The following is a 72,089-nucleotide window of genomic DNA, read 5'->3' on the forward strand; positions in this document are numbered from 1 at the left end:
TATAGGAGAGACCATCATCAAAGGTAAAAGAACTCCAAAAAAATTATACATACTCAAGGGAGGACAAAAACAATGCTATATAAGAAAAAATGATTAAAACTGGCTGTGGCATAGGAGACTGGGACATCTAAGAATTTCTCAAATAAGAAAAGCATGCAGACTCAAGGTTGTTCATGATCTTCTAGATATCAACATCCCAAAAAATACAATATGCAAACCATGTCAAATCGGTAAGCAAACCAAAGTTCACTTAATGGAAAAAGAAGGGTCAGCGAGTAAGCCTCTTGAACTTGTCCATGCTGATTTATGTGGACCATCAAGGAAAAAGTCACCTCATGAAGAATAATACTTTATTTTGTTCATTGATGATTTTTCCAGAATGTGTTGGATAGGTCTTCTAAAGCATAAAGATCAAGAATTTGAAAATTTCCAAACCTTCAAAGCCTTGGTTGAAAATGAATCAGATTGAAAAATCAAATGCCTCAGATCTGATCGAGGAGGGGAATTTACATCGGATGAATTCTTTTACTTTTGTGAACGACATGGAATAAAAAGGAAATTCTCCGCTACAAGGACTCCTTAGCAAAATGGTGTGGTAGAAAGAATGAACAGAACAGTTCAACAAATGGCTCTAGCTATGCTGGATGAACCTGGAACTCCTGCAACATTCTGGGGTGAAGTTGCATTCGCTGCCGTGACTATTCTTAACAAAGCAAATTTTCGAGTAAATAGCACTCAAACTCCACATGAAATTTGTTATGGTAAGACTCCTACTGTAAAATACTTTAAATTCTTTGGAAGCAAATGTTTTATCAAAAGGATTGATGAGAAACTTGGTAAGTTTGAAGCCAGAGCAGACGAAGGTATTCTTCTTGGTTATTCTTCTAGAAGTAAAGGATATAAATGTTATAATAAAACACTTGGGAAAATTGTTGAAAGCATTGATGTTCTAGTTGATGAAGCATGTAAAAATCCAAAACAGATAGAAACAGAAGATTATGACAATGAAGAAGATGGGGATTATTTTCCCACAACAAATCAAAATGATATTGAAGAAGAAATCAATGAAGCACCAGAATAAGAGATAGTGGTAGAAGAAAATACTCCATCCAGGTATGTTCAGAAAAATCATCCAGAAACTCAAATTTTAGGGGAAAAAGAGGCAGGTGTATAGACAAGAAGGACCATTACAGGGACCTCAAGCTATCTATCATTACTATCCTCCACCGAACCTAAAAATGTAAATGAAGCATGCAAAGATGAATGTTGGGTCAAGGCCATGGATGAAGAACTTGAGAAAATTGAAAAGAATGATACATGGGAATTAGTTCCTAGACCTCATGATAAAAATATTATAGGAACTAAATGGATATTCAAAAACAAGCTGAATGAAAATGGACAACTCATTAGAAGCAAGGCCAGACTTGTTTGTAAAGGGTATGCTCAACAAGAAGGTATATATTTTGAATAAAATTTTTCCCCTATTGCTAGGCTTGAAGCCATAAGGATGTTTCTTTCTCTTTCTAGCTTTCATAAATTCAAAGTATACCAAATGGATGTAAAATCAACTTTCCTAAATGGAGATTTAGAAGAAGAAGTTTATATTGAACCCAGAACCAAAGGTTCACTTGTCAACTTGAAGCAGCGGTCAACTTGTCCTTTAGGGTGTCCAGGGCCTCTTGACAACTTTTTGACCATACAAACTCAGAGTCTTTGGCCAACAACCCAAATAAAGGAGAAGCTAACTTGTTGAAGTCTTTTATAAACCTTCTGCAGTATCCAACTAAACCTATAAAATTTCTGATATCTCTTTGCTTTTGCAGAGGTGGGACCCTTTGGATGATGGCTATTTTGTTTGGGTCCACCTGAAGTCCTTGCTGGGATATTGAATGACCTAGCATAGTCCCTACAGTCATCAATAACTAACATTTTTCAGGACTAAGAGATAGGTTCATTTCAATGAATTTGTTCAACACCTTACGTAGGTTGGACAGAGCCTCTTGGAAATCACACCCATAGGGTGTAAAATAATCCATATAAACCTCTACTGCATCATGGACTAGCTCGAAAAAGATACTCAGGGCTGCTCTCTGTAAAGTGGAATGGGCATTGCATAGTCCAAAAGGAAGGAACCTATAGGCAAAAGTACTCCAAGGACAAGTGAAGGTGGTTTTATCCTAGCCTTCTAGGCTGATCTGGATTTGATTGTAGCCGCCGAACACATCTAGGAAAGAGAAAAAAAAGTTCCCTATGAGGCCATCTAGCACTTTGTTAATGAAAGGTAGAGGGAAACGATCCTTCTTTGTGGCTTTGTTTCACTCTTTGTAATTGACGCAAATCCTCCACTTCCCATTTTTCTTTGGAACCAACACCAAAGGAGAGACCCACTCACTGTCAGAGATATGATAAAAGAATCCTGCATCTACCAGCTTTTGCAATTCTTCTTTGACTATATCCTTGAGAGTTGGATTCATTCTCCTTTGGGGTTGTCGAACTGGTTTTCAACCTTCTTTGATATAAATGTGGTGAGTACACACCGAGGGCTGCACTCCCTTCATTTCTTTGTAACTCCAAGAAAAGGCATTTAAATGTTCCTTTAGCATGTTGTACAAATTTTATTCTTGGTGTACAGAAAGAGATGGGTTGATTTTCATAGTTCTCACAGGGCAGAATTCTATGATTTTGACATGGGTAGGGTTTGTATCAGTTAAGCATAGATCAATCTGATGGTTGTTCTCGTTTTCTTTTACTATTTCCTCTAAGGACAATGTACTGGGAGTTGGACTTTGAAGTATGTGTTTAATCAAATCATCTTCATCTGGTTGTCCTCCTCCCATGGCTATTTCTAAGGTATAGGGTTGGGCGTCTCTTTTTCACCTCCCTTAATGTTTGAAGCACTTCTCCTTAATCAAGTTGTTGTAAATAGGTACATCCTTTACGGCTTGGAGAAGTGGAATTTTGACACATAGATTTTTCAGTTCTCCCAGAATTTCAGTCTCTTCTGGGGTAGGCTCAAGTGGTTGGGTTAATCTCTCAAGAAAGGGTGGTTGATTTAGTTTAGGCATTCTTCCCTCTCTTTCTTCCTCACCCTCCCTAGGTGGAGGTAGAGGTTTGTTTTCCAGAAGTACTCTCCCAGATCTCATGTTGATTTCCTGAATCTCCACAGCATAAGCAGGATAGGATGTCTCACCACTGTATACCTACTATGCATGTATATTGTCAGGGTTCGAATTTGACTGGGCAGGAATCTGGGGTTGTTTAGGTGGAGTAGGGTGTAAAATTTGTGGTTGAGTAGGTAGTGAAAGCAATAAAGCTGGAGAATTGTTGTATGGGGTCCTCTACCCCCAAGGCAGTGCATTCCACTAAGGTTGTGGTGGAGCAGATGGTTAAAATGACTGGCTGGTCAACTGGGAATGGTATTGAGGTAAACAGGACCAAGGAGGAGGTGTAGACCAGGAAGAATGAGCAGGGGGCCCCCAAGAGGGAATGGATGTGGTCTAGTTGGGGTTGTAATATGCATGGGATGACCCTTGCATGCCCTGCTGGTATGGCCGAGGCCCATGAGGTCTCTTTTGATTTATGTAGCAAATCTGTTCAGTCACCCCTTCAGCTCCCTGATATACAACTTTTAGTCCAACTAGAGGAGGGCACTTTCTGTGGAGTGGTTTTCTTCACAGATTGAGCAGAATTCAATCAGGTTTAATGGACATTCATTCCTAGGGTTCCTCCTTCTGCCTCTAGGGCAGTAAATGGCTAAGGCTCTCTCTGCTTCCTCATGTTTTCTCTTAATGTGCATAGTTTCCATTTTTAGGGCAACAGTTTGCAACATCTCACTCGCGAAATCTTCCAACATGTTTTCAATTTCACCCTTAATGGATGTATTGGAAGTGTATGGACTTACCATACGTTGACTACCCCTACCCTTTTTCCTAGTTACCCTAGAATGGTTCCTAAAGACAGTCTCGATATCCTCCTAGGGTAGCTGGTAGATGTCCCCTCCTGCTAGCAAGTTTGGGGTATCCAGAAGATCTTCCCTTACACCTCTAAGAAAGACTAGCTTCAATGACTCAGGGTCAAGTGTGAACTTGGCCCTTTTGTAGCTAAGATGGAATCTTTCTTCATAATCCTCTAGAGATTCATCATGCCCTAAGGTCATCCTAAAAATTTCCTCTTTAGTGTCTTTAGACCTGTAGTAGTCTCAATACTTTTTGTTGAATGTTTGTTGCATCTGAGCCCAAGTTGTGATGATATCCCAGGTGAACCCATGAACTAGTGCAAAGTTGCATCCTTGAGAGTGGATGGGAATAGTTTCAACTTCTGCTCATCATTGGTGTAATCATAGGTTCTGCATATGACATCAAACTAGAACAAGAAATTCTCTGGATCTTTTGAGGTCATGCCATGGAAATAAGGAAGAGCATAGAGGCTTATATTCTTTATCTTGGTATCCCCATTAGTTTCTCTAATAGGAAAGGCACCCTCAACTCTATCTCTATTTCCTTTTTCATTTCTATTTTCAGCCATTGGGTCAATTAGAATTGGTTCTTATTCTTCTTCTCCCCCTGTAGGTTCCTCAAATATTTGTGGTTGTTCACCTAAAAGTTCCTCCAATTCATAGCCACCGAAGAAGAGGGAAGGTTGGCTCTTTGAAGCAGTGGGGTATTTGGAAAAAAATTCCCTAAGTTATCCCTATTCCTACGAGGCATGAAAGAAGTGTTTTTGTTTTGTTTTGTGTTTTTTCAAGATTTGAAAATAATTGCAGAAATTACAACCTAAATGGAAACTAACTGACTAAATGAGAACTAACTGCTTGAATGAAATCTTACTTCTAGAATGGAAAAGAAAGAAAACTAAATCACTTTTGCAGAAATGAAACTAATAACAGAATGTCAAAGATAAGAAATGGAAGAAAGAAAACAATAATCATATATTACTCAGACACCTCCCTGGAAATGGCACCAAAAACTGATGAGCACTAGTATTGCATCAAGAATGCTGCAAATCCTTGGGCTACCAACTTTACTTTACCAACCCAAGGTTCGTACAAAGTTGAAGGTGACAATACTGTATACAAAAGTAAATGTGATGGGTCTGCTCTTTGTCACTGCTAAATTGGTGATAGACCACTAAGGTTTTTCAAACGAGTCTTCTATGGATTTAGACGAAGCTTGATTACCAATGAGGGAAAGAGAAATCTACTCTAAAAGAGCTTGTCTACTACAGTAAGGAAAAGGACTAAAATCAAATGCTAAAATACACCATTTTCTAACTAACTACTAAGAGGATTTGCTTCAAAAGAATGCTAAGTTAACATGTATGCAATCCTACTATCCTAAGCATGCAGATTCAAACCATCAAACCTTCTACTATTGTGCATGTAAATGAACAAAGTAAATCTGTTTTCCTTTTTGTGTTTTTATGTGAAAGTTTGAAAGCTAATCTTTTTTTGTGATGTATCAAGTGGCTTAGGGATGATGGTTAATGGTCAAAGGGCTTGGGAGACAGGAAGGGACCCTTTTCTATCTTCCTATATGATTTTTCCTCAATTCGGCCTCAAAACAGGCCACTATAGGTAAACCTACAAGATGTCCTAATGCGTTCTACAGGATGTCCTGAAAACCTACAGGATCCCCTGTATTTCTACAGGATACAACCGAGAGAAAAATGATGGATGTTGAAGGTGATGGAAGGCTTAGGGAAGGTGTTTGGTGGACGAAATGAGGCAAGGGAGTGCCTAGGACCACTTCAGAACTCAAAACCAAAGTTGCGAAATGATTGGATTTTCTCAACAAGCTTCGTGACGTTTCCTTGTGAAATGATGAAGTTGGTGAGGTTTTAGTGAAAGAAAGTGAGGACCATGGGTGGATGAAGCTGGAATGAGGTTGTTGTCTATGAAATCTCTCTATACTTCTAAAACACCTGCACTATATCAAAGGTTGACGTTTACCCAAAAATCATGCAAACAAGAAGAATTTCAAATATCTAAGGAAAACAAAATCCCATGAGCTAGCTGTCTACTTCATCCATGAGGAAAACTTTGTAGAATAAGATGAAACATTGATGATATATAATCTAATACTAAATATAAAATAATGATAACTAGATCCTACTCTTGCAATCTGATCAAATGCTTGTCTAAGCACATAAAACCCTAAATTCCATGATAAAGTAGAATTTTGTCTTTTTGGGGTTGCATAGGAGTTCTTTCCTCAAACCATGATCCCTGAAGGAAGGAGTGAGGCCAAAACCACATATTGACAAATTTTTTCTGTTCCTTTGTCTCTTCTAAACTACTGTTGAAGTAAAGCACAAATGGAAGAAAACTAATGATAAAACTAATCATATCTACACTACCTACAATGAAATAATTCTAAAGACAATTCAACCATTAAACTATGAAATCAATCTAAGCATAGAAATACAAGCAGAGGATCCTTGGCTGCTAGTGTTGGGCCCTAAACTAAGAGCTTCATCCCTTTCAGTTAACTCAGTACTGGATCAAGTTATTACTCATTCTCATTATCAAAACAAAAAATTACATAACAATGTCTTCCACAAGTCTTGAAATCGAAAATAAATAGTGTTTTTATACAAAGAATTCGAATCCTAATGAGGATCTATGCCTCTTTAGTTATACAACTGAAGTCTCCAATAATTCCTTAAATATAGGGAGACTCGGCTCCAAAACTCGAGATAAACTAGCTCTTTAACTGTCACTTGCTCGGTTGCCTTTTGATCTCCATGACTTGGGTGCTTGTACTCCAAGCTAGTCTGATTGATGGAGGAATATTCGAATGATTGAGGAGTAAATGAGGAGGATTCACCTCCTACAATCTCTCCTCTTTGTCTCATTCGAGTTTCAACCTTTAATTAGACAAAATTTCCATGATTTTATCTCAAAAACCTGCAATCAATGCACATTACTCCACTAGGTATAATATCTCACTTTGACTCATCTCATTAAACAAAATACAATCGAAATATGTAATAAATTGTGAGAAGATTTGATTTGACTAAGCTAGGAGGTGGATTAAGGTCCATATAGTTACCCAATGATGAGGCTCATCATGATTTTCTGAATATGTAAATCAACCATGTTTAGTTATCATCAACCATCATCAATCATGGTGAATCATGGTCAACCATGGTCCAACGTCACAGTGTGACAAAGATTGTTTCAATATAAAAATGGACCATAGTAAACCATCGTAGACCATGTTAATTTAAGGGTTTATAATATTTATCTTGGGGTTTATATACCTTGGGTTTATAATATTAATCCCTTGGTTTTGCAATTATTCCCTTGGTTTATAATTCTTGCATTTTAAGAATTAATCACTTTGGTTTATAATCATGATCAACCATGGTACAATGTCACATTGTGACAAAGATTGTGTCAGTATGAAAATCTGTTATGAAACCAGCTCAAGAAAAGATAGAAAAGATAGATCAACGCCTTAGAATTCAGCCTCTTCGAGGGGGCAACCTCCTTTACATTACATAAATGAACAATTCTTGGATGATACAAATGAAAAAACCTCTTTCTATATATAGGAGTCTAAGGAGTCACAATATAATCCAGCCGACCTAACAATAATAATATAAAGCCACAAAAATAACAATAGAGGGATTCTATGGGGCACAGAAATAACAATATGGGGGTAATAGGGGCACAACAATATAAATAAGGGGTATAACTACAATAGTAATGGGGTAATCACTAGTATTATAGGGACCCAACATGCCCCTCTCCTTCAAAAAAGTGTTGTCCTCAATGCTTGAGTAGTTCTGGATACTTCTGCATAAAATTCTCATCCTCCCATGTGGAATCTTCAGCGGATAAGTTCTTCCACTTGATAAGATACTCTGAAATTGATCGATTTCGTAGCTGTCGAGTTCTTGTTTCTGTGACTGCTTCTGGTTCCAATATAATTTTTCCTTCCTCGTCAAGTTCTGGCAATATTGTTTGAATTGGGAGCTTGTCACCTATAACCTTCTTTAAACATGAAACATGGAAAACTGGGTGCAATCGAGAAGCTGCAGGAAGCTCCAATTTGTATGCCATAGTACCAATCTTTTGCAACACCTTGTACGGACCATAATACTTTGGTGATAATTTATTATCCTTCTTAGCTTGCTTTAGGGACATTTGCTTATATGGTTGTAGCCGTAGGAATACCCAATCACCTACATCAAAACTTCTTTCACTGCGATGTTGATCTGCCTGTTGTTTCATTCTATTTTGTGCCAACACGAGGTTATCCTTTAAGAGTTGGAGGACTTGTTGTTGATGTTCGATGTGATGTTCCACTGCCTGAACCTTAGAATTTTCTCTTAAATATGATGTGATGGATGGTGGTTGATACCCATAAAGTGCCATAAATGGGGTCATTTTTGTTGCTGTATGGAAGGAAGTGTTATACCACCATTCAGCCAGAGGCAACCATTTGACCATTGTGTCTGTTTATCAGATACAAAGCAACGAAGATATCCTTCCAAACATTTGTTTACTATCTCAGTTTGCCCATCAGATTGAGGATGATAAGATGAGCTATGAGCTAACTGAGTACCAAGACAAGAAAATAATTCTGTCCAAAAATTTCAGTGAAAATGGGATCTCTGTCACTTACAATAATCTTTGGGTTTCCATGTAGCTTTTGAACTGTTTCCATAAATGCAGTAGAAACTGTACTGGCTTTAAATGGATGTGATAATGCACAAAAGTGTGCATACTTGGTAAGTCTGTCAACTACCACCATGATGACACTCTTTCCCTCAGACTTGGGTAAACCTGTGATAAAATCCATTGAAACCTCCTCCCAACGTTGGCTTGGAATGGATAAAGGTTGTAATAGACCCGGTGTCTTAATTGTTTCAACTTTATTTTGCTGGCAAACCAAACATTCCGCCACAAACTTTTGAATATCTGATTTAAGGCCATCCCAAAAAAATTCCTTCTTAACCCTGTGGTAAGTTTTTAAAAATCCTGAGTGCCCTCCTAAGGGAGAAGTGTGCAATTCCATAAGAATCTTTTGTTTTAGCTGGGAATTCTTACAGAGGTATAAGCGATCTTTGTACCATAACGAATCATTTTGCCAGCTAAATGTATCAGAAGTACTGGAATCTTGTTGTAGCTTTCGAATAAGTGCCCACACTTCTTCGTCATTCTTCCATTCCTCCCTTGCTTCGTTTATCCAATCTGGTTGGATAATAGAAATGGCACACAACAATGCTTCCACATCCTCATCCTTTCTTGAGAGTGCATCTGCCACCACATTTTGCTTCCCTTTTTTGTAGATGATTTCAAAGTCATAACCCAACATCTTTGTGACCCACTTTTGTTGCTCTTCAGAGGATAATCTTTGTTCTAAAAAGTATTTAAGGCTATCATGATCTGTTTTTACCTTGAAGTGTCTTCCCATTAGGTAGGGTCGCCATTTCTTAAGTGCATGGAGTATTGCCAACATTTCCTTCTCATAAATAGCTTTGCTTAAAAACTTTCCCTTGATTGGAAACTTTCAAAAGCAATGGGTCTTTCATCTTGCATTAGAACAACACCAATTCCATTTCCTGAAGCATCACATTCCACAATAAAGGTTTTTGTGAAGTCCGGTGTAGCTAAGACCGGTGCTTGGCACATTGCCTCTTTAAGATGTTCAAAGGCCTTTGTTGCTTCCGGAGTCCATGAAAATGAATCTTTCTTCAATAATGTTGTTAGAGGTGCTGTTATTCTCCCATAATTCTTAACAAACTTGCGATAATACCCTGTCAACCCAAGAAATCCTCGCAGATGCTTTATGGATGTGGGGATTTTCCATTCCTTAATGGCTTTAATTTTGCTAGGGTCTACCTTAACTCCTTCATGAGATACAATATGACCCAAATATTCCACCTCCTGGACTCCAAAGAAACATTTGGATCTTTTTGCATATAATTGTTTCTCCTCCAATAGTTGTAGCACCCTGTCAACATGTTCAACATGATCCTTCCAAGACTTGCTGTAGATTAGTATATCATCAAAAAATACTAACACAAATTTTCTAAGGAATGGTTTGAAAATTGAATTCATCAAACCTTGAAATGTTGAAGGTGCATTGGTAAGGCCAAAAGGCATGACCAAAAATTCATAATGACCCTCATGAGTTCTAAATGCCGTTTTCGGAATGTCTTCAATCTTCATTCTGATTTGATGATATCCTGAACGAAGATCCAACTTGGTGAAGTAAATTGATCCATGCAATTCATCCAGTAATTCATCAATAACAGGAATGGGGAACTTATCTTTAATAGTGAGCTTGTTGAGCTCCCTATAATCCGGACACATGCGCCATGATCCATCCTTCTTGTGCACCAATACTACTGGAGCTGAGAAAGAACTTTGACTCGGTTGAATTATACCAGCCTCTAGCATTTCTGCAACCATACGTTCAATTTCACTTTTTTGGACATAGGATATCTGTACGGCCTGATGTTTGGAGGAACACTTCCTGGAATCAGATGAATAGCATGATCATGATCACGCATAGGTGGGAGACCTTTGGAGTCTCAAATACCTTGGAATGATTGTCCAGGACTTTTTGGAGATCTGGAGAAATAGATGATTCCAATGTGGAAACATCTAGCGAACATAATTGTGCAATTACACCTCTTTGCTCCCTTTTTAGAAGCTTTGTCATGCCATTAGAGCTGATTATCTTTCCTGGTTTCCCTGCAATACCCCTTAATTCAACTTCCTTTCCTTCCGTAGAAAATTTGATGAAAAGTTCTTGAAAATTAAAAGCTATTGTACCCAAGGATTGTAGCCATTGGACTCCTAGTACAACATCAGCACCTCCCATTGGAATGGAAAGCATTGGGCTAGTCAATACATATTCTCCCATGGATAGCTTGATATTATGGCACTTTCCAGAGCAATTTATTGTTCCTCCATTTGCAATCATCACTTGACACTCTGGTGCTGGATATAGGAAGCAATTCAATTCTTTTGCTACCCTACAATGAATAAAATTGTGGGTGCTTCCTGAATCAATCAACACTATTACCTTTTTCTTCTTGATTTGTCCTTCTATCTTGATGGTTTGAGGAGTGGTAATTCCGCCAATGCATTACAAGATATGGTCGGATTTATTTGTTCTTCATCTAGGCTTTGTTCCTGGAGTATATCTTCTTCTTTTGACCTTTCTTGCTCCTTTTCTTCTTCCTCTTCACAATCTATGTAGAATAATTTCTTCTCAGCACACTTATGACCTTTAGTGTATTTGCTATCACAACTGTAACAAAGCCCTTTTGCTCTTTTTTCTTCCAATTGTTGTGGTGTCAACCTTATAGGTTGTGGAAGACTAGGGGAAACAACACTTCCGTCTTTATAGTTGTGAGTGGTATGCTTCCTGGTTGCCATAATTTTGCTTTCCATTTTTCTTGCTAACCTGAATGCCTTCTCTAATGAATCAGGTTCCCAAAGGCGAACATCATGTTGGATATTATCCTTTAAAGACCCTATGAACACATCAATCCTATGCTCCTCTGGAATATCTTTTACCCTTATGTTCAATTTTTGGAACTCCTCAATGTGCTCCATTACTGAACCCTTTTGTTTGAGACTTATCAATTGGCTAAAAAAAGTGTTGCTTTTTGTATCTTCATAATGTGCTATCAATTCTTCCATAAAAATTGCCCAAGTGATAAATTTTTACGAGAGCAAAGCCATTGATACCATACAAACTGATTTGGTTCCAAATATACAGTTTCCATACGTACCTTTTGTGCGTTTTGCACATTATTGAGATCGAAGAATTGCTCCATCTGTAATATCCATGTGGCGGGATCCTTGCCATCAAACTTCCTCATATCGATTTTTGGAATATGGTGATTCTTCGATCCAACATTAGCGTCTATGGAATCATGATTAACATTTCTTTTGTTCTCATCATGAGTTTCCTTTACTACCTTTTCACCATTAGTGACCCTTTCTTGTAGCAACTTCTTCAATTCTTCCATGTCTGTCTTCAAATCTATCTTCAAATCATCCATCTTAGCTTCCATGCCCTTTATCTTAGATTCCACGCCATTTACCTTAGATTCCACGCCACTTATCTTAGCTTCTGTTAGCTTTTGTGAGCGTGACATTTGTTGCACTTGTTCTTGTAATTTTGATATATCATGTAGCATTTCTTCCTCTTCTTCATGAGTCATGCTAGAGCTTTCAGATTCCTTACTAGGTGTTTGCATTTTCTTTCCTCGGGGCATCAGTTACCGATAATAATGCTTTACTATGCCCTTTGAATTCTGTTAAACCAAGCTTACACAAAAATTAAAAAAAAAAAACTACACACCTTTTTCCACTTTATAGAAGCCTGATATTGAATCTGATGTATCTCTGTAATTTCGGATCATCCAATTCTAAAATTGCTACCTGTAGTACCCTTCTGTGTCCTCTTTCCAATGCCACAAGTCTGAGCCAAATTGGATTCTCCAAGGAAGAGTTATGTGAAATCTCCCACAGTGACTTGCTTTTAGACTGGTTCAGCAGAGCGAACTTGTACGACGTGCCACGAGTCACTGTTTCAACCTTTGAATCTGAAACACAAACACAAGAAACTACAGTCCGTCCTCTTTCTGTACCTTCTTATGAAATTTCAATCCGATCCCCAGAGAGAATGTTATGACGATTTTACCCAGGTCACCTGTTTTGAATGTAATTCAGGAGTCTGCAAAAAGACCAACTTCCTCAGATCATATCTCCGCAAATATCGCGCGCGAAGCTCTGAAATTCGGACCCAAGGTTCAGCGCGATTTCTTCTCAAATGGGTTTTTTTTGCGACTTCTGAAACGTCACAGAAAAAAGTTATAGCGAAAATTCCACGATGACGTGTTTGGAGCAGCGAAACCCTAGAATCCAAAGCTCTGATACCAAATGTTATGAAACCAGCTCAAGAAAAGATAGAAAAGATAGATCAACGCCTTAGAATTCAGCCTCTTCGAGGGGGAAACCTCCTTTACATTACATAAATGAACAATTCTTGGATGATACAAATGACAAAACCTCCTTTCTATATATAGGAGTCTAAGGAGTCACAATATAATCCAGCCGACCTAACAATAATAATATAAAGCCACAAAAATAACAATAGAGGGATTCTATGGGGCACAGAAATAAAAATATGGGGGTAATAGGGGCACAACAATATAAATAAGGGGTATAACTACAATAGTAATGGGGTAATCACTAGTATTATAGGGACCCAACAAAATCAACCATGGTCAACCATGGCGTAATGTCAAATTGTGGCAAAGATTGTCTCAATATGAAAATAAATCCTCGTAAATCATGGTCAACCTTATTTATTTTAGGGTTTATAATATTTATCACAAGGTTTATATACCTTAGGTTTATAATATTAATCCATTAGTTTTATAAATGCTTGGGTTTATTATTCTCTTGGTTTTATAATATCAATCCTTTAGGTTTATTAATCTAAGGGTTCATATTCCTAGGGTATAATATTATTTATAGGGTTTATAGTATTAATCATTTTGTTTAATATAAATCCTTTAGGTTTATAATCATCATTAGCCATGGTCCAACATCACATTGTGAGAAATATCGTCTCAAAATAAAAATAAACCATGTTCAACTATCATCAACCATCGTCAACCATGGTGAATCATGGTCAACCATGATCCAATGTCAAATTGTGACAAAGATTGTATCAACATGAAAATAAACCATGGTAAACCAGGTGGACGATGTTTATTTTAGGGTTTATAATATTTCTCTTGGGGTTTATATAACTTAGGTTTATAATATTATTCCCTTAGGTTTGATATTAGTTCCTTAGTTTATAATATCTTGCGTTTTAGAACCAATCCCTTGGGTTCATAATCATGGTCAACCATGGTACAATTTCGCATTGAGACAAATATTTTCTGAATATGAAAATCAACCATGGTCAACCATGATGTAACGTCAAATTCTAACAAAGATTGTCTCTATATGAAAATCAAGCATGCTAAACTATGCTCAACCATGTTTATTTTAGGGCTTATAATATTTATCATAAGGTTTATAATACCTTCGTTTTATTATTCGGCTCGGTTTATAATATCAACCCTTTGGGTTTACTAATCTAAGGGTTCATATTCCTATGGTATAATATTATTCATAGGGTTTATAATATTAATCCTTTGGTGTAATATAAATCCTTTGGGTTTATATTAATATTAATTATTAGTAATATTATTTATTAATATCTATATTAATAAATTAAAATTTATATTGATATGTATATTAATTAATATTAATATTATTTATAATATTAATTTATTATGAAGTAGTCTAATTTATAGATGAAATAGACTTTTTGAAAGGAATTTGGTAAAAAAATTCAAGAAAAAATGTGATTTTTTGTTACTTAAAATGTATTTTTGAAAGAATAAATGGATTCAGCACCCTAAAAAACCCCTTGGTGCACTCAATTTCTACAAATTAAACAACTTAAACTCAAGTTTTTAAAAATCTCTACCAGCTTTAGGTTTAAATTAACCAGAAAAACCATCTTGAAAAAAGGTCATTTTGCCTATAAGTTAGACCAAGTCATTTATTATTATTACTATTAATATTATTAATAATCATATTATATTTAATTAACAATAAAAAAAATAATATTTATTACAAATATGAGTAATATTAATTAATAATGATAGTCACAGTAACAGTAATTAATCAATAATAACAATAATTAATTTAAAATGATTATAACAATAACTAATTAACAATAATTAACCTAAATTAATAATTATTATTAATTATAATAATAAAAATAATATTTTTATTATAATAGTTATTTATTTTTATTTTTATTATTATTGTTAATATTATTATTATTATTATTATTATGTAGTCTAACGTATAGACGAAATAACCTCTTTCACGACATTTTTCTCGTTAATTTTAATAAAAAAGCTCACATATATTTTTAAAAACTTCAGTTTAAATTGTTTAATCTGCATAACTCGAGTGCCCATGGGTTTTTTACGGGTTTGAATCCATTTATGCATTCAAAAATGTATTTTAAATGACAAAAACTCTTGAAATTGTATTGCAAGATATTGGTGAATTCCGATGAAAATTGTTATTTCATCTACAACTTAGACTACACATTATTCACATTATTATTATTATGATTAACACTTATCCATGTTTTTAAACTATATTTGCTAATGTGATTATGCATGTGATTGGTATACACTTATATGTCTATGGACATATACCAACCATATTTATTAATGTGTTTGTTTTAGTAAATAAATGAAAAATGAAAAATAATTCATGATCATTTACGAAATTTTCCTATCATCTAATTTTTTATTAAATAAATACTAAATTATATAGAAATACATACAAAATGATTTTTTTTTTTTCACTTCTTTTTTAGTATTACCTAAGTGTAAGATGAAGAAGTTTTCTAGTACAATTACTAAATTTTCAAATAATATGATTTGCTATTATATAAAACTATAAAATGTATATGAAATAATTCAGTTGCAAGTGTAAACAAAAAATTTGAGGACGAAAATATTAATTATTAATTTTCTTTGGTATTTTATCTTTCATGAATTAAGTATAGAAAAATAAAAAAGAAATTTAAATCTATTTTTTTAAATTATCACTATATAATTATATAAATTAAATAACTAATAAATATTGATAGACATAAAAACACTTCATAATATATTTTATATTGACAAAATTTATAAAATTTATTTATATTATAATTTTATTTTAAAAAACAATATTATTATTCTATGTTTAACATTTTATATTGTCAAAATTACAAAATTTATAAAATTATCAGCATTATAATTTTATTTTAAATAATAATATTATTATTATATGGACTAAACATATGGCAACATTTTCAATTATCGAGATTTATTTCCATATTACCACGAAGATTATTTAAGTGTATATAGACTTTGTTAAAATATCATGGATAAATACAATGGCTTCCTACCACATGCCAAATAAATCATAACCCATGTTCATTTGACTTTTTTTTTTAATTAATTAATTAAATTAAAAGTACAAAAATGAAATAACTACTTTTGACATAAATATCAACCCTTCAATAATTGAGAATATCATAAAATAATATATGAAAATTAAATCCATATAATATTCATTCAATGGTTCCTCATAAACTCTATGACACTCACGTTTTGTTGGATGAACTCGAAACCATCATTAAGGCAGTGAGATACTGAACTCAAATTGTAAAGACTTTGTGCAAATTTCCAATTGATTTTTTCGTAGTTCCCCACAATATCCCAATCATATATATCATGGGCCTCTTATGTATCTTGAACATTTTCGTTTTTATTACTATTTGTACCATTTTTCAGATGGGATTTTTCATTCATAGATGAACTTCCAAACCACTTAAAAATTGCATTCCTGTTTTTCTTCAATACAGTGAATGAATTGGCTGTTCAAGTCATTAATGAGCAATGGTGGGATATGATAGCCATATTAAAAAGTTTAGGAAAATACGCGATTTTTTAGAGGGATTTGTTTAATCAGATGTTATTAGTATTTTCATTTTACTTCTAGTGATGTACTAAGAATCCAATTGATGGTGGAAAAACCCTTTTGAGATTCTTTTAATTGAAAGAGAGAAGAAGATTAACACATTAACAATTAACCATTAATGTACTTTCACCAGTTGGATGATCAGTGGCAGCGATATGTCGAGGCTTATCTGCAAGAAGTGCAATGGATAACAACTGGTTATGTGCCCACGTTTCATGAATACATAAAGAATGCCCTCCCTAGCTCAGCGGTGTTTATTGTAAATTTGCTTATGCTTCTCTTGTTGGGAATTAACGATGAGACTCATACACGACATAAAATATTTTGAGTTATTTGACATATAAATTTAGACTTATTTTGAGAGCGTTTAACAAAGATTAGATGCATAAAATATCTTATAACATGTTAGTTATTTCCATCCCATGGAAGACAACCATGATTCTACCATGGAAAATGGTTTAAATCACATCAAAGGCGTCATTCACCTTTCACTTCAGCAATTGAATCGGGAGTTTCTCAAGGCGGACAGTGTGCCATTGTGTTGCAAGAAGTTCACTTTCAATATAGCACGAGGCCTTCAATTTCTTTTCAGATACCGAGAGGACATATCTGTATCTAACAATGAAGTGAAGGACCAGATATTCAAAATTCTCTTCTATCAGGTGCCTATTCAGGATTAATGACGACCGGGTTACTGTTATTAGTTGCGTGTATTAAGTATGTCCTAGATGTTTTATGCTTCTTAAGTGTGCATGGGCATGGGGCCATAGCTTAAATAAGTTGCGATATTGAGAATAAGAATTTTCGTGCAAGAGTTTGTGGGCGTAGTTTCACAAAGTTCTGCCACATTCAACGTATTGTTTGGGTACAATTTCTAGCTTATCATTCTTGTTTTGTCTTGTTTTTTTAATATATATATATATATATATATATATATATATATATATATATATATATATATATATATATATATATATATATATAAGGTTCGTAGTAGCGGGTAACATATTTCATTTATGGATATCTCATTGTATCTCTGGCAATGATGAAGTGGTGTCTTTTTAAAAGCATAGAGCTAGCACCAATCTCTAAAGATCGGCCCTTGGCATTGATGTACCCCCCAAGGAGGACCTCACGGGACCTAAAAACAAGGAATTAACAAGGCCTCCTTCAAGGGATTGTATGAAAAGATCCTCGTTGTCACCAAAGTCATCCCCAAAATCCCGCAATTTCTTTTAGATGACTATTCACATGAAATATGGTTTGGTGTGCACCACGACACCACCTGTATTCGCCCCATGGTTAACAACCTCGACTCATTCTAGTTGTGGGTTGTGCATTTCATTCTCTCAGAAGAGGCGTTCCACACAGAAGTCCTACCTTGGCCTAGAATCATTGGCGAGGTTTGGGACAACATGAAGACATGTTCCTTTTAAGGGATGCTGCCATGACCACTACCTAGCGAGAGCCCGTCCACCTCCCAGAAGCAAGTAGCAGAATAGACACTCAATCACATCTTGAAAAGATTCGAGAAAACAATGCTATTAGTTCGCAACACCCTGAAGGGTCTCAGGTTGTCAGTAAGTTACCTTCCCATGTTCTCTAAAGTTCTTAATGTTAGTTCAATCAATACTTTTGCATTCAGCTCAGTGGTTGCCTCACTTCCCATAGTGGGCTCTCATTCTGTTACTAAACCCATAGTTCGAGAAACCCATTCGATTACTACCTGACCTCCATCACTTCCTTAATAACCCGTTAAAGTTACCTTTTCTCAGGTCTTCAATCTTACTAGCAAAGGAGCACATTCTCTCGCCGACACCCAAATCATTGAGGAAATTCCGCAATCCACCTCCACTACATCCCCAATTTCTCACAACCCATCACCCCACACGACCTCCTCCTCCACAACCATTTAGACCTTCCTCCGATCGAGAACCTCCTCAGTTCTGAGACCAAGATGGATGTTTATTTTGTAATTCAATCCATCACTGGCACTAACAAAGATGAACTCATTGTTTAGCCTACAACCCTGGAGTGAGTTAGCATACGTCTACTGTCTTTCTTACTACCATCAAGCCCACGACTGACAACTGACCAACTTATTCACACTAACACATAGGGCCAAGAAGTTAAAACTTCCCCACCTCAGACCTGAAACCCCATTCACAGTTCGTCACCACATTTTGTTCTAGGAAACACTAGCGCCCACACTGTAGAGACTCTACAGCAAGGGACTTCGCCCCAATTCCAATCTAATAAATCGGTTGCCAGTTCACAACCATTGTAAGCCTGATACCCTCCACTTGCTACCATGACACCTGATGACCTTTAAATCTAGTCATCCTCTTAGATCTTTACTTTTATTCAACTAATTTATTGCCAAGTAGAGGCGTCAGACAATTCCTTGACAACTAAACATGAGTAGCAACACAAGCAACTTCTCTCTATTGCACTCGGATGAGATCAACTACTCTAGGAAAAGAAAGCACTAGAAAAACATATTGATGATATTAGCACCAAATTCCAGTCTCTTTGGCCTACCATTGTCGATGTTGTACAGAAGACACTAGAGAAATTTTGAGCCTACACTCTGTCATATTATTGTGACCACATACACACTAAATGCACCAACCTTGTTTAAGTAAACAGGAAGCTTCAAAAGACTATTGCATCAAGCCAAAGTGTGCTCCCTAATCCAGCGACCTAGTATACGAGTGACATTGAGTAGAAGATCATTGATGTGTCTTATTTGAAGGTACCCCTTCATTAGTCTATGAGAGAGGAGAAAGAAATATTCACTTAGGTTTATGACTCGTCAGGGTTCCTTGCCAATAAAAATAAACCGATCTATACTCTGTGATAATAGGCTCACCAGTTGTTCAATCAATCCTTTCGCACACCTGACCTCAACGAGCAACAATATCTTCTTGCATAGAGCGAAATTCTTGAGAATCAGATCGAGCAGATGAAGGATGAATTGCGTGGAACTAAGGATCTACTTCATGACCTTAAGCCACCAATAAAGATCCATTTCTAGAAACTACAATAGCTGAGCGCAAAAGCACATACTTAGTGGAATGCTCTATTGAATGCAAGACCCAACCAACCAATAACTGAACTTACGACAAAATTTATTGAGCAAAATATCACTCTCACAAATTCCAAGTGGTCAACCGTTATTGACTATACACAATTCAAGACTATAGCCATCCAATCTTCCCCATAGTTGTTTGCTTCATTTGAAGGAGAACCTACAACACACAAAGGAATGGTTCAAGAAGTTGCTAGAACAAGTAGGAGCCCTACAGTAGCAAGAAGAAACATCAAGATTAGCAAAGGATTGACTCGAGGATGATTCAATCCATTGTGGTCGGGGCATATTGGGTCCTTTGCTTTTGGGGACAGAGTTTTTGACACATTTTGCGTAGTGTGACCAAAGGGTAGTTGTGGAGGAAAAAAACCGAGGAAAGAAAGAAAATCTGCCAAGATCCATTAGACACTGAAGATTGGTAAGTGGAAAATATGGGGACATGAAAGTGCAGCTGAGCCGCAATAGTCATCAATGAGAGATGGAGCAGTGGCATCTGAGCCATAGAAGCAACCATGAAGGAAAGGTTGTGGCATCCGAGGAAGAGACTCGCAGTTCAAGCGAGAAAAGTTTATAAAAACTAAAGCAAAGAGAAACGAGAAGAAAAAGCTCATATGCCAAAATATTGCCACTGAGTCTATTGGACTTAGCATGGTTCTGTGTTTATCTGATTCTGAGCTACTTTATATGCTCGCTCACGTGTTCCTATCTAAAAGGTCATAGAGCGAGAATGTAATGATTCTTTAAGTTAATGGGAAGAGTTGCGGGATTTCTTTATGGTTTTAAATGTGTTATTTGGATGGGCCTCTTCAAAAAATTTCTTATGAATGAATGTATATGTCTTTTGCCTCTTGGACATTTTGCTCATTACGCTTTGCAATGATATATGTCAAATGTTATGATTTCTAGAGTAAATAGGAATGGTAATCTTTGCATAACTCTCCTTGCCATCTTGTCTTAATCCGCATCTTAGTAGAGTCATAGCACGCCTTGCGTGAGATGACTTACTCCTCTTAGATAAAGTAAAAATAATTACAACGAATCTGTTATTTGCCCCTTGCTTGAACCCACGAGCTCTATCCTCTATAATTTTATACCAACAATAACAAGACAAAAATGCTAACTATTAATTAATTATATATAAATATTTATATTTATATTAATTTATAATATTTTAATAATTAAATATTTATAATTAAGTAATATATATTTAAAATATTATGAAGATTGTAAATACAAATGTATAAAACACATGTTAATATTAATAATATAATTAACATTATTAATATGATAGTTTAATAAAAATATATGAATTGAGATGAACTAAAGTTCAATTTCACTCCCTTCGAACACACCTAACATTCACCTAACATCATGGAATTCAACGTATTATTTGGGTACAGTTTCTAGCTTATCATTCTTGTTTTGTTATATATATATATATATATATATATATATATATATCAACATATTTCATTTATGGATATCTCATTGTATCTCTGGCAATGATGAAGTGGTGTCTTCTTAAAAGCATAGAGCTAGCCCCAATCTCTAAAGATTAGCCCTTAGCACTCAGGTACCCCCCGTGGAGGACCCCACAGGACCTAAACAACAAGGAATTAACAAGGCCTCCTTCATGGGATTGTATGAAAAGATGCTAGTTCTCACCAAAGTCATCCCCAAATCCAAAAAATTATTTAGATGACTATTCACATGAAATATGGTTTGGTGTTCACCACAACACCACTTGGATTCACCCCATAGTTAACAACCTCGACTCATTCTAGTTGAGCATTGTGCGTTTCATTCTCTCGGAAGAGGCGTTCCACACTAAAGTCCTATCTTGCCCTAGAACCATTGGTGAGGTTTTGGACAACAAGATGATATGTTCTTTTTAAGGGATGTTACCATGACCACTACCTAGCAAGAGGCCCTCTGCCTCCCGGAAGCAAGTAGTAGAAGAGACGCTCATTCATGTCTTGAAGAGATTCGAGAAAGCGATGATATTAGTTCGCAACACCCTGAAGGGTCTCAGGTTGTCAGTAAGTTACCTGCCCATTTTCTTAGAATTTCTTAATGTTAGTCTGATCAATACTTTTTCATTCAGCTTAGTGGTTGCCTCACTTCCCCTAGTGGGCCCTCTTTTTGTTACTAAACCCATAGTCCAGCAAACCCGTCTGATTACTACCTGACCTCCATCAGTTCCTCGAAAACCCGTTAAAGTTACCTTTGCTCAGGTCTTTGATCTTACTAGCGAAGGAGCACATTCTCTCGCTAGCACCCAAATCATTGAGGAAATTCCACAATCCACCTCCACTGTATCCCCAATTTCTCACAACCCATCACCTTGCACAACCTCCCCCTCCACAACCATTTAATACCTTCCTCTGACCGACAACCTACTCAGTTCTGAGACCAAGATGGAGGTCGACTCTGTAATTCAATCCATCACTGACACTAACAAAGATGCACTCATTGCTCAACCTACAACCCTGGAGTAAGTTAACATACCTCTATTATCTTTGTTACTAGCATCACGCCCGCGACTAAAAACCGACAAACTTATTCACACTAATTCATAGGGACAAGAGGTTAAAACTTCCCCACCCCAGAGCCGGAACCCCATTCATAGTTCGCCACCACATTCTGTTTTAGGCCACAGTAGCGCCCAAACTGTAGAGACCCTACAGCAGTATACTTTGCCCCAAAGCCAATCTAATAAATCGGTTTCCTGTTGACAACCATTGGAAGCCTGATACCCTCCACCTGCTACCATGTTGCCTGATGACCTTTAGATCTTGTTATCCTCTTAGATGTTTACTTTCATTCAACTGGATTCCCACCAAGCAGAGGTGTTAGACAATTCCATGACAACTGAACATGAGTAGAAACACGAGAAACTTCTCTCTATTGCGGCCAAACGAGATCAACTGCTATAGGAAAAGAAAGTTCTACGACAACATATTGATGATATTAACACCAAATTCCAGGCTCTTTGGCCTATCATTGTTGATGCACTACAAAACACACGAGAGGAATTTTGAGCCTGCACTCTGTCATATTATTGTGACCACATCCACACTGCATGCATGAACCTTGCTTAAGAAATTAAGAAGCTTCAAAAGACTATTGCAGCAAGCCAAAGTGTGCTCCCTGATCCAGCTACCCAGTATGCGAGTGACATTGAGCAAAAGATCATTGATGTGGACTATTTGAAGGTATCCCTTCATTAGTCTACGAGAGAGGAGAAAGAAATATTCACTTAGGTTCATGACTCGTCAGGGTTTCTTGGCAAGAAAAATAAACCAATCTATACTCTACGACAATAGGCTCACCAGTTGTTCAGTCAAGCCTTGACCACACCTCACATCAACCAGCAGCAAGATCTTCTTGCATAGAGCTAAATTCTTGAGAATGAGATCCAACAGATGAAGGATGACTTACGCAAAACCAAGGCTCTGGTTCATGAGCTCAAGCTACCAACAAAGATCCATTTCTAGAAACTACAACAGTTGAGCGCAAAAGAAGATACTTAGTGGAATGCTCTATTGAATGCAAGACCCAACCAACCAACAACTGAACATAACGCAAAAAATTTTGAGCAAGATATCACTACCACAAATCCCTAGTGGTCAACCCTTATTAGCTATACACAATTCAAGACTGTAGCCATCCCATCTACCCCATAGTTGTGTCCTTCATTTGAAGGAGAACCTACAACATGCAAAGGAACGGTTCAAGTTGTAGAACAAGTAGGAGCCCTACAGTAACAAGAAGAAACATCAACATTAACAACCGATTGACTCGGGGATGAGTCAATCCATTGTGGTCGGGGCCTATTGGGTCTTCTACTTTTGGGGACAGAGTTTTTGACACATTTTGAGTAGTGTGATCAAACAGTAGTTGTGGAGGAAAAAGCCGAGCAAAGAAAGAAAATCTACCAAGATCTATTAGACACTGAAGATTGGTAAGTGGAAAATATGGGGACATGCAAGTGCCGCTGAGCCACAACAGTCATCTATAAGAGATGGAGCAGTGGCATCCGAGCCATAGAAGCAACCATGAAGGAAAGGTTGTGGCATCCAAGGAAGAGACTCACCGTTCAAGCAAGCAAATTTTATAAAAACTAAAGCAAAAGGAAACGAGAAGAAAAATATCATATGCCAAAATATTGCCACTGAGTCTATTGGACTTAGCATGGCCCTGTGTTTATCTGATTCTGAGCTACTTTATATGCTCGTTCTCGTGTTCCTATCTAAAAGGTCATAGAGCTAGAATGTAATGATGCTTTAATTTAATGGGAAGAGTTGCGGGATTTGTTTATGGTTCTAAATGTGTTAGTTGGATGGGCCTCTTCAAAAAATTTCTTATGAATGAATGTATATGTCTTTTCTCTCTTGGATGTTTTGCTCATTACACTTTGCGATGATATATGTCAGATGTTATGGTTTCTAGAGTAAATAGGAATAGTAGTCTTTGCATAACTCTCCTTGTTGCCTCGTCCTAATCCCCGTCTTAGTAAAGTCAAGCACGCCTTGCGTGAGATGACTTACTCGTCTTAAGTAAAGTAAAAATAATTACAACGAATCTTTTATTGGCCCCTTGCTTGAACCCACGAGCTCTACTCTCTATAATTTTATGCTAACATTAACAAGACAAAAATGCTAACTATTAATTAATTATATATAAATCTTTTTATTTATATTAATTTATAATATTTTAAAAATTAAATATTTATAATTAAGTAATATATATTTAAAATATTATGAAGATTGTAAATACAAATATATAAAACACATGTTAATATTAATAATATAATTAACATTATTAATATAATATTTTAATAAAGATATAAGCAAAAATGATAACTATTGATTAATTATATATAAATCTTTTCATCCATATTAATTTATAATATTTTAAAAATTAAATATTTATAATTAAGTAATATATATTTGAAATATTAGGAATATTGTAAATATAAATATATAAAACACGTTAATATTAATAATATAATTAACATTATTAATATAATAGTTTAATAAATATATATAAATTGAGATGCACTAAAAGTTCAATTTCACTCGCTTCAAACACACCTAACTTTCACCTAACATCATATAATTAGCTTTGACCTAACGTTCGCGAAATTTTTTTGTCTCATTCTCCGAACTCTGTCAAATATTATGTCCGATTTGTCATTTCGCATCGATGTCTAGCAGGAAATTGTAGTGTTAGGCGTGTATATATATAAGCGAGCCGCTATTGTCCAGTCATTAAATAAATCGCATATCAAAATGTAGTGTTATGGCTAAGATTTCTGAATTTTCCATTCCTCGACGCACGGCCAATCGCCACGGAAACATGTGGGACGATGAGTTCATACTATCTCTCAACTCGCCCAATGGGGCATAATTTCAATCTGTAGCTTTGTCATCTGCTGGTTGTCATCTGTAGCTATCAGTGTATCATGGCACCTATCTCTATCTTTGTCATCTATATATTTTAATTATAGTTCACTGAACTGGAAGCAGGGGCTGCATATTATGAACGCGTTGGAATGCTTATTGAGGAGATCAAGTATTTACTTTTGAGCGAAATGGAAGATAGAAATTACGATTTAATCAAACGTCTGCAGATTGTTGACACATTCCAATGCCTTGGAATTGATCGACATTTTGATCATGAAATAAAAACAGCTGCTCTAGATTATGTTTTCAGGTAAGTCATTCTGGACAGATGAATACATTTACGCACTCCAATTTTTGGGCTATTTTCAGTTCCCATGCTGACTGATAAGCTGAGTAGATGTTGGAACGAAAAGGGTATCTGAGTGGGATCAAGCGATTCCTGCAAAGATCTTAACGCTACAGCTTTAGGATTTCGTGCTCTCCGACTGCATCGATATAACATGTATTCAGGTGGTATCAACTGCAATTAATTTGATGTAAAGCTTCAAGATATTTTCTAATATTGTTAGGCAGTATAAGTGAAGGAGCTCACTATATTGGGCTAGGCTAAGTTCAATGGTGAAAGTGAAAACGTTCCAAACTCAAATAACCTACTTAATGTACTTGTAGATGATTATTAAAGAATATCCTCAAACGATTATTGATACATATTTGCATTAAGGAAAAAAACAGAGTTGATGTTGTTGATTCGAATCTCATAGCTGACGCGTATAAAAGGTGTTATCCGTTGACGCATTCATCGAAAGCTTTTTATCTTTAATTCAATTTTTATACTACTCAACATTGAACGAATGTGTTAGAAATAGAAATTTTTAATGTAATAGATCCATTTGTACAAAGTTACACCCATGAGTTGGCAAACTCTTCTTCAATTAAAAGGGCAAAGTGTACAAAGTTACACCCAAGAGTTTAGAAAAAGAGCTTTGATATTTCTTTAGACTCACCTGAAACTTTGCTGAAGTATATAGGTGGTCTACACAGTTATTTGAGACATACCATTCTCATGTTTAACCCTACTAGCATAGATGGGGTATCTGTTCAGGCTACCCATCTAGAGGCTAGAGACAAGAATGTAAACCCAGAGATTGGGGGATCATCAAAACCCACTGCAAGCAAGAACAAGGAATAGAGGAAGCAGCAATGGAAAGAGAGGAAGGCCAATGTTGTATAAAAGGCCAAACCTTCATGCACTCACTGCAAGAAGGATGGACATGATGATGAACATTGCTGGTCTTTACATCCGAAGCTGAAACCCAAGAAGTTCGATGGCGAGAAGAAGAAGGTTGTTGCTGCCATACAAAAAGATTTGGGGTCAGACTCGGGTGATGAAACAAAAATTGCAGCCACAGGTATAAAAAATAAAAATTCTGAAGTATCTACTGGTAATTCTGTGCAACCTATTTATAGTGAAGAAAATGAGAGAAGAAGACGTGAGCTTTTTCATATTAGAGTTATTTCCAATCATCAAAAGATTGATACTTTATTTGATAGTGGCTCACAAGTGAACTTAATTTTTGAAGCAATTGTAAAAAAATTGGGACTGCTAACCACACCTTACAAGAAGCCATATCCATTAGGTTGGGTATGTGATAAAGCAAAACTACAAGTGACTAGACAATGTAAACTTAGGTTTTCTTTTGGGTCAGCATTTGTGAATGAGGTTGAGTTAGATATTGTTCCCTTGGATATATGTGGAATTGTTTTAGGAAGTCCTTACTTGTATGATAGAAAAGCCATATTCTATAGAGTTGAAAATAAGTATCAACTCGTTAAAGATGGAATTGGATATATTGTAAGAGCTCATAAACTCAAGAATAATTATACTCTCATAAAATCAGGGCAGATGAAAAGAATTGTAAATTCATGCAAGCAATTTTTACTGATGGTTGTAAAGGAAAAGAAACCTGATAAAACCAATGTATTTGAAGGCTGTGATGCTAAACAACATGCTGATTTAGAAAAAGTTGTTTCAGAGTATGATGTCTTATTTCAAGAATTTAAAGGTCTGCCACCAAAAAGGGAAATTGTACATGATATTAATTTGCAACAAGATGCTCCATTGCCTAACATCGAAATGTACAGGTTATCCGCTTTAGAGAATGCAGAAATCAAGAAGCAGGTATAGGAACTGCTCGAGAAAGGGTTCATAAGACCAAGCACATCGCCATGTGGATCCCCAATAGTGTTGGTGAGAAATAAGGATGGTTCGTGGACGATGTGCACTGGTTACCAAGCACTGAATAAAATAACGATCAAGAATCGTTATCCCCTTCCTCACATTGATGATCTATTGGATCAGCTGAAAGAGGCTGTTTACTTTTCCAAGTTGGACCTACGTAGTGGTTACCATCAGGTTAGAGTAGCAGAGCAAGATGCATGGAAGACTGCTTTCAAAACAAAGCAAGGGCTGTATGAATGGCTAGTTATGCCTTTTGGCTTAACTAATGCTCCTGCCACTTTCATGAGAGTAATGAATGATGTACTCAGGCCTTTTATTGATGATTTTGTAATTGTATATTTGGATGACATTCTTGTATTCAGTAAAACATGGGAAGAACATTTAAAGCATGTAAAGCAGACTCTAGATGTTTTAAAGCAAGAAAATCTCTATGTTAAATTGTCAAAATGTGAATTTGGTAAAACATCTTTGAATTATTTGGGTCATATTGTAGGGGGTGGTGAACTGAAGATAGATCCCTCTAAGGTTGCAACCATTGTAAACTGGCCTAAGCCCAAGTCTTCTATAGAAGTTAGAAGCTTCTTAGGTGCAGCACAATATTGGAGAAAGTTTATTGCTAAATTTTCCTTAATTGCAGCTCCCTTACATGCTTTGACAGGATTGAACAAGGTGTTTTAGTGGGGAGGCAAATAACAAAAAGCCTTCGACACCTTGAAAGAAAAAATTAGTACAACACCAGTACTAGCAGTGCTAAATCTTTAACAACCATTTGAGATCGAAACAGATGCTAGTGATTATGCCATGGGAGCAATGTTGATGCAAGATGGTAAACCCATATGCTACCATTCTGAGACTTTTAATTCTGCAGTAGTTAATTATTCTACATATGATAAAGAATTGTATGCATTAGTCCATAGTGTGAAAAAGTGGAAACATTACTTAATGGGAAAAGAAACAGTTATACATACTGATCATCATCCACTTCAATACTTGCACTCACAAACTAAATTGCAGCAATCAAGACACTGTAGGTGGATGGGTTTCCTACAGCAGTTTCATTTAGTCATCAGATATAAAAAGGGCATACGCAATAAAGTTGCAGATATGTTGTCCAGACCAATTATAAATGCATCTACTATACTTAAGAATAACTCAGTAATGCAAGAAGGCTACATTGAACAATATGCTCAAGATATAAACTTTAAAGATGTATATGCAGCTTTAAGTAATGGAAAAAAGGTAGAAGAATTGGATTGCTATGTTAAGGACCGACTCTTGTATCATTTGGGAAAGCTATGCATTCCACGAACAGAGAGAATTAATATAATTAGGCAAGCACATACTTCTCTGATATCAGGTCATTTTGGTGTAAGTAAAACAATTACACAGCTACAAAGATACTGTTATTGGCCAAGAATGCATGAAACAGTTTCTAGATATGTAAGAGAGTGTACCATGCGTGCTAAAAGTAAGCCCAGCAATAGAAAACTAGGCTTGTACACTCCACTACCAGTCCCTTCCCATCCTTGGGAAAGTGTTTCCATGGACTTTGTTAGAGGACTGCCAAAATCTAGAAAAGGTCATGACTATTTGTGTGTTATTGTGGACAGGTTTAGCAAAATGTGTATTTTAATAACTTGTAATAATCAGATTACAGCTGAACAAACAACGAAATTGTTCTTTCACATGTCTGGGTGCATTTTGGGTTACCCACTTCCATAGTATCTAATCGAGACTCCTGATTTGTTGGGAAGTTTTGGTCAAGTCGGTCAGAATTAATGGACACCAGGCTGAAGAAAAGCTCAGCCTTCCATCCACAAACAGATGGCCAAACAGAGGTAGTCAATCAGACAGTGATTCAGTTGCTCAGGGGTTATTGCAGCAAGCATCCCAAGCTTTGGGATGAACACTTATGTTATGTGCAACATGCTTACAACCGTGCTAAACATTCTTCTACATGGAGACCTCCTTTTGAGACCTGTTTTGGTTTCATACCAAGGTCTCCCTTGGATTTTGTCTTCGAAAAAGACATAATAGTTGTTGGACACAATGATGTGGACAAAGCAACCAAATTCATTGAATAGATCCAAGAAATTCACCAGGCAGTGCAGGAACAGCTGGAAAAGAGCCAAGCCAAATATAACACAAGGCATGATAAACATCGGGTGGAGCACAACTTCCACGTTGGTGATCAAGTCTAGCTGTATATCAGCAAGGATAGAATGCAAGGTGAAGGAAAGAAGTTGAAACCAATAAGGTATGGGCCTTTTAAGGTACCTGAGAAAATTGGTGAGAATGTTTTCCGCCTTGATCTGCCAGCATATATGCACATCTACTGTTTCAAACTTCATTAATTGAAGATCCTGAAGAGCAAAGTCAATTTCCTTTCATTGATGATCTGTTGCCTGAATACGTCAATGAGCTGCAAGAAGATACAATTCTGGACAGGAAGGTGAGGACAACGCACAAAGGAGATGTTGAGTACCTAAGGATTGGACTCAAAGGTTCAAAACCCAACAGTGCAAAATGGATAGAGATTGGACAAGTGAGGCAGCTGTATCCTCACTTGGTTGATGCTTGAAAACCAACTTTTGGTGGTCCAAAAGCCTTTTTCAATGGGAAGGCGTGATCCAAGGGGATCCAAGAGAACTCTCTAAGTCTTCATGAAACTTTAAAGAACCATTCCCAAGGCCCAAAATCCTTTAAAGGATAAAAAATATCACAAAAGGGGTGCCCTTAGCATGGCAGAGAAAACCCTCAGAATGAAGAAAAACACTATCAGGAGGCCCAAAACCTATGAAATCAATGAAAAAACAGAGTAATTGAAGGCGGAACAAGTTATGCACAGTAGCCGTCCGATTTGGCCGATCAACGGTCCAGATTGGATTGGTAATTGCAATCGGCGATAACCTTCAGCAGAGATCGGCACTTAACACATATATATGGCGACGACGAATGGCAGAGTTAATATGGACCGTCGATCAAGTGCGTAGATCAATAGCCCATATTACATCGCCGGATCATTATCGGAGGATGCAGCAGAGCACTTATGAGGCACAAGGGTTATTGCGATGAGTGATTGCGATGTATCACATTGCCGCATCACATCGGAACTGTGTAGAGGAGTGGTTACAATCGGTGGGGGTCATGTGCGATATGCGATATCGCGTTGGAACATGGAGTGGAGCCGATATCAATACACCGTGCGACAACTGGATGCGATAGCATTATAAAGTAAATTTGATACAATTTCAAGTCCATAACAGAGCCCTTTGTAATGTATTTTCGCGATTTTGATGTATTCCCAAAATACAAAGGAATGGTTCCTCCCGATATGCGATAGTGACATGTGGGCGGACCCAATAGGGGAATAAATCATATTTAAAGGACTTTGAAGTCCGGTATATTGATTTTTGGCGGAATTTCTCTGTTAAAATGTATTTTCACTGTAAAAACAGAGCGCGGTCATTTCAGGAATTTTAGAGACTCGAGGCACTCTAGCGCTACGGAATGGGTGGCCACATCCTCTCCATGCATTAAGCAATGATTGTATAATGCTGGCAGAGGGATTCAAAGCTTTAAGAGGCCGGGGAGACTAAGAGCCGAGGATATGAAATGAACGGGCAGCGCGGTTGGCTTTAAAAGCCACTAACAGAGAGCAAACAGGTAGGCAGTGTTGCAAGCAAATGCAAAAGAGAGTTAGGACAGAGACTGAGAGCTGTGAGGGAGTCTGTGTACCCAGAGGAAGCTTGAGGGATTCAAGTGAGGCTCTTGTAAATGCATTTGTTGTGTGTGAGGCTCAAACTGAGCTCACTATTGTAAAAACTATGTTTGAAGACTTAAGAGAGAGGCCACCATTGAAGGCTGGACCAAGAGATGTAGCCCAGGAGTATAGGGTGAACTCCTCATTAAATCTGTTGTGTTTGTATATGTTTTTCTATTATAGTTTTTAACTACCTCAAAGTCTATGTATTTCGCAATGTGATCGATCCATTGCACAAAATAACATAGGCACATCCATGCACATGAGTCTGTAATACCTTATTACTTGTCATAGATCTCATTTACAGATCAATATGAAAATGAACCATAGTCAACCATTTTTATTTTAGGGTTTAAAATATTTATCTTAAGGTTGTTATACATTGAGTTTATAATATTAATCCATTTAAGTTTAATATTGTTCCCTTGAGTTTATAATATATAAGGGTTTTAGAATTTATTCCTTAAGTTTATAATTATTATTAAAAATAATAATATTAATTAATAAACCAATAATAATAATAATAATAAATGGCATAAATTATTTTAAAATTATTAATTAACAAAAAATAATTTACTATTTTAATTATTTAATTATCTATAATAATTAATTAATTGTGTACAAAATGAATAAATTAATTATTAATCATTAATATTAATTTATTATTATTATTATTAATATTTATTAATAATAATAGGAATATTTTTTTATTAATATTAATATTGATTATTAGTAATATTAATTATTAATATTTATATTAATTAATTAATATTTATATTGATATGTATATTAATTAATATTATAGTTTATTAATATTATTTTGTAGTATTAATTTATTATGGCATAGTCTAATTTAAAGATAAAATCGACTTTTTTAACTAAATTTGGTAAAAAATTCAAGAAAACTTGTGATTTTTTTATTGTTTAAAATGAATTGTTGAAAATATAAATGGATTCAACACCTTAAAAAACCCTTTTGTGCACTAAAATTATACAAATTAAACAACTTAAATTCAAATTTTTAAAAATCCCTACGAGATATCTGTTAAAATTAACCAAAAAAACGATCTTGAAAAAGCTCATTTTGTCTATAAGTTAGATTACATTATTTATTATTATTATTATTAGTTTATTAATATTATTAATAATGATATTATATTTAATTAACAATAAAAATAATAATATTTATTAAAAATATGAACAATATTAATTAATAACAATAATCATAATAATAGTAATTACTGAATAATAACAATAATTAATTTAAAATAATTATAATAATAACTAATTAACAATAATTAATATAGATTAATAATTATTATTAGTTATAATAATAAGAATAATAGTTTTATTATAATAGTTATTTATTATTATTATTATGGCGTAGTCTAATTTATTGACTAAATGACCTTTTTCACAACATTTTTTTCTGGTTAAACTTGAGTTTAAATTTTTTAATCCGCATAATTCGAATGCCCCAAGGGTTTTCCAGGGTTCTAAATCTATTTATGCATTTAAAAATGTATTTTCAAGAGCAAAAAATCTTGAAATTGTATTGCCAAATTTTGGTGAATTCTGGTGAAAAATAATTATTTAACCTATAAGTTAGACTATGCATTTTATTATTATTATTACTACTACCATTAATGCTTATCAACATTTTTTAACTATATTTGATAATGTGATTGTGCATGTGATTGGTATACATCTATACCTCATACCTCTATTGACATATATCAACCATATTGATTAATGTAGTTATCTTAATAAATAATTATTAAATAAAAAATCATTCATATTCATTTACCAAATTTTCTTATCATATAATATTTAAATACTAAATTGTATACCAATATATGTTAAATGAAATTGTTTTTATCATATATTTTTTTATTAAATAAAATACTAAATTGTATACCAATAAATGCTAAATGAAATTATTTTTATCCACTTCGTTTTTAGTATTATATAAGTGTTAAATGAATAATTTTTCCTGTGCAATTACTAAATTTTCCTATAATACGGTTTGTTATCATATAAAATTCTAGAATGTATATGAAATAGTTGAATTCAAGGTGTAAACAGAAAATTTGAGGAAGTTAAAACATTAATTATTAATTTTCTTCGGTAGTATTTTTCATCAATTAAATATGCAAATTTTTCCTTTTTAATTATCAATATATAATTATATAAATTAAATAGTTGATAAATATTGATAGAGATAAAAGCCATTGATAACATATTTTATATTGTCAAAATTAAAAAAATTAAAAAAATTATTTGCAGTGTAATTTTATTTTAAATAACAATATTATTAGTATATGGGTTAAATATATGACAATATTTTGAATGATGGAGATTTATTTTGATATTACTATGAAGATCACTGAAATGTATATAGGCTTTGTTAAAATATCATGGGTCAATACCATAGTTTCCTACTACATGCCAAACAAACCATAACCCATATTTTTTTGACATCTTTTAAAAATTAATCAATTTAATTAAAAATACAAAAATGACATAACAATTTTTGACATTAATATCAACCATTTTCACATAAATATCAACCCTTTGATATGTGACTTGTAAAAAAAATATCTTAAAATAATATGTGAAAGTTAAATCCATACCGTTCAATGATTCTAGATAAACTCTATAACACTCTTGTTTCATTGGAAATACTCATAACCATCATAGAGAGACTGAGAAGGTGAACTCCAATTATAGATACTTTGTGCAAATTTCCAATCGATTGCCTTCAGGTGGACACCACTTCATCATTACCTTCAGGTGGACACTAGGGCAAACAAGAAGCTTCAGAAGACTATTGCAGGAAGCCAAAGCGTGCTCCATGATCCAGCCACCCAGTATGCCAGTGACATTGAGCAGAAGATCACTCATGTGGCTTATTTGAAGGCATCCCTTCATCAGGCTACGAGAGAGGAGAAAGAAATCTTCACTCAGGTTCATGATTGGTCAGGGTTCTTTGCCAAGAAAAATCAATCGGTATATACTCTGTGACAACATGCTCACTAGTTGTTCAATGAAGCCTTGACCACACCCGACCTCAACCAGTGACAAGATATTCTTGCATAGAGTGGATTTCTTGAGAAGCAGATCCAGCAGATTAAGGATGACTTGCACGCAACCAATGCTCTGCTTCGTGACCTCAAGCGATCAACAAGGATCCATTTCTAGAAACTACAACAACTTTGCACAAAAGAATATACTTAGTGGAATGCTCTACTGAATGCAAGACCGAGCCAATCAACAACTAAAGTTACCGCAAAACTTATTGAGCAAGATAGCACCCTCAGGGATCCCTAGTGGTCAACCCTTGTTGTCTATACACAATTAAAGATTGTAGCCAAGCAGTCTGTCCCATAGTTGGGTCCTTCATTTGAAGGAGAACCTACAACACATGAAGAAACGATTCAAGAATATGTAGGACAAGCCGGAGCCCTGTAGTAGCAAGAAGAAACATTAACATAAACAAAGGATTGAATCGGGGATGAGTCAATTGATTGTGGTCGGGGCCTGTTGGGTCCTTTGTTTTGCGGGACAAAGTTTTTGACACATTTTGACAAGTGTGACCAAAGGGTAGTTGTGGAGGAAACAACTGAGGAAAGAAAGAAAATTTGCCAAGATCCATTAGACACTGAAGATTGGTAAGTGGAAAATATGGGGACATGCAAGTGCAGCTGAGCCGCAACAGTCATCAATGAGAGATGGAGCAGTCACATCTGAGCCACAGAAGAAACCATGAAGGAAAGGGTGTGGCATCTGAGGAAGTGACTGGAAGTTCAGGCTAGTGAAGTTTATAAAACTTAAAGGAAAAGGAAACGAGAAGAAAAATCTCATATGTTGAGATGCTACCACTAAGTCTATGAAACTTAGCATGGTTCTGTGTTTATCTGATTCTCAGATACTTTATATGCTCGGTCTCCTTTTCCTATTTGAATGGTGATAGAGCGAGAATGTAATGATTCTTTAAGTTAATGGGAAGAGTTGCAGGATTTCATTATGGTTCTAAATGTGTTAGTTGGATGCGCCTCTTCAATTTTTTTCATATGAATGAATGTATGTCTTCTATCTCTTGGATGTTTTGCTCGTTATGCTTTGCGATGATATATGTCAAATGTTATGGTTTTTAGAGTAGATGGGAATGATAGTTTTTGCATAACTCTCCTTGACGCATGGTCCTAATCTCCATCTTAGTAAGGGCATAGCACACCTCATGTAAGATGACTTACTCCTGTTTGGTAAAGTGAAAATATCGACGTTCCACTAAACTACAACAGATCTTTTGTTGACTCCTGTGCTTAAACCAAAGATCTCTGTCCTATATAATTTTATATGAAAATGCTAACTATTAATTACTCATATAAATCTTTTTATTTATATTAATTTATAATATTTTAAAAATTAAAAATTAACGGATATATATTTAAAATATTAGAAATATTGTAAATTTAAAAACATCAAACACATGTCAATATTAATAATATAATTAACATTATTAATATAATAGTTTAATAGAATATAGGAATTGAGATGCACTAAAGTTCAATTTCACTCCCTTCAAACACACCCAACATTCACCTAACATCATGCAATTAATTTTGACCTAACATTCGCAAAAATATATTGTATATAGTTCAATATTAACTTTACGACTTAACGTCCTCATATATATATATAAAATATAGTTTCATATTAACTTTATCACTTAACGTTCGCAAATATATATAAAATATAGTTTAATATTAACTTTACTCTCGCCGACCTTTCGCAAATATATATAAAATATAGTTTAATTTTAACTTTACTCTGACTGAATGTTGCAAAAATAGATGACATAGTTTAATTAGCTACGTTCAAGCTTTTCTCGTGCGCATAATCCATATTTCCATGAAAGCACCAATATTCCGACGATTTCACACTATAATATTATCAGTGGGAGGGCATAGAAATTATCCCAATTTTTTTTTCTGATACTCCGAACTCTCTCAAATATTCTGTGCGATTTGTCTTTTAGCGACGATGTCATCTGAGGCTTCGTATTTTTTTATGTCAAGCAGGAAATTGTAGTGTTAGGCGTGTATATATATAAGCGAGCCGCTATGGTCCACTCATTAAGTAAATCGCATAGCAAAGCGTGCTGTTATGGCTGAGATTTCTGAATCTGCTTCCACCAAAATGAGCAATGAATTTTCCATCCCTCGACGCACGGCCAATCGCCACGGAAACGTGTGGGACGATGAGTTCATACAATCCCTCAACTCGCCCTATGGGGTATACTTTCAATCTCTCTCTCTCACATGGCACCTATCTCTAGCTCTGTCATCTGCTTTTTAGTGTGTTTTTTGGTTGTTACCTGTGAGCCTATCATGGCATCTATCTCATTCTCTATGTTTTTTTTTAATTGCACTGAACTGTAATTAGGCACCGGCATATTATGAACGCGTTGGAATGCTTGTTGAGGAGATCAAGCAATTACTTTTGAGCGAAATGGAAGATAGCAATTATGATCTAATGAAACGTCTTCACATAGTTGACACATTGGAATGCCTTGGAATTGATCGACATTTTCAACATGAAATAAAAACAGGTGCCCTAGATTAAGTTTACAGGTAAGTGAATCTGGACAGATAAATAAATTTAATTTAGCGTTTACATATATGTGCACTCCGATTTTGGGGCTATTTTCGATTCCCATGCTGACTGATAAGCTGAGTAGATGTTGGAACGAAAAGGGCATCGGAGTGGGATCGAGCGATTCCTGCAAAGATCTTAACGCGACAGCTTTAGGATTTCGTGCTCTCCGACTGCATCGATATAACGTGTCTTCAGGTGGTATCAACTGCAATTAATTTGATGTAAAGCTTCAAGATATTTTCTAATATTGTTAGGCAGTATAAGCGAAAGAGCTCACTATATTGGGCTACCCTAAGTTCAATGGTGAAAGTGAAAACGTTTATTAATAAGTATTGAACTTTAGACAAGTTCCAAACTCAAATAACCTACTTAATGTGCTTGTAGATAATTCTTAAAGAATCTCCTCGATAACAAACAGCAGGTATACATATTTGCATTAAGGAAAAAAAAAGAGGATGGCCTAGTTGTAGTTGATCTTGTAGGGATTTTGTTAATTCCGTCCGGGATTCGAATCTCATAGCAGACGCGTATTAAATGGGCTCATAAAAGGTGTTATCCGCTGACGCATTCATCAAAAGTTTTTTTAATCTTTAATTTATTTTTTATATTACTAAACATTGAACGAATGTCTTGGAAATTTTTAATGTAATAGATGTAGTTGTTTTAAAAAAAATAAGAGAATAGATGTAGGTGTTTAACTACAATTTTTTTTTTTGACTTTAACGGTTAGATTTTTATTTAAAAGGCGGCAAAACAGCTGCCGCTTGCTTTTACATTGGATTGAGTTTCTCAATTTCATTTCTCTCTGAGTTCATGAAGTCCACGATTCCATGATCAATTTTTGATTCAGGATCGCCTTTTGGAGAAGCAACGCTGTGTCTCTGCGGGAGGGTTCTTTACCTTTATGTTACCAGCTGTCTCTGACAACCTGAATATGCCTTTCTGGAGCCTTCCTCTAACTCTGTTGCCAGAGGAGCGAATCGGATATGAGCAATTTCCACTTGGGAGTATGAATATCGTTTTCCATCTCTAGTCTTCATTCTAACCTTCCAGCGCCTTGCTTTTTGCCAAAACAATTTCCCCTGGAGCAGAGAGAGCCGTGCGAAATGGGCAGCTGTCCGATTGAATGTGCACAGCCTGGCGTCAAAATTTTGCGTTGCTGAAACACCACGAGCGGCGTTGCTGAAACACCAGTTTCAGCAACTGATAAAATAACTGTGTTGCTGAAACACCATTTCCAGCAAGCGAATTTCTGGGTTTTCTGTGTTAAATCAGAATTACTGGTTAATCGGATTATGGGATGATGCAGAGAGAATCTTCCAAGTTGACTGATAGGGTTCTTTGGCTTCTGGCAGCTCCAAGGTTGGCTTCAGAATCAGCTTGAGTATTAAGCTGCCTCATAATGTGGAAGAAGGAGATTTTCCGAAACTTAGCCAGCATGGGTCTTATTTTCTTTAGAATTCGGCCTAAATGGATCTGCAACTGATTCGAAGGAGAATTCATTGCTTGAATGATGAGCCGAGAGTCTCCGAAGACCGTCAATGTTTGAATGTTCCGTTTTAGAGCCAGAGTCAGCCCCTGCCACAAAGCTAGAGCCTCAGCTCTATTATTTGATTCGATTCCCAGACCCCAATGGTACTGGAGTAAAGTAGACCCATCGGGTTTCAGCAGCACTCCACCTCCACCCGCAGCTCCTGGATTGCCTTTAGAGGCCCCGTCGAAGAAAAGACAATGGTCATCTTGTGCCGATCTCCACTTTAGAAATTCCTGTTCTTCCAGACGGATTTCCCACTTAGCATGGCAGGTGGTTGGAATAGTAGGGATGGGTTGATTATTTGGAACGATTTCTTTTAGCCACAGCTCCTCCTCATTGTCCAGCTTTACTTCATTCCTTAGGGTTGGCTTAGCTTCCAAAGTCTCTCCCAATAAAGCTTTAATTTTGGATATAACATTGTTTACAGTGCAGATTTCTCCTCTGAAGATTTTGTTGTTCCTTTCCAGCCATAATTTCCAACATATGTATTTAGGGGTCCACATCCAAGCAGTCCTAAGGAGGTTTTTATTGTTGGTGCAGATTGGAGGTAGCTTGGCCTACTCGTAGAACAGGGATGGCACACTTCTTGGTAGCTCAATATTGTTCGCCCTTGAACTCAGGACCCCTTTCCAGACTGCCTTGGCAAAGGGGCACAGCAGCAACAGGTGATCAGCTGTTTCTTCCTCTGATATACATAATGGACATCTGGAAGGCCCTTCCATTCCCCGTTTTCTCAGGTTGTCTCCTGTGAGAATACTATTATGAGCAAGAGTCCAGCAGAAAAAGTCTATTTTAGGGAGAGAAGGAAAGTTCCATATGAATTTCCATTGCGTTGGGTCTGGAGGGACATTCGGGACAGCAATTAAACTTTTGTATCCTTCAGCTACCGAGTAGGAGCAAGTATGGGAGCCCCATCCTCTTTTATCCTTGGCTGTTGCTGATAATGGTGATTTCCCTTGCAGATTGTCTAACAGTAAAGAAGCTTCAGATTGCAAATGGTGTGGTACCTCCCCGAGATTCCAGCTGTCCCATCTTCTTTCAGCATCCTTCGTCCAGTTGGTTATGTCCCACAGAGTTTCCTTGTTGTTGGAATGCAGCCATAGCTTAATATTTGCCAGGCCTTTTATATGATGAAGAGGCTGGTCTCCAAGAATCTGATCATTCCAAATTCTTATTTTTTTCCCATTACCTGGGATCCAATAGAGGTTGGGGCTGAAGTTGTCCAGAGCAGCGATACAAAGTTTGGATATTGGGGAGCCTCTGGAATTTTTTGGAGGAAGATCAAGACATCTCAATCGTTGACCTTGAAAGTATTTCTTCCACAGCACTTTCTTGCTCCAGCTTATTTTCCCTGCCACAATATTCCACAGTATTTTTGAGCCAAGAGCGAGATTTTGGGCAGCCAAGTCTCTAATTTGCAGACCTCCTTCTATGAAAGGTTTCTTAATGGTATCCCAATTTACTAAATGAAGCCTTCTTTCATTGTTTTTTCCCCCTTCCCACAGAAATCTTCTCAGCATACCATCCATTTTACTGAGAAAGGTTTTGGGGGCGAGGAGAATAGAATGCTGAAACAGAGGCATGCTTGTTAAGACAAATTTTATAAGGATAATTTTCCCAGCAGTGTTCAGCCAGGAGGCTCCCCAGGCATTAATTCTGAGTTTGAGCTTTGTCCAAAAGGGGCATCCAATGGGAGACTTTGGGGATGGATCTGAAAATTGGGATCCCAAGATATTTGAAAGAATCCCAGTCTTGACAGATTTTCATTTCAAGAAGCCTAGCTATATCAGCAAGGTTTTTAGCTGAGCAATTCCAGCCATAGATTGTACTTTTTGAGTAGTTAATCTTGCTGCCGGATGCTTCCTTATAGATGTCCAGTTCCTTTTTGAAAGAATTGGCCGAAATAATACTCGCTCCACCTAGTAGCAGAGTATCGTCGGCAAATTGAGCATGGTTTATTTCTTTGACATTTTGCACCATTCTGAGACCTGGAAGAATTTGGATTTGCTGACAGTAGTCGAGCTGGAAACTCAGCACTGAGGCTTGTATGGCATAGAGAAGCGGGGACAGCGGACAGCCTTGCCTTAATCCCCTTTAAGCTGTAAAAAATTCAGTTGATCTTCCATTTACCAACGGAGCAATCCAAGGAGAGGCTATGCAGGCTTTCACCCAATTTGTGAATTTTGTTGAAAAGCCCATTTTTGTCATAACTGCAAACAGGAAGTCATGCCTCACCCTGTCAAAGGCATTAGCCAGATCTAGTTTTATTACCATTCCTTTCTCTTTTCTCTGGACACTTGAATGTACTGCCTCTTGAACCAGTACAATATTATCCAGTATCTTTCTCCCTTTGATGAAGCCTCCTTGGTTCTCCGGTATGATGTCCGGCAATATATTCTTGAGGCGCATGGATATTATTTTGGTAATAAGTTTATAGCTAGTGTTACACAACGAAATGGGGCGAAATCTACTGAACTCAGAAGCTCCTTTTTCTTTCGGAAGCAAAGCCAGGAAGGCTGAATTGGTGCTGCCTCCTATCTTAGTACAAAATTGGGATTTCCTTACCATTCTCAGAAGGTCTTTGTTGATAATTGACCAGCAAGACTGAAAGAACCTGGCAGTGAACCCATCAGGCCCTGGCGCTTTATCCGGATCCATGCAATCCAAAGCTTTCTTGAGCTCATCCATGCTGATCGGGGCAGTCAGCATATTATTGACGGGGTCTTGCACACAGAAGGGGATCAGATTGTACGGATATGCTTGGGGATCTATAGGCTGGTAATCAGGAGCTGAATAGAGGTCTTTAAAAAAGGAGAATGCTGCTCTCTTTATGCCCTCAAAATCATTAACCACTGTATCTTGGAATCGGATTTCTGAAACATTTTTGTATTGCTTTCGGGCTTCGGCATGCTTGTGGAAGAAACTAGTATTTTTGTCGCCGGCTTGTAACCATAAGTTTCTAGATTTCTGTCTCCAATACTCCTCTTCATCCCTACTGGCTTTATGAAAGGCTTTTTGTAACTCAACTTCTTTTTGGAGCAGACTTTGGGTAATATCTGAATTCTCCATTGAGGATTGGAGGGCAGCAAGATTTTCTATAGACTCTTTTCGATTGGCAGCAGGAGTTTTCAAAGCTTTTGCCCATTCCTTGAGCTTTCTCTTAAGAGCCCGCAACTTTTCTTCCCACACAAAGAAAGGGGAACCCTGAATTTTCCGGTTCCAGACTTCAGCAACCACCTCATTGAACCCCTCTTGCTGAGTCCATAATGGGCTAAATCTAAATGGAATGGGTCCGAGAAATCTATCCACGGAAAGCTCCAGACTTATGGGTTTGTGGTCAGAGGTGCAGTTGGGCAAAATTTTGGATGAGGTCATTAGACCACTAGTGAGGAAGGAGGTTTGGACAAGGAATCTGTCCAAGCGAGCTGCTATATGGCTGGGACCTAGTCTTTTATTAGACCAAGTATATTTCCCAACTGAAGGTTTGATGTCCTCCAAATCCCAATCGTTCATGATGTCTTCTACCCATTCTCTGGCAGGGTCCCTTACAGGTGAACCACCTTTTTTCTCTTCAGCAGCTAGAGTAACGTTCAGATCCCCTGCAATAATGATATTTCCTGGATTTTGCAAAACAAGAAAGGACTGGAGCGAGTCCCAGCAAATTTTTTTCTCCGATGGCAAGACTGGAGCATAAAGGTTAAATAAACTTACTTGTTGACCAGAATCTTTGTGAAGGAGTTGAGTGAAAATCCAGTGCTGGCCACTTTCTTCTTGAATCAAGTCGTATTTGGAGCTGTCCCAGAAGGAGGCGATCCCACCAGAGGCACCTCTAGCACTGACAGCTCTTCCAGGGCCTTTGCGCCAGAATGTTTTGCTGGAATGGAGGAGAAGAGAGTCCTCCATCTTTGTCTCCTGGATGAGAAGGATTTCAGGCATATGCAACCTTACAATGTCTTTCAGGGCCTCTTCTTTCAGCCTGCTACCTAATCCTCTGCAATTCCAGGAGACGTATTTCATTATTTACTGGAGAGGGGGGGAGTGGCTCCTTTTGGAGCCTTGTTATTCTTGCGCCCGGATCTGGTATTCATCATTCCCTTGAGGGTTTTCTGGGAACCTTGGAGAACATCCATGTAGGTTTTCTCCTCTCTTTGTTTCTTCTTGGATTTTCGGCCCCTGGATGTTTTGATAGGAGAGATTTGAGAACTGTCTGATTCAGATTCTCTTTCTTCTGATTCTTCTCCTGATTTAGAGGCAAGACTAATGTGCTCGTCATCGCCTGCTTTTCCCCCTTGATCTGCCTTGGTTAATTGGGGATTTGATTCTTCTTCGGATTCTTTCCTTTCCTTCGGCTGACCTTCAGTTTCTTCATGTTTCTCTGAGGCCTCCCCCTTCTCAGCTGTGGATGGGCCTTCATTTGAGACTGGTTTGGTTTTGTCGTTGGGCTGGGGATTTCCCTTTGATTCTGTCTGCTTCTTCTCGTTTGGCTTTGAGACTACCTTTCCTTTTTTTATTTCCTTCCATCCTTCTTCTTCCTCTTTGTCCCCTGATGGTGCTTTAGGGCAGTTTCGTTGAAAATGGCCATGTTCATGGCAGATCCTGCATTTAAATGGGAGTTGCTCGTAGTCCAGCTTCTGGTAGTGATGCCAATCTCGCACTGTCAGCTTGATAGCTTCCGGTAGCCCAGCTTCGAGATCCACTTCCACGCATATTCTGGCGCAGGTGTATTGGCCCTTGTTATCAGCTTTGTCGATGAATCTTCCCAGTCCATTTCCTATCTTTTGCAGTGCTTGATAGCTCCAACAGTGTATTGGAAGATTGGAGAGCCGAACCCAAACAGGGACCTCCTTTGGGACATCGACTGAGGGGTCAAAGTCGGGTGTCCATTTATTCAGAAAGAGACCTTGGTTTCCCATGAAATATGGGCCATTTCTGAACACCAAATCTCGGTCTTCCTTGGTAGTGAATTCAAAGATGAAGTAGCCCCTTCAGATCGGGTAGCTGATCACATTGTTTGGGAGCAGGGGTCTCCAGTTTCTTTGCACCCATTCATCTGTCGATTTGGTTGTTGGCCATCGTCCCATAAACTGCCCTACTAAACCTCTGTCAGCCAGGGCAAGGGCGATTTTGATTGTCTGGTCTTCTGGCAGAGCAATTTCTGGAATTTCTTCTAATTTTTTGATAAACTTCGGAGCTTCAGGCTGCATTCGTTTTTTCCCTCTCTGCGTAAGGATCTTCTTGAAGGCTTCTGCAGGCGAAATCGGAGGGGTGGGAGAGGGCTCCGCACCCCTGGAGCAGCCATGGCGGCGGCAGCTGGTCGCAAACCTAGCAGAACGCATTCCCTACGCGCGCGTTTTGCAATGAGGTGTTTAACTACAATTTTACTATCGAAACACATGCTTATTTTTATTTTTCTTTTAATTCAATTATGTACTTATGTACTTATATTCCAAGGTTTCCAAACAGGTGTGTTGGAGAATTTCAAGGGCGAAAACGCGAAGTTCTTCTGCAATTTTACCGGAGATAAACGAGTGAGAAGCATGTTGTCGTTACTTCGAGCTTCAGACATTTCATTTCCCGGAGAAAAAGTGATGCAAGAGGCAAACGCTTTCAAACGCGGGGATGTGACCGACGTAGATCAAAGTCTTTTGGAAGAGGTAGACAGCAAACACATTTTGAAGATCTTAATTAAAATTAAATGAAGGATGGTGTCCATGGTTTATAAAGGATTTAACTTCATCATTGTTGTTTAGGTAAAGTACGCGTTGGAGTTTCCCTGGTATTGCAGTGCGCCCAGATGGGAGGCAAGTAGCTTTATTGAAATATATGGACAAAACAGCTCGTGGCTCAAGTACTGGCCCTCTTAATTATATATATTAGACTTATCTTCAAATTACGAAAATTGTAATGCCATACTAAATCCTCTTTCCAAATTTTTATTTAGGTCGAATTTCAACCAAAAAGTTATGGAGTTAGCCAAATTGGACTTCAATATCCTGCAATGCATACATCAGAAAGAGTTACAGTTTATTACAAGGTAGTGATTGCTACTTGCCATTTTCATAGTTTATAGCGTCGAGAGCGTTTTTTAAGAGTTTAATACAGGTTGAATTTTAAGAAATAAAAGTATTTATAAGCTTATTCACCCATAATAGGATATTTATTATCACAATTTACCTTGTATTAAATTAAATTATATATTTTAGACTTCTTGATAAGTTTAATTCCCAAAATAACTTCCATTCTCAACATGTCCCATAAAATTTGAACCTGTGACCGGTCAAAAACTAAACCAGAGGTATTTTCTTTTCATATTATTAATAATATTAAAATGTAAATCTCATTCATAATAACTATCTGCAAATTAATTCATCATAGTGTAAACATTTTCCTAATATTACAGAAAAAATTAGTCTCCATACCTAAATGTGGTTGTAATTAAATAAAACTCGTTAATATTACGCAGAATAAATATATACTCATTGTGAATTTTGGCAGATCATGAAAAGAGATGACCCTCTGCAATACCTTTTTGTACTACGTAGGTGGTGGCGAGAGTCAGAAATTGCACAGCTGAATTTCTATAGGATACGTCACGTGGAATTTGTTTTCTGGGCGGCTACATGCATTTCCGAGCCCGAATTCTCTCAAAGCAGAATTGCCATGGCACAAGTTTGTGTGTTGGCAACTGTTCTAGATGACTTCTATGACACTCACGGTCTCTTGGACGAACTGAAAACCACCACAGAGGCAGTCAGACGGTGAGTTCAAATTATACAGACTTTGTGCAAATTGCCAATTGAGTTATTTGTAGTTTCCCAGAATATTCGAATCATATATTTTCTGCGCCTGGTATATATCTTGAATATTTTCAATTTCGTTACTGTTTGTGCCATTTTCAGATGGGATCTTTCACTGATAGATGACCTTCCAGACCCCATAAAAATTATATTCCGGTTTTTCTTCAAAACAACGAATGAAGTGGCTGATCAAATCGTCAAAGTGCAAAAGCGGGATATGGCAGCCACATTAAAGTGCAATAGCGTATGTGTTTAGGAAGATATGCGATTCTGTAGTGGGATTAGTTTAATGGTATGTTATTAGTATTTTCATTTTACTTCCACCGACCTACTAAGAAGCCAATTGACGGTGGAAAAGACCTTTTGAGATTTTTTAATTGAAAGGGGGAAGAAGATTAACACATTAACGATTAACCATTAATGTACTTTCCCTGGTTGTATTTTCAGTGGCAGCGATATCTTGAGTCTTATTTGCAGGAAGCGGAATGGATAGCGACTGCTCATATGCCCACGTTTAATGAGTACATAAAGAATGCTCGCGCTAGCTCAGGGATGTGTATTCTAAATTTGTTTCCCCTTCTGTTGATGGGTCAACTTCTCCCAAACAACGTTCTGCAGCAAATATATTCTCCGTCTAAGATGCAGGAGCTCTCAGAATTTACGGCCAGACTCATCGACGACTCGAAAGATTTCGAGGTATTTGGCATCTAAATCGAGATTTATTTGCATGCATACAATTCTATGCAAAATACTGATTCGTCTTCACTATTTGCAATGAAGGACGAGAAGGAACACGGGGAGATGGCTTCGAGTATAGCTTGTTATATTAAAGACAATCCTGATTCTACCGTGGAAAATGCGATGAATCACATCAAGGGCATCCTTCATCTCTCCCTTGAGGAATTGAATCGGGAGTATCTTAAGGAGGACAGTGTACCATTATGTTGCAAGAAGTTCAATTTCAATATAACACGAGGACTTCAATTTCTGTACAGATACGGAGACGGCTTCTCCGTATCTAACAAGGAAGTGAAGGACCAAATATTCAAAATTCTCGTCGATCAAGTGCCTATCAAGGAATAATGGCGACCGGGTTGCTGTTACTAGGTCTGTGTATTAAATATGTTACTGTTACTACGTGTGTATTAAGTATGTTTTGAATAAGTGGGGCGAGTAAGAATAAGAGTTTTAGTGCAAATGTTTATGGACGTAGTTTAGCCAAGTTCTGCCAAAGTGCCCGTGGAAATTGTTCCCCGACAAATTCCAAGTATCGTGTACCGTAATTACAATCATCACGCAATCACCGCTGCACCATTTTCCATTTTTCTACTGTATTCTTATATGTTTTATCATACTGAAAAATGTATTATATTTTCCTTATAGTTGGTTGAATTTGTAAAATGTTCAGCTGGTTGGATTTGTACCATGTTACTTATTACGTGTCTACAATTTCTAGGTTATTTTTCTTTTTCTTTGTTCCTTTTTATTTTTTAACAATGGTATCAATTTTATAATTTATATTTGTTTTTAGTATAGTTTAATTAAAAAAAAAAACAATTTCACATATGTTCAGAAATATCACTAAAGATTCTAGTGGAAGTTCACTTTCAATACAGCAAGAGGACTTCAATTTCTCTTTAGATACAATTTCTAGGTTTACTCTCTTTTTTTCTGTTTTCCTTTTTAAATAATGGTATCAATTTTTTTTAAGTGTAGTTTAATTATTAACTAAAATGTTTTTTTGTTTTTTATTTTTTTTGGATTCTCAGAAATATGGCTTAGATTATGGAAAAATGCCGTTTTATAAAATTTGTATGGCTTAGATTATGGAAAAATGCCGTTTTATAAAATTTGTATAAAGATTTTCAGAAATATCCGTATAAATTTTAGTAGCTTATGAGAAAATGCGATTTATATAGAGATTTTCAAAAATATCTCTACAAATTTTACCAAATTATAAGAAAATGCCATTTTATTTTTATATGTATTTAAGGTTAGAATTTTATAGTAATTATTATGATGCTTAAAATTGATCAAATTTATTCTTTTAAAATTAGAATTAGAGTTTTAATAGTGATTTTTGCGATGATAAAATTGATAGGATTTATTAGATTCCTTTGATGAAAATTATATATTTTTTTGTTAATGGTTTATTGAAATATTTTAATTTAATAAACTTTAAAAAATATTAAAATGATTATTTTGTTTTTACTTTGAAAAAGTTAAATATTTATTATTTTATAATATAGTATAATTTTCAAAATAATAATATCTTAAATATTATGAGATTAATATATACTAAAAATATATTTAAAATAAGCTAAATGCAATTTTTTTATTCAATTTTTTTTAAATATTATATAAGTGTTAGATGAAAATGTCTTCACCTACAATTTTCTTCTAATATGGTTTGCTATTATATAAAATACCAAAATGTATATAAATTAATTGAGTTATAATAGTTATTATATAAAATATTAAAATACGCAAAGCAATTTAATTATAAGACTTTAATATGTTAGTTATTAAATAAAATCTTAAAAATGTATATAAAGTATTTTAGTTATAGGTTTAAATTTGTACCATACAATAAACATTTAAGAAAAGAACGATAAGTATCAAAATGCACAAAATATGATTAGTTATTAGGTAAAATATTAAAAATGCATATAAAGTAATATGGTTGTACGTGTAAGATTTTTACAATACAAACGAGAACGCTAAGTATGGTTTTGGTTTATTATTTTATTAGTATAATTATATAATTTAAATGGTTTATTAAAATATTTGTTTTATATATATAAATAATTGGTGAAATTGTAAGATTAAAGATATTTATTTTAATATTTTCAATTATTTTGTTTGTGAATGGGGAATTAAATTTGTTAACAACACTTAGGTTATTGTTTTTTGACAAATATATATATACATTTAAATAAAATTTGTAATAACATTTTTAATCAAGGAGATTGGCCTCTTTTTTATTATAAAGATTGTTAAAACTCATTTTTAAAAGACATTTTTTAAATTAATAGATATAACTAAAATGGAACCAAGGGCATAACTATTTTGAGATAAACATCAACCTTAGCATATGATTACTATTAAGTGTATTCTAGAATATTTCATAGAGATTAAGTCCCTACCACTCACCTCATAATTATTGATAATTAATTAAAATTTAGAATCCCTATTCGAAAATAGACAAACCTATCAACATATTATTGTTATAATTATCCTTTCTATTTTGAAAAATTTAATGCTATGTTTCATATCTAATGATTTGTAGAGTCCCTTTAACTTCTCTTGGTTATAGCAGTAATTGTATGAGCAATGTTCCAATGACTTAAAGTAATTGAGATTTTTAGAGGAGTTTGTAAAAACCCTTGTAATTCTCTACAAAAATGTTTAACAACCAAATAAGAATACAAAATTTAAGTATATGTCATTATGTGTCTAGAAAATCACTAATAATATTCTTATAAATATAAAAAATTTAACTTTAATAGAATTCATGGTTGGGGAAATAAAATATCAACATAGATTCATCTTATCTTGGAATCCATAATAATTTTAGAGGGATCAAATATTTAGAGAAGTAAATATTTACTCACCCTTTTTTTCTCTAAATGGTTTGCACCATAAAGGGTTTGGTATTTCTTGACACATGATATATATAGAGTTAAGATAAATCTATATTAGTTCAGATATATATACACATGATAAATATAGAGTAAAGACAAATCTATGCTGGTTTGGATATATATATATATAGAGAAAGAGAACTTGTCCACACCACTTTAACTATGAAAGAATATAGATATATATATATATATATATATATATATATATATATATATATATATATATATATATCTGAGTATTTTCTAACCAAATCTATAGGTATATATATATCAAGTGGACAATGATTTATTCAATTTGTCATCCAAATTGAAATTATTTTTTAAGGAATTTTCTTACTTTCAATTACTATATCTCTATATATAAACTTGATATAAATTTAATTTTCTTAATGATAACACTAGAATATTTTATTTATGGTTGATATTGTTGGTATTTCAAGGTCTATGCAAAAATTTAAGCACAAGAATACTGACACAAAATTGAATAGTACATAATATTTTACATAGTAAAACTCTAACATTTTATATAAATTTATTTTGCTTAATGATAACACTAAAATATTTTATTTATGGTTGATATTGTTGATATTTGAAAGTCTATGCAAACATTTAATCAGAAGAAAAATGACACAAAATTCAATAGTATACAATATTTGGTATTGGTTTTGGAAACCAAAGTTGTTAAGGTAAATGTAATAAAAAGTTGGGTGAATCTCATCTTTGTTTTTCTTTAAATTAATTTTTTGTCACATTAATTTTGGTAACTACCATTGGGTTTGTTATGGTAAATTTAATAAAAAAGATTAGGTGAATCTCATCTTTATTTATCTTTAAATTAATTTTTTTTTGTGACATTTAAGAATGGACACTTTGGAAAAAATCGACCTTTCCAAATTTGAAGGTACCAACTATGGAGGCTAGGATTGGAACCAAGGGGTTATGTAATTAGATTTTATGTTTCCAATAAATGTTTTACATTGGGAAAACTATGTGAAAGAGAGCATGAGTAATAGAGACTTCTTCCTATTCTACAAAAGCTATTAATTGGCCAAAACTATGTGAAAGAGAGCATGAGTAATAGAGACTTCTTCCTATTCTACAAAAGCTATTAATTGGCCAAGTCCACGTGGGAGAGAAATCAATTATTAAGAAAATAACATAATTGGAAAGAAATATTATGACAAATTAATAATTAGAAATTATTATAATGGGAGAGAAATATTACGTTAAAAATTTATCTAGAGAGAAATACTAAGTTGGGTGAAAAGTAAAAGAAAGCACAAAAACCAGGACATTTCCAAGGAAAAGTCTCCTAGGAAGAGATAAAAATACCACTAAGGAATACATAAGAAGTTGTTATTATTGGAGGTAAAAAGTCTCAGCTCAAGGGGAATTTGTTTATTGTAGTTGGTTGGTTGAGAGGAACGTGCTCTATCCAGTAGGATTAGTAGCAATGCTATTACAGTTAGGAAATCGTAAATTTGCATTATTACTAGGGGTGAATGTTATGTGATATTTCTTATACTCTTTATGCATGCACCATTAATTATATATAGGTATGTCTGGTTAAAGACTAGAAAAGAGATATATATTGATTTTTATAACTCATGATAGTGATTAATAATATATTGATATGGTTGTAGGAGATAGAAGTGAATGGATATTCATAATTAATCTAGTTAGGGGGATAAAGAAGGGATATAAATTGATGTTTGTGCATATTAAATATAATTATAAGGAAAAATGGTACATACAAATATAATATAGTTCCGCAATTAGGTATAACATATATAAGGTCATTAGATTAATCTTTTATGCATATTTCCAATCGAATTTCCTTTCTAGAGAAGACATTGATTAAGGCATAAAAAGGGATTTATGACAAATTGGGAGCAATGAATTAAACTATGGGTCACAAGGACATGATATTTATACGTTTAGACAACATAGACACTAAAAGGAAATTATTGAACAAAATAATACCCCAACACGAAATACAAGGGTAATTTATTTTAAAACAATAAATTGACTTCTAGAAATTGGAGAAATACTAATTATTTATTTTCCAATAAGAAAACATGAAATGAACATCATAGCAATGGTAACTAAACAATATGCTATAATTAATTTCCCAATTCATAAAATGGAAGATTGAAAACTAATGAGAGATCTTCGTAGAGGTGATGATAGTGCTTTTACACTTCATATCAATAATATATTCTAACAAGTTGATGCAAAGAGTGCATATAATGAGGTAAACATAAAGGAATTATACATATTATTTCCATACATATAGTGGAATTCATTCCCCAAGTATGAAATCAATGCTAGTAGTAAATATAACTGAAATCAATGCTAGTAGTAAATATAACGTTTTCTCAAGGAACAATTACTCAATACGCAACATATACCAAAACAAAATTCTATTAATAGGTAGAGAAATGGTTTAGAAGACCAAATACAAGGGAATGTGGGAACAACCTACTCTATAGAATTAAAAGGGAACCAATGTACAAAATATCTTTATAAAAAAAAAATTGAATATACAAAGTTTATGTGAGATTGGGCATGTGTGGATCAGTGCAACTGATTAACCGTGGACTTAAATAAAGCTACATTCAACATTAATGAAGTGTTTAGGCACTGCACAAGTCAAACATATGTAATAAAACTCTCGGGATGAAGCTTGAGCTCGCCCTTATATTGACAAGGATATGAATAGGAGTCACATAAAGAAATTTCAAGTTACGTGTAAGGATTCACCAATAAGAAATTATTTCCTTCAGTATGAAAAAATTTCAATAAAAAGAATAATATATTTGGAATCAGTATGTGAAGTAGGAGGTACTTGGTAGAGAAGGGAAGCCAAGTAGTAAAATTTAACCTATGTGATGAAAATCACATAAAAGGTTAAACCCTCAAAGAAATGTCAAGTTATAAAATATAGAGTCAATAGTGAGTAATTGCAAAAAAACCCTTCACCATTAGAAACAATTAAATGTTAAAAGAAGAACTCTCGGAATATAGACCAAAATTAAATCAAGGATTAAATATAATGGTTGGGATAAAACCTAGCTCGTTAACCATATATACACCTTGAGCAGGCCATATTTTTTGTTCCAGCTTTAGAATACCAACTGACGAAAACCCCTTAATGGTTTAATTTCGAAATGATATACACTCAAAGGAGAAATTCCATTTTAAGAAGCAGTAGTAGAAATTAGGAAAATGGCATGAGGGAATTACGTGTAGGGTTAAAGGTTAGGACCCATGGAGAATTTGTCTCTTAAATTCCTCGTGAAAAATTGAAGGAGAAATGAATTGGAAACATGGGAACTCAAAAAAAAAAAATACACAAAGAAGATAAAGGTATAAAATGAAATTAACCACAGTTACAAAATAAGAAACCTAGGGATAGAGAAAAAAATACATGAACCAATGGGTAAACAAGAAAATTCTTGAAGTCCTCTAGAAATTTGATATTGACCTTAAAAAGGGGTCAAACAAAGTCTCAGAATGGTGCATAAGAAAATAATATTATGTTCTTGTGTAACAAGAAGGTTGTAGCAGTTAGAAATTACAATTTTGTATTATGAAAAGTCCCAAAATAAAAACTCAGTGAAATAAGGGGAGAAATTTGAAGCTACCTCTGTGAAATAAAAAACGTTGGTGAAGACACTTGACCAAGTGGAAGTCAAATACCCTAAAATTACAAATGGCCAAGGAAATCGAGAACACCTGCCATGGAAAAAGGGCAGGGTTTGAAACCCTTGTTCGGATTCGCCAGATGAACGAACCAGGTTAGTGGAAAAAAAATGACAAAAGAAAATGAACAATAAACAAAAAACTTTACCTAGTTCTATTCCTTTCTCTTACCTTAGCCTTTGAATTTCTGTGTTAAATCTTGGCCATGGAACATGAAAAACATGTGAATGTAGTGAGTTGGCTCCATTAAAAACTGACAAGTGTTATTAATCACATGGAAGGATCTTTAACCCTTTTGGTTTCCAAAGTGAGTGAGTGCATTTATATGGTTAATGAATGATGAAACCAAACATAAAGTGCATCTTCAAATTAAAAAGGGAATTAACGGGCGCATATGTATCAAGACAATGTATACCTCAGATAAAAATTATAAACAAATAAAATCTTAACTCAACACATGTGAATCATAAATGGTATATAAAGATCATAACCATGTAAACCTATGCCTAGATGAAAATACATCTGTTAAGAATCACAATAATCATGAAAATAAAGTTAGTAGACACCAAGGAACATATGGTAACTACATATAAGAAACAAGTTTACAAATGCAATAGATAAAATTAAGAATCAAGGCTCCAATATTATTAAAAATTCCTTATGAAAGTGTTAAATGAAGACATAAAATTTTGGAAATTGAAGGAGGAATATTATACTGAATCTCAGAAGTGTGAAGACTTATTTATTAAAGGAATAATATTTTATTGATCTTGTAATTATATCAATGAGGACATTTTTTGGTATTTGAGAAGGGTATGTTACATATGGTATTGGAGTTGTAGGTTGAAATTTGGAGGCCTAAGGCCTAAACCATATCTTTAATTTTGTACATTGGTTGTGTCTCATAAAATTAATTAAATTGTTACTATGGTGGTGTTATGAAATAAAAACAAAATGATACAGCAATGACATAAACTTGAGATTAAATTTGGATTTAGTTGGGAGATGAAACTTCACCTCCACAAACCCAATTATTGGAAATAGAAAAAAACGTGAGACAAGAATTGGCTAGTAACATGGCCAACAATGGAACTTTTTTAAAGGCAAGTGGAAAGTAGAAAAGTTCACTGAATATTTGAATGAAAAGTAAAATCACAAACCTTTAGAGGCAAAGGCAGAGGAGGGCACATAAGAATCCTTAAAGAAAATAAATGCATATGATAGTGCTCGAAACGAGAATGACAAACCTTAATGAGGAAGAGTCACATATGACAACTTCAAGAATTTAGTGGATAGCGAAAATATATGCTTAGATCAGTTCACATTGATGCATGCATGTGTTAAGTAGTTGTTTGTAGAGAAGAAAATGATTGAAAATTTGTGGAAATATGCACGTGTTAAACTTAATGAAACTCAAAATTTGCTAATTGTTGCTAATTTTTATTATGAACAACATACAACCATCTAATCAAAGACAACACATGTTGATTAATACACTGTAAATTAGTATGTGAATATACACAAGGTATATAGGTAGAAGTAATTCATGTTATCTATGTATGATTAACTATAATAGTAAATTAAATAGAAAAAGGAAAGGGCATGGATAGACTTAGAACTGCATGAAAGGTTGTTAAGGATTTAAATGGAGGGATAGCTATGTAAATAGGTGCAATTAGAAGAAACCTTTTACAATAGTATGTGATCTAATTTGCTACGAATTGTAGAAGTGTATAGAGGATCTAGAAAACCTGATTATTGGTATGGAAAGCACATAATAGTACCCAAGTATGTAAGGAAATCAATGTTCTTTAAGAATTAGTTGCATAAGTAGGCAACACACACACACACACACATATGAAACTAAAACTACTCTTATGTACTATTCTAACTAACAGATGATAGTATGAAAGAGAATGGATTAATGGAAGATTGGTTTAGAAAAAAATAGCTATTAACACTAAGTAGTGTTGAGAGAATGTTTGAGTATACATTTTGGAAAAGTTAATTGTGAAGATACAAAGCAATAAACCTTTCTTCTATGTTTATATACTTACAAATATGTATATAGCATGAGAATAAATGTATACAATACATATACAACATTGGAGTAGGAAATCCAAAAGAAAAGACTGAGCATAAAGAAAATAAAAATCCATACATATGATGATTGACTATATATAACAGTTGAAATATCAATAAAAAAATGGGAATTTAGAAACTTTAATTTTAAATTGTTTTATATATGTAACTAGAGTAGTTAATGGAATATTCTAAGGAAATAGGAATGTTACACCCCCTCCTACAACCATAGCCCCAACAAAGTTAGAATGAGGTAGTCACTATGCAGATCCAACTCCTAACGTACAATTATGGGAATGACACCTAAATTTTTTGATGTTTTTCAAATTCCTTAAAAATTCCAATATATAACATCATTGCATCCATCTTATCAAAATGATTCTGAAAATATAAATTTTTCGTCTATCCCATTTATGGATTGAGAGTTATGCCCTCTTAAATATAGACCCTTTTACTCTCTATATCATCTTGGCCTTCATGTGGCAGACATCCAGTGAGCCACATGGTGGGTGTTTAGGAAGTTCTCCCTTCGTGGACAGGTCCATGTGGTAGGAAAACTAAATCACAAGTCGAAATTCAACCTATTTCCATCGACATGCATTTTATTTTCAATTTCGGGCCCAACCCTGAACTCTGGCCTAAATCAAGGTCGACTCTCCTCTTGGCATGGTAACATGCTATGTTGGGGTTATCCTAACCCCTGACCTACCCGATCTCTCAACTCTATTCAAACTGCTAACCTCTACCATTTCCACAGTCGGGCCACCATATGTTGTGGTGGAGAGCCCCCGAGGTCCAACTTGCCTACCTCACCTCCCGAACATTGACTTGTGGGTCCCTAAACTTAAATTTATTCCATATTTTAGCATTTTAACAGGGTTCCAAAGACTAATTTATTTCAATATTATTTTCGGTTTTTCATAAACTTTTCAAGAATTGGTTCCAACACTCACTTGGCAATAATTTTAGGGAATCTTATGCATAAATTGGCCAACAATAACTCAATAGAATGATGTAAAAAGACAACAATTCTAGGTGAAATTATTTCCTAAGGACACATGGAGTACGATAAACTCTTTAACAAAACAAAAACTTACTTTCCTTGACTCAATCATCCCTACTAGCTAAACAATAAATGAAAAAGGATTTATCATCACCTGCAACAATAAGGGTTAGCAATAACAAGTGTAAAACAACCCATGATATGAATTTCTCATCCATTCAACATTCAATCATCACAAGATGAGAATCACTCCATGGTGATCATTGACTTCACTATACAATCGTTTCAGTAGTGAAACCCCAAAAATATCATATGCAAATAAATACATGCAACAAGATGGTAGCGTAAGGCCATTAACCCAATGAAAACATTCATTCTAATCAATACATCCTCATAAGGATTATAACCATCAATCCAACATATGTGCACAAGTAGACCAAGCATTGTTAGGCAACCATTCAACATATCACTAATTCACACATTAACATTAATTACATACATGATTATGCATAAGAAGAACTTATCTTGGATTTGTATAGAATATAGGCACTAACTTGGGGACTATAACTATCCACCCAACCATAGACAAGATGTAGCCAAGCTACTTGTAGCTATCACCCTCGAGCTAGATGTCAGGGACTGAAGTTGTCTTGCACAAGGGAATAATTTCCACTGCCAAATGAAACAGGGACTCCAAATATCCTCCTACCCCCACTCACCATCTACTTAGTAGTAAACCAATGCACATGGAATCTAGAGCCCTACTACTTCCACCCTTCAGCTATCAAATAGCCAGAAACACACTCTAGGGAATTGAGAGGCTTTACCTCCACCCTGGCAGCATGAAACACAGTTGTTCCACCCAATGAAGGGAATCTAGAAGTCATTGTCAAACCAAATGAGAAACAAGCAATGGAGACCCAAGGCATCCTCAATAACGAATCCAGGGCCTAAGCCTCTACCCCAGGTTCTCAACCGAATTTAGAGAAGGCCCTCTCCACTATCCATCACCCTTGGATATCTTGAGACTTAGCCTCACTTGAAGGAAACCTGTTTTCTCCTATTTCTCAACCAAAAGTATAATTGTATGTTGAGGGTGGTGAAGGAACCCAATGACCTCCAAATTTCTATATGTGCCACTAGTTATTCTATGAATTAGGTGATTTAGTCTTCTTCCTATTAACAACACATTTTGATGTATTTTTATGAGCATCTCCATCCACCACCAGTAAGACTCCTGGTATAATATCTCTCCAATGCATAAATAAAAAATCACATGAGTTGAGATACATACTTGACATGTAATTTCTTGAGTAGAATTCAAACTAAGTGGGTTCATTATTATTCTTTTGGTTATATTTTTTTATGTTTATGCATAGGTGCTTCAAGTACCTAAACATATCTTCACTATGTTGAACCAAACATATTTAAGTGCTCATGTCTTCCTTCCTATGTGTGTGTGTTATCACCACACTCTTCACCTGCCAACTCCTATGTGTATGTACCTTTTTCAACGTTGTTCTCCCACGACATCAATTTATTATCTCCATACGTAATTGAGAAGATTTAACTCCATCATGGCAGCATGGAACATAATGGTTCCACCCAATGAAGGGATTATAGAACTCACTGTCAACCCAAATGAGAAACAAGAAATGGAGACCCAAATCTTCCTCAAGCAGGAATCCAAGGCCTAATCCTTTACCCCAGTCTATCAAGGGAATCTAGAGAAGGCCCTCTCCACCCTCCATGCCCCTAGGATAAATTGAGACTTAGCGTCACTTGAAAGAATCTTGTTTTATCCTTTTTCACAACCAAAAGTACAATTATATTATGAGGGTGGTGAAGGAATCCAACATCCTCTACACTATTGTACATGCCAAAAATTATCCTATGAATCAAATCCTCCTGTATTCCATCTGTTCATAACATATTTTCATTTATTTTAATGATCATCTCCATCGATCACGAAAAACACTCCTGATGTACTCTCTCTCCAACGCACAAATATAAAAGCACACAATTTGAGATACACAAACATGACATGTAATTTTTTGAGTAGAATTCAAACCCAATGAGCTCTTTCTTATTCTCTTGGTTGTATTCTTTTTTGTATATGCCTAGGTCCTTCAAGTACCTACATGTATCTTCACTACGATGCACTGAGCATCTTCAAGAGCTCGTGTCTTCCTTCCTGTGTTTGTGTGTTCTCTCCACACTCTCTGCCTACCAACTCCTATGCATATTTCCCTTTTTCCATGCTGTGATCCCAAAACCTATCCTTGGTCTCTCCTTTTCTTTTGTGAAGTCACTCCTTTCAACACTGCCCATGTAGCTACTCATGCATTAAATTGTGTACTTGATTCTCTGTCTTTTTAAACTATAACAGGTATGGGTTTTGTACCTAGCTTTCAATTTTAAATTTTAAAACACTAGCCTCTCATTAAAACTCCATACCCTTTTCATTAGAGCTCAACAACCAAGCTTCAATGGTTGTCCCCAAAATTCCAATTTTTTTTCTTCAACAAGTAAGTCAAATTTCCAAAGTAATTGGCTTCCCTCAGTCCCTTGGAATCCATGTCCCTTACTCAACCCATTTAAATTTTAAATTCAAATACATAAATAAATATTTACATGGAAAACATAAGCCAAATATAAGCATGAGCATTACAAAACCCTCCCTCTTTTGGGAACAATGACCTTGGTGTTCTTTGTCCATATACAATAGAGAAAACATGCTAAAAGAAAAAAAGCAACATGTTGTCCATGGAGCTTTATATTGACATCTCTTTACAGTATATATATATATATATAAACATTTGGCTCAACTAGAAAACAAAAAAGGATAGGTTTCCTTCATCGCATGAACCATTTCCCAAGTGGCTTCCTATGGATAAAAGCTCCTCCACTACACTTTGACTTGCTCTATGGATCGATTCTAGAGTGTGAGACTCCTTCAGTCTAGAATGCATAGTGGTTCTGCCTGGAAATCTCCCTATGGGTCCACTTGTAGCACAAACCATTAAATGACATGATTAGAATCCCGTACATATATTTTAAGCACGGAAACGTGGAAAACATCATGGATTTTAACTGATGGAGGTAAGGCCACCCTATAGGCCACTAGTCCAATCCTCTCAAGGTTCTCAAAGGCCGACAAAACTATGGTGCAAAATTGGCACATGACCTAGTATTCAAGGATATTTTCCTCGGTCTAAATCTTAAGTAAACACATTCTCTAACTTGGAACTCTTTATGCACCCAATTCTGATCTACATAGCTCTTTTTCCTGTCTTGTGCTACCTTTAAATTTTTCCTAATGACTTGCATTTTCTCTTCCATTTATTTGAATAGATTAGGTCCAATAATGACATTATTCACTCGATCATTCTAGATGATATGAGTATTACCACTCCTTCCATACAATGCCTTAAATGGGCTGATCTTTAAAGACTCTTGGTACCCATTATTACATGTAAACTGTACAAGTGGAAGTTACTCTTCCCACTTATTTTGTTGGCGCATTACATACATCGTCAACATGTCCTTGTGGATTTGATTTACCCTCTCTATTTTCCCTTTCGTTTGTGGATGATAAGATATACTAAAGGCCAACTCTTTCCCCAAGCTTGCAAATAGTTCCTTCCAAAACTTTGAAGTGAACTTGGCATCTTTGCTTGAAATAATCTTTTTTGGAACTCCATGTAACCTACAATCTCCTTTATTAAATTGTGCCACCTCACTAGTTGAGTTGGTGGACTTGAACGCTGCAAAATGAGCCACCTTGCTCAACTTTTCAATAACCTCCATAAATACATAATGTCACTTGGAGGTTCTAGGAAAACCTATGATGAGATCCATAGAGATCACCTATTTCCATTCTAGAATGGGAATGGGGGACAATGAACCAATCAGTTTTTTGCATTCGGCCTTCACCGGTTGGCACTGTATGCATTCAATAACAAAATCAACCACTTCCTTTTTCATATTAGGACCAAAATAAAGCTTCTTGATGACCCTGAGAGTATTTTGGTGTCCTAGGTGGCTGAAATATGGTTTTGTGTGAAAATCTCTCATGATGAAACTCTTCAACTCCTCATTGCTCAACACATAGATTATGTTCTTGAATATAATAAAGCCATCATATGTGAGATGATACTCTACATATTTTCCACCCTCACCATCTTGCTGCAACGTTTCCTTCACTTGTTGATATCTCTCATTGTATTGTCCTGCAATTTTTATCCTCTCCACAAGGTCCACTCCATAAGAGCTTATGGATATCAAGTGATTTAATGGAATGCTTCTACTAAGTGCATCACCATCTCCTGTTCTCCTTTCCCTTGATGTATTTGATCTCAAAATTGAACTCACTAAGTGTAGCTATCCAACTAGGTTTTCTAGAATTCGATTTAGGTTGGCCAAACATATATTTTAAGCTCCAATGATATGTCATAAGTGTGAATCTCCTGCCAAGGAGGTTATTCATCCACATATTTAAGGCATGAATAATGGTATCTAACTCCAAATCACAAGTCACATAATTTTCCTAGTTCTCATTCAACTTCCAAGACTCATAACAAACTACATGTCCTTCCTGCATTAGAACTTCACCAAGCCCATCCTTAGAGGCATTTGTACACACCACAAAATATTTTTCTGGATCTGGAATCCTCAAGACTAGTGCATTAGTGAGAAACTACTTCAATTGATCAAAATTAGCTACACACTAAGTTGTCCACTAAAACTTCTTTCCCTTCCTCCGGAAGGATGTGATAAGGTTTCCTATCTTGGAGAAGTTTCAGACGAACTTCTTGTAGTAGTATACTAACCCCATGAAAAATTTGATTTCATTCACATTCCTTGGTGTTGGCCACTCCATGATGGCCTTGAACCTCTCTAGATCAACTGATATCCCCTCCTTCGAGATGATGTGCAAGTAATGTATCTGTGATTGGAAGAGTTGGCACTTGCTAAGATTTATATAAATATTTTTCTCTCTCAACAACTGTAGCATTGTAGCCAAGTGATTCTCATGCTCTTCTTCTGTCCTTGAGTACACCAATAGGACATCAATAAGAATAATGACAAACTTGTCCAATAAGGACACAACACATTGTTCATTAAGCACATAAATGTAGTTGGGGCATTAGTAAGCCCAAAGGGTACCATTACAAAGTTGTAATGCTTGTGTCTCTTCCAAAATGTGGTCTTACGAATGTCTTCCTCCTTGATTCACACTTTATGGTAACCTGACCTCAAGTTGGTCTTGGAGAATGTTGTTGCTCCCCTCAAGTGGTTAAACAATTCATCAATCCATGTAAAGAGATACCTATTCTTTATGGTCACCTTGTTTAATTATTTGTAATAAATTCATAATCTGAGGGTTCCATCCTTTTTCTTCACAAATAGAATTGGTGCTCTCCATGGAGACACACTTGTCCTTATCTAGCCCTTATCGAACATATCCTTTAACTATAATTTTAGCTCAACAAACTTTCAAGTACTCATCCTATATGATGCCTTGGATACTAGTGCTACTCCAGGAATCAAATCAATAGAGAAATATACCTCTTTGTGAGGAGCAAATCCAGGAACCGATATTGGAAACATATCTGGATATTGCTACAGAACTAGATACCTTTCCAACAACTCACTTTCATCATTCTAAATATCGTTTCTAACTCTCTCATCACAAGAAATTTGCACTGGAAACAACATGCACCTCTTCCTACTGATATTCTTGTCCCTGCAAAATTCTTCTTTCTCCCTGATCATCTAATCACTCAATCTCTTTTTCAAATAAATCTACCTTAGTGTGTTTTTGTACAACCAATACATTCTCTTTAACATATTATACACACCCAATGGAAATAAATTTAAATTTGCAAAAGTTTCCATGTTGTTGAGTTCAAATGCCCATGAATTCACCCAGTAATTAATTCTTCTTATGATTACTGTTTCCAGTAGAAGCGATCATGTTTCTACATGCATTTCCTTGGTCAGCCGACACTATTCTACAATATTTGGACTCACATAATTATAATTAGAGCCCAAATCAATTAAAATAGAAATAATTTAGTTGGAAAAATTACCTTCCATCTCAAGGATAGATGCATGGTGGTATTCCTAATGATTATTCACCACTGCATAAATTATAGGCATTCTTTTCACTATGTGACCCACTATCTGAGATTCCAGTGTGCTATATATCTAATGTCCTACACTTTTTCAATGCAGGAAATCCATTTTCTAGTGGTTCTCACCACACATCCAATGCCTCAGTGGCTTTTTTACCTCAGGCCTACAGTAGTGTCCTCTAGGTAGTTTTGCATGAGCTTTCTCCCCTTGACCACTTTTATGCTAATTGGCCTCCACCAACTTAGGGCACACTTCATTTCTTACTAATCATATTTTTGGGACATATTTTATTATATTTCTTGTCACCTTTCAATTTCTAATCTCCTTTAAAATCTGGCCTTCCTTTTGCTTGCTCATAGTAGTTCTCAAATTTTTTCATAGCATCATCCAAAGTTTGAGGCTCATAAAGCTCGATGTGGTCACTAAATGATATGGGCAACTAATTGATAAATAATTTATTTTTTTCCTTCTCATCCTTGAGATATGACACATATCTCAGCAGCTCAAGAAATATAGTAATGTACTCTTCATCTGACATATATCCCAATTTCGGCACATAAAACTCCTTTTCCTTACTGTTGTAATATTGTTCGATAAGTATTTCTCACTGAAGAGAATTTCAAGCTTACTCTAAGTCAATATCTCTTCGATTATTCCTTTAACATTTTTCAAATCCTCCCACCATATGCCCACTCTTCCTTTTATACTGTAGGTGGCTATCTATTCCTTCATGTTCTCAAAATAGTCATGAATTCTGAGAAAACTTCTTCATCCCAAGAAACTAGGCTTCTACATCTTTGTATTTCTTCACCTCCCAATCAAATTTAGGTGGTTTATCCTTCTTCAAATCCTTGGCCATATATTTTCTTCCCCTATTTCTCTGATGATGAAGGTGATGATGATGAGGATGCCGGGGAAATGAGAAAGATGCCCCCAGGTAGAAAAACTAGAATGCCTACTAGAATGATGCCCATGAGTGTTGGATCCTCCTTCTGGGGTGCTTAATGGTACATTTGCCTTCAAAATATTTCCCCTTTCACTTATGTAGCTCTTCATAGATCTTATAACATCCCCCATTTTTTCTCTCTTCTTATTCCAAAAGGCTCAACTTGGCACTATAGATGGCCCCCATATCATGTTGCTTTAATATGTGTAAGTCTGAGAGACTTTGCAGGATGACTACATTCACCTTAGCTTGCCTCTCTTGTGCCTTTACTACTATTTCATTATCTGGCTTGAAACTTCTTATCTCAATCTTCAAGCTTCTCAAGGTATCCAACTAATAAGGAGAGTCGTATCCTCCCTTATTTTCAACTGATATTTCTTCCTCATTCCTACCTCTTGGCATCCATACATTGACTTATTAGATTTTTACCGAACCATTCCTGCCCTCATGATTTAATTATTTATTATCCTTCAGTGATTGAGATGTGTTGTTAATCACACATAACTGTTAGATGCATAATAAAATAAACAAATAGACATAATCATGACCATGAACTTTGTTCTCATACAGCTTCCACATTTGAAGCGTAGTTGTAACAAAATATACCATGTTAGAACATCAATATTAACCAAAATCTTGCTATAAGGATTATCCCATTCTCATGAACAACCACCTATATATATATATATATATATATATATATATTAGCCAACACACCTGGTTAGTTCATCGATCAACAATAAGATCTTATTAATGATCAGTGCTATGTTTCATGTGGAATCACAATCTAATACATATATCAATCATGCGTTCAATAAATTATATTCAATCCTTCCTCTGGCACCTAAATATCAATTTGGCTAACTTTTTAAAAATCATCATCAAATCTCGTGCAAGAACTATGTTGTTAGCTTTCTCATGATAGAGGCCATCCAGTCCAAGTGTTGGACCTATATGCTCTGATACGACACTGTGACGCCCCCTCCTAACAACAAAGCCACACCAATGTTAGAAGGAGGTAGTCATTACGTAGATCCAACTCCAACGTATATTTATGGGGACAAGACCTAAATATTTTGACCTTTTTCAACTTCCTTCAAACTTCCAATAGAGGGCATTGTAATTTCATCCATATAACTGATATGATTCCAATCATATAGAAAATTCCTGAATACGACTTATCTATTAGGAGTTATGCCCTCTTAAAGATAGTACCTTTTACCTTGCTATATGATCTTGGCCTCCATATGGAAACCATCTAGTGGGCCACGTGGTAGGTGTCTAGGATGCACTGCCACCATGGATAGGGACACATGGAAGGGAAACTAAAATACTAGTTGGAATTTGGCCCATTTCCACTAGTGCGCATTTTATTTTCCTTTCTAGGCATGATCCCCAACCTCCAACCTAAGTTAGGGTTGACCATTCTCCTCTTGGCATGGTAATATGTTGGGTTGTGGTCAGCCACACACCCAGAGTGCCCAAATTCCTGACTCCATTTGAACTCCCTACCTCTACCATTTATATAGTCGACCCGCGAAAGGTAGTGGTATAGAGCCACCACCCGCCTGGCTGAATTCTTGACCTGCGTCTTGGGGGTCATGAAGCTTAAATTTAATTCATTTTTAGTGTTTTAACAAGGTTCCAAGTACAAATTTCTGTCATAATGTTTTTTGGTTTTTCTTGAATTTTTCAAGTATTCGTTCCAACACTCAGTTGAAAATAATTATAAGGAATCTTATGCATAATGTTTCCAACAATAACTCAATAACATGATGTCAAAATAACAACATGTCCAAGTTCAATTCTTTCCTAAGAACATAGGGAGTAAGAGCATATATTTAACAAACATGAAACTTACTTTCCTTGACTCTATCAACCTTACCAGTTGAACAATAAATGTACATGGATTCAACATCACCTACATATAATAATATTGAAGTGAAAAGGGTGAAACCATAAGAGTTAGCAACAACAAGGATACAACAACCCATGAAAATACTTTCTTAGCCATTCAACATTCAATCATCACAATATGACAAGCATTCGATAATGACCATTTACTTTACTGTATAATCATTTCACTAGTGAAACCCCAACAATATCATAGGTAAATATATCCTTCCACCAGGATGTTAGTGTAAGGCCATTAACCACATGAAAACATTCATGCTTATTAATACATCCTCATAAGTATTACAACCAACAACTCAACATATGTACACAAGTAGACCAAGGATTTTTAAGTGAAAATTCAACATATCACTAGTTCACATTCTAACATGATTTCCATACATGATTATGCATAAGAATAAATTATCTTAGATTTGTATTGAGGATAGGCAATGCATTTGGGACTATAACTCTCCACCTAACCACAAACACGTTGCAACCAAGATACTTTCAACTATCAGCCCCAATCTAGATGATAGGGACTGAGGTGGTCTTGCTCAAGTGAATAAAATCCACTACTAGATAAAATAGACACTCCATAGATCCTCCTACCCCCGCCCACCAACTACTTAGCAGTCAACCAATGCAAAAGAAATACATAGGCTTCTTGCATCCACCCTTTAGCTATAAAATAGCTACCCACGCACTCTAGGGAATGAAGAGGTTTTATCTCCACCTTGGAAACATGTAACACAATGGTTCCACCCAATGAAGGGAATCTAGAGCGTATTTTCAAAATAGATGAGAAACAATAAATGGACACCCAAATCTTCCTCAATTACAAATCCAAGGCCTAAGCCTCTACGTCGGATGTCAACGAAATCTAGAGAAGGCCCTCTCTACCCTCCATCCCCCCAAGATATCTTGAGACTTAGCTGAGCTAAAGGGAACCTATTTGCTCCTATTGCTTAAGAAAACATATAATTGTTTTATGAGGTTGGTGAAGGAAGCCATCGTCATCCACACTATTGTATGTGCCACTAACTATTCTATGACACATGTGCTCTTGTATTCCTATTATTCACAATAGATTTTCATGTACTTTTATGAGCATCTCCAGACACCACCAATAAGACTCCTGGTATACACTCTCTCCAATGCACAAAGAAAAAACAAAAGGACCTAAGATACATAAACTTGGCATGTAACTGTTTGAGTAGAAGTCAAACCCAATGAGATCCTTCTTGTTCTTTTGGTCGTGTTCTTTGTTATGTGTGCATCATCCCTTCAAGAACCTGTGTGTATCTTCACTATGATGCTATGGACATATTCAAGATTTATGTCTTCCTTCTTATGCATGTGGGTTCCCTCCACACTCTTTGCTTTCCAATTCGTGTATATTTTCCCTTTTCCACATTGTGCTCCTACGATCAATACATGGTTTCTCATCTTTTATGTGAAGTCGCCGCTTTCCACACTACCCACATAACTTCTGATGAATTATTTTTTTTCATTCTATCTTGTGTAGTTCAAATAAGTATGGGTTGTGTCCCTTGCTTGAAATTTTAAATTTTACAACACTAGCCTCTCCTTAAAACTCCATGCCAGTTACGTTAAAGCTCAATAACCAACCTTCAATGGTTTTCCCCAATATTCCAATTTATTTCTTCAACAAGTAAGGTAAACTTCCCAAGAAAATGACCTCCCTCATTCCCTTGCAATTCATGCCAATATTACTTAACCCATTTAAATATTAAATTCAAATACGGAAAAAAAATATTTACCTGGAAAGCATAAGCCAAATATAAGCATGACTATTACAAGGAATATACATTTCAGTGGACATAATGATGTGAACATATAGGAATATAATAATAATGGAATAGTACAAGCCAAGTATGTACTAAGCCTAAAATAAATATATGTAGAAAATTATTGTAGTTATCAGAAACAAAAACTTCCTCTGTTGTCATTCAAGTACCAGGAACACAAACTTGTGACATGTTAACTTCATATATGAACAAGGAATTCCCATCTAAGGTAGGGGAAAAATACTATATAATGGGGGTTTGATCGAGTGCATAACTGCCGTAAATAAATGGAAAATGGAAATAAATATTGTTACAACTTTATTTGATATGTTGATTATTAATCTATTTTAAGCTGAAAGTCCAAAAAAATTGAATATACCTTGAGGGTTTTTCAGTGTTGGATTCTTAGAAGTATTGTAGTGGACATTAACTTGGTTAAATATCTTGGTGATAAAATAGGGACCAAGGTTAAAAGAGACTCTTATGATTAATATTTTAAATCACAAGGAACTAGGTTTTGATATCAAAAAGTTTGAACCATATTGGTAAGGCTTAATGTAAAATACAGTAAGTGATTATAGCAGGTTAAGATATAACAAATAAACATATGAGGCCAAGTTAATGAACAAGTTATGACCTGGATTAATTAACAAGGAGGTAGTATAGGATCTATTTCTCCTATTTCAAGGTGATATTTCCCCCAAAACAAGACTCTATAGATGAAATATGAACATAGATTATAAGAAGAGAAACTCTGAATATATATAGATTTCAAGAGTAAGACTATCTCTAAAAGAAATGGAATTATGGAATTAAGGTGAATTCCTGGATAAAGGTTTGAAGAACATAACTAATCTAAATAAGAGAAAATAAAGATGTTATCAGTACTTTATCTGGCTGAAACAAAGGTGAATTGATCTAGGTAGATTAGAGTTAAAGGAAAACATAACATATGCATAAAAAAAGATATATATATAGATATATATATATAAGACACCATAAGATTTTTAAATGCCAGGGCATTGGGAACCCGAAAAGAGTCTCATTGAGCATATTTAAGGTTAGTATTATCGCAACTTGAACATTTTTTCCAAGAAAGACATATACTAAAAAAATAACTGGAATATGAGTATACTAAATGTTATAATTTATGGCTATGAATCAAATTAGTCTGATTGTCATAAAGTTATAACTTATGGCTATGAATCAAATCAGAATGACTGTCATAAATAGACTTGGTTTGTAGTATTGATAAGATTGATAAAACTATGGAAAACGTAATAATATTTTTAGTTTGGAAATATATAAATGTCTACGGAAATCTGAAAAGAATCTTTTGAAAAATATGTGATGGATGAATTGTGGTAATCGATTTCTTGATATTCTAAAAGTTTTAAATATATAATACCTAAATAAGATAAGGATTGTGGCATAAGAGACTAGCCAATGAGATTTTCCAGGGAGAAAACATTAGGAAATAAGTAATGGGGTAGTAACAAAAGAGATTAATGACTTAAAACTCTTGTAAATAGCCATCAAAGTGCTGATAACATGGGATGGAAGGTCACAATGATTGGGTTTAAGGAAAAAATAATCTTGAAAATACCAAAACAAGTAACAAATTTCAAGGCTATCAACATAAAAATTATAGTTTGTTTTCCCAAGAGTCCATAAAGTATAAATGAATAGGGATAAAAGGGTTCATAAAATGTCAAATTTATGCGGAAATGGGTAATTGTGAAATCGATATAGGGTAAAATAAGAATGAAAACATGTAATTCCTAGAGAGGAAATTACAATGCACCCTGAAGAGGGAAAACAACATCTTCATTGACATATACCCATAGGATGAAATAGTCCTCATATCTATACAGGATTACAAATTTGTATTGTTTATTCATTTAAAAATTTTCTAATTGGTTTATATTATATCATTTTCTAAAAAGGAAGGTGTTAAGTTCACCTAGAATCAAAATGACCAAGAAAGTGGGTTGAATGAAATGATAGTTAAATAAAGTTTGAGTTCAGTTGTTGTAGTAGGATAAACAATTGGATGTTGATTGGCTTCCCTAGAGTAGCCCAACAAAATTAGAATTTCTTTATGTTTTGGAATAATGAAAATGAAAAGGGTTATGACTAAGTCGTGCAACCATAACTATGAAGGGGAATCTCTTAACCTAGCTTTGCTACTTGATGTATTGTTTTTTTTCTAATATTGAGAAGATGTCCTAAATTGATGAAGAGATTTATATTAGCATAATGTGTGTTAATAAAATTGATACACATAAGAATGTAAGGGGAATAGATCCTGCATCAACAACCTACAATGCATGGTGGAATAAAAAGATCAAGGGAGTGAATTAAAGTAAGGTAGTGATGAAATGTAGAAGGAATGTTGTAGGTTTGGAACGTTATAACTCCTTTTTGTTTTTATTGCATACATTGAGCATAGTCATACTATTTTCTGAACTTTTCCATGTGTTGCTAACCATGAACTTTTGGTTTGCACTAAAAGAAAGAAACAAAGATGGACATGGTGAAGTCCACTTGTACTAGAACAAGGAGTAATATAACAACCATCGGAATGGAGGAAAATGGAGGATATCCTAATCTATGTTTATACGTGCCTAATGAATCTTTGTGATTGTGGTAACAAAGTAAAATATAGAATGTTTTGTGATATGACACGTCACTATTGTGACTCATAAGAAGAAGTGAGGTAAGAAAACTAGTCATTTAATTATTATTACCATTATGTTAGTGATATGAAAGGAAATTGGAAATCACATGCCTTGAAATTCGTGCTAAAATCATTGGATGAGTTCCATGCCACTAGGAATAACCACTAGGTAAATATATAAAAGGATCTATTTTTATCAATTGATGTGTTATAAAGATGTTGTTAACCCTTGTTGGGTGGATGTTGATAACCCTTGCTAGGTGAACGTTGACGACTCTTTGTGGGGTGCCTAAATCAAATTGATAACATATGTTTAGCATGGATATTAGTTGAGTATGATTTTTATAGCTTTACCTCATAATGGATCCATCACTCAAATAAAGTGCACTGGAAACACTTTAACCATAAAGAGACTATATTTAAAATTAAAAGGCAATGTGGCATGAATTCCTTTCACAACATTAGAAATGATGAAATTTAGGAAACATTGAGGGTTTTCTTTACTTAAAGAGGGGAAGATGTTGTACCCTTGGTGCTTTTATTTTTAAAGGCATGACTATTTTTAGAATATTATGATTATGATTTGATCTTAACACTTGTGGATGCTGGGATCGGGTTTGCGGGATTATATAATTAATATTCTTAATAAATGTTTTACCTTGGGAAAACTATGTGAAAGAGTACATGAGTAATAAAGACTTCTTACTATTCTAGAAAATATGTTAAGCGCTCAAGTCCACATATTGGACCTTCCCAAAAAAATTTCCTAAAAACCCTAGGAGAAATTAATATTAAGAAAATAACATAATTGGAGAGAAATATTATGCTAAATTAGTAATTAGAAAATAACATAATGAGAGATAAATTTTATGCTAAAAACATATTTGGAGAGAAATTCTAAGCTTGGTGAAAAGAAAAATAAAGCATAATAGGAGAGAAAGGCATTGTTTAAAGAGAAAAGGAAAAAAAAATCCTGAATAAAATAATACCCTTAGGTAATTAAAGGTTGCAGACCCTAAAAGCAGGGCACTACAAAGGAAAAATATGTTGGGAAGAGTTATAAAATACCAATAAGTAATACAAAATAGGTTGTTATTCCTAGAGGCATGAAGCCTAAGATTGGGGGGAATCTCTAGTTGCAGCTTTTTGGTTGGGAGAAACATGGTCTATCTCATAGGATTCCTAGAACTCGTTAAATGTTAAAAATAATAATTTTGGGAATAAAGACCAAAAATTGAATCAAGGATTAAAATGAGGGTTGGGGAAAAACCCAGTTTTTTGATGCTTGATAAACATTTAGTAGGTTAGATTTATGTTCCAGATTTTGAATACTAGTTGAAAAAAACCCCTAATGCTTTGATTTCTAGATGATATAGGGTCGAAGAAAAAAGTTCATAGTGAGATGTAGTAATGGAAATTAAGAAAATGGCATGAGGGAATTACCTATAGGGTTAAAGGTGGAGACCCTTGAAGGATTAGTCTCTTAAATTCCTCTCTAGAGTATGGAGGAACAATGAATTGAAACCATGGGAACTGAACGACAAAAATATGCAGAGAAGAGGAAAAAATAATACCTGAACCAATGGGTAAACAAGAAAACCCTTGAAGTACTGTAGAGTTTTCGTAACGATATTAAAAAGGGGTCAAACAAAGTATCAAAAGGGTGCATAAGAAAACAATCCTTACGTTTCTACTAACAAGAAGAATGTAGCATTTAGAAATTAGAATGACGTATTATGAAAAGTCCCAAAATAAGAACGCAGTGAAATAAGGGGAGAAATTTGAAGCTGCCTCTCTGAAATTATCTGCATGGGTAAAGACTTCTGACCAGGTGGAAGTATAATAGCCTAAAGTTACAAATGGCCAATGAAACTAAGAACGCCTATCATGGAAAATTGATAGGGTTCAAAACCATCATTCGGCTTCCCCAGACGAAAGAACCAGGTCGGTGGTGAAAAATTTGACAAAATCATATGAACCTTGAGAAAAAAACTTTACCCAGTCATGTTCTTTTCTCTTACCTTATCCATTGTATCTTTGCATTAAATACTAGACATGGAACATGAAAACCATGTGAATGCAGTGAGTCGCCTTCACTAAAATGTGACAGGTTGTATCGATCACATGGAAGGGTCTTAACCCTTTAGGTTTCCAAGGAGAATGAGTGTTTTTATATGGTTAACCAATAATGAAACCAAATATAAACTACATCCTTGAATTAAAAAGGGCATCAGGGGTGCACATGTATGAAGAATATATATACTTTGGATAAAAACTATAAAGAAATAAAATCTTAACTTAGTGTATGTGAACTATAAATAAATGGTTTATAAAGATCACAACCATGTAAAACTATGACAAGATGAAAATTAATATTCTAGGAATGATATTAGTCATGAAAAGAAAGTTAGTAGACACAAGGAACATATGTTAAGTACACAAAATATGATAAGTACACATGATAAGTACAGACAAGGAATGAATTTAGAAATACAATAGATAAAATTGAGCATCATTGGTCTAATATTAATAAAAGTTCCTTGTGAAAGTGTTAAATGAAGATATATAATTTAGGCAAATGGAGGAATATTATATTAAATCCAAGGACATTGTGAAAACTTATTTCCTAAAGGAATAATATGATGTTTATGTTGTAGTTATATCAATGAATATTTTTATTTTTATTCTTTCTATGTGAAAGGGGTATGTTACAATCACCTCTTATGTAAGCCAAGAGATTTAGACACGGCAACACCTTCTTGATCAAAAATGGTTTTTTAAATATACTTCCACACTTTTCTTGAGTGTGGAACTTTTAAATATCTACTCCACCTCCATTAGTAACCTGTATTATAAAATAGTAATTTTTATGATGTCGCTTTCAAATTAAAAATTAACACACAACATAAAACTGAAATCCACACAATATGTACACATATAAAATCTCAGAAATAATTCATTAATAAATAAAATATTTACAAGAGAAATATTGGCCTAATAATTGACCACTCACTCTTCACTCTCATTCCTACACTTACATGCCTCACGGCTCACCTAGATTTATACAGGTGTATCTAAGCCCAAATTAGGTTCTAGATCCTAA

The 72,089-nt window shown here is 35.1% G+C and overlaps 1 pseudogene across 1 annotated transcript; it reads left to right on the forward strand.

The window, feature by feature from the left end:
- The first annotated feature begins 36,214 nt into the window (after positions 1–36,214).
- LOC149192832 (delta-selinene-like synthase, chloroplastic) lies at positions 36,215–46,452 on the forward strand (annotated as a pseudogene). Its single transcript, XR_016254913.1, has 10 exons — positions 36,215–36,387; positions 36,538–36,725; positions 36,833–36,945; positions 43,748–43,938; positions 44,035–44,132; positions 44,226–44,318; positions 44,827–45,042; positions 45,184–45,325; positions 45,529–45,777; positions 45,862–46,452. The product of XR_016254913.1 is annotated as a delta-selinene-like synthase, chloroplastic (transcript).
- The last annotated feature ends 25,637 nt before the right edge of the window (positions 46,453–72,089 follow it).

The sequence above is a fragment of the Pinus tabuliformis genome, chromosome 2_2 (genome assembly GCF_031772625.1).
Source record: "Pinus tabuliformis cultivar Carrire ecotype Pingquan chromosome 2_2, CPIR1, whole genome shotgun sequence".
Classification (NCBI taxonomy): Eukaryota; Viridiplantae; Streptophyta; class Pinopsida; order Pinales; family Pinaceae; genus Pinus; species Pinus tabuliformis.